We start from the raw sequence: 71,265 nt of genomic DNA on the forward strand, positions 1-71,265 counted from the left end.
GTTCCCCGGGGAATGAAATGGGAAAAGTTTGTTGTTCTCATATTCTTTGCAGTAACACCACCATGGTTTGTTGGTCCAATGCACTTTATGAAAGAAACCTGAAAACCTTTTTTAAAAAAAAAAAAATTTCTGTTGAGAGCCAATGAGCAATTGTTGGCATTTAGCTCAAAGCACCCAGGGCTTAACTACAAGCTCACAGAGTGAGTCAAACCACACGTGCCCCCCGCAGCCCTTCACCCCTGCTTCAGCAACATGCTTGAGAGTTGCTTGTAGCAACATAATTGCTGCGAATTAATGTTATCAGCCACGTGGACTCATTAGACAGTTGCCCTTTTGGCTTCCTGAGTCACAAATGAATCTGCTGCTGCAAGATGACACCTGAAACTTCCCTTCTTGACTGAGTTCATTTATTTATTGGACATATTTCTCACACAGAAACAGATCCTGGGCATCGCACACACACTGAGACACACATACACGAAAATCTCAGGCAAAGTTTAGAGACTTTCCATGATAGAGGAATAAATGAACGGTCCATTCAAAACAAAAGAAGTCACACAAACATAAATAATATCACAGCAGTCCTTGAACAAATCAAATTATGCATCGTTTGAAATGCACCTCTTATATATCTCACTGTAGACTTTCCTTATTACTGGATTACATTAATGTATCCAGTTTGTTCCTCCTGTGATTGTTGTTTGAGGTGGACACTCTGTGGTTTCGTCTTGTGTTAAAGACATTGTATCCACATCTGAAAATATGTGTGTGTGTCACTGCAGCAGGCGGACAGAGTTGACGTGGAGATGGTAGAGGAAGTCTGCGTAGGACGCGCCTCCATTGGGGCTCTTGTCTTCCACAAGGTGGCGCTGCAGGGCCTCCTCACAGCTGTCGCCCTGCTTTACCACCCACAGCTGAAAAAGAACGATATGCAGGAGGTCACGCTTTCGAAAGCATCGCCGGTCTTAAGTCGTGCTAATCTGTACACAGCTGAATTAAATATACACACCAAGACCTAAAACACGAGCTTTAGCAGCTAACCCTGTCTCTGTCTATGACCTGAAATCACAGGGTGCTACTGTGAAGAAGGGATCGGGCTCTGCAGGGAAACTTTCTTACAAGGTTTCAGCTTGCAGCTGATACATAACTAACGTTCTTCAGAGGAGTTTATATTCCAGATAATAAACAAGCCCCTACAAAACTGTTGCCTACTGACTGATTCTGTACAAAACTGCATCACCATTCCTGAAAGAAGCAGTGTATCTCAGCGTGCAGGTTTATAGCTCAAATGAGAGCTGGGAACAGAGATGTGGACTGAACTCGCTGAGATGACAGCAGATGTGTAATGTAAGGTCATCATACTGGGGTGATGCTGTCTAAACAAATAAACTCAGCCTTCAGCTGCAGTTGACACAGCCGCTCACCTTGCGGGTGCACGATGCCCCTGAGTTCAGTGTGTTGATCAGAGATCGGATACTGATGGACAGATGGTTTTCCAGAACTGGCAGCTTGGTCTGGAGGAAAAAACGGAACAAAAATGAGAAAGAAACACCTGAAAAAGATTTTTAAAAAAAGAATGTGTCATTCCACATAAACTGCTTTGTGGATGACATTTTCATCGGTGTGTTTTTATAGCACTTTGTTACAAACAAAAGCAATCATCACTTGTGTACTTAAAATGTTTCCTTCTACCTTCTTTTTCTTACTAAAGAGCTGAGATTTAACAGTTTTATGTGCTTTTGTCTTTTTTTTTTACTCTGGCCACTTTTGACTAACATCTACTGACTTAACAGAGTAGGCCAGTTAAACTCCCTCCCCCACACACACATATTAAAATGATTACAGGCCGTACTGTTTATTGGCATTTAAAGTCAGTCATGCAAACTGGATATTTTCCACCACTGGCTGAATTTTGAAATATGACCTACAGGCTCACCAACACTGATGGTGATCTAGTGCACCTTTAAATAAACAAGCAGGACTGTTAGAAACAGTGCTTGCAGCATCAGTGGTCTATCTTACTCCTAACATCAAACATGACACTGCTGAATCCTCCCTCAAGGTGCTGGAGTGCATCTGTGGCCACTACGTTTTATAGAGTGAAGCAGCTGCACCCCAGTGTGGACGAAGCTCATGCTTCAGGATTTCCTCCAGAAGAAACGATCTCGCAGGATCGGGAAGCTTAGGTGGCCCTTTGGTGGAGTCCAGACAAGTTCAATTATCAGAAAAGACACTAAATCATACATTTAAAGTTACAGTCGGGCCTTTCTGTGTGAAGTTTTTTCGACTTGTTTCCTCTGTCATGTGATTCGATAACTCTGAATTGACGGGAAAATACAAGTTTAAAGAGACTGAGCTCATGTCTCATAGTTAGTCAGTGATGATAGTCTCGGTTGTTATGCAACTGTACTCTTTAAAAGGCTGGGTAACCTGCAGTCAGCTAAGACTGAAGAAGTCATTCGGATGAGTGAAAGTGCTGCAGATAAACAGAATCAACTTTCCTAGATTTTACTCGGATTATTGAGCATGCATCCCAACCCAGATGATTATACCATGAGCTCTGGTTAGGCAGTCACTCAAGATGGATGAGAAGTTTCTTCCTACAAGGCAAAGATGGCATTTTTTTTGGGAGAAATCTCTGATGATCAGACGAACTTCCAGTTTAAGTGCATTTAGTTTACGTTTTTTTAGCACAGTGGCTGCTGTGCTTTAATGGCCTCCATTGTTACAATGGGGGGTAAAAAAAAATCTCTGCTTTATGTGCTGCTCCACCGAGAAGTGACCACATGGTCTAGGGCTGTGCGATATGACCAAAATCTCATATCCCGATATTAAGACATCTATCGTCCGATAATGATATAAATCACAAAAATGTAACATTTTCTGTAAATTCTGTGAATCTCAGGCAGCTCGACTTGCGTGAAGTGTTTCCAGCTGGGCGTCACGTACCTGGAGTCGAGTGTTTTAACTGATGCATGAAACTATACATTTTTAGACGTAAGTTGTAACGGCCGCCGTTTTCTTTGTGAGTATTTATTACACAGCGTGCCGCGGGGAAAAGCCTGTTCTAACGTTTGAGTCTAAGGTTTATTTTTTAGCACCTGACGGCTCTTTTTTGCTTCTCATCCGTAAATACTCTGCATCTTTCACGTGATTCAGTTTATTTTGAAAAGTCTCAACAGGATCTTGAGCTTTATTGTGAAAGGTTTATGTGGAAAATAAACAAGCGGACACGAGGTGGTTTTACCGTAGTTGTTGCTAATGACAATGCATAAAAACAAGCGCTTGTCCGTCTGTAGTGTGGTTATATTAAATATAAAAGAAAGAGAGAACTTTAGGAAATTAATATAGCCACTACAGTGACCATCAAAATAATGAAAAAATATTGCCGTAAACAGTTTATTTTGCGACACCACAAAACAAACGATAGCGTAAAATGAAACGATAGACGTTTTTATATCGTCATCCGATATATATCGTTATATCGAACAGCCCTAACATGGTCTGCATCTCTATTCATCTTCTCTGCACTCTTATAACAGATACCCCATTCTTCAGTCTCTGTAAGGTGGTTGCAGGATTAGAAAGCTGCAGCTGAGAGGTTTTTGACGTGTGATTACCTCCATGGGAGAAATATTGCCCAACTATAAAACTAGCTGAAATGTTGTTGGTAATTTTAGCGTCCAGGGGGGCAGCAGAGTGAAGGTTCAGCCTTCAGAATGAAATAAAACAGCGACGATGTAAAACTGAAAAAATATTGCCTCTGCAGCAACCCCCCTTGATACATTTAATTTCACTCAAATAAGCAGCCAGCTTCAGTCCCTTTAGTTCATGTTTGCCTGTTTAGGCACAGCGACTGCAGCGCTTTAGTCTCTGCTGTAACTGGAGAAAGTAAATCATTCATCCGAATTATGTGATGCTGATGTGAGAAGCGACCGTACGGTGTGTCTCTTTTATCTCAATGCCCTCATAAATGCATAGTGTTTTCTGTGTATATGTTATTGTAATGAAGTTGTTTTTGAAAATGTAATGTTATTAAATATGACTCATTTTAATGAGTACATCAAAAATGAGAGCAGAAATTACATTATGGTAGACTTCTGTGACCCTTTCCATCAAAATAACAAAGCTCTGCTCTGTAAACCAGTTATTATAGTGATCATATTTTATTTACAATAACGTAATAAATATATTTATCATCACAAAGAAAGAAAATTTAAATGCCACTAAAATCTGACATGACCTCTTCTATTCATCCATATCTTTCCTCAATCCTCACCTCTCCAGAGGGCAGGGATGAAAAACAGCTGGTGTTGAAGAGCTCAACCAGTGTGCATGCTGGGACTTGGGTGCCCACCCATAGCAGCAGCGTGAGGGGTGTATGAACCAAATAAAGACCTCTGGGCTCCAGGCTAGCTGCAGAGCAGCGCAGTGCCTCCTCTGGTTTTGGAAGGTTGGAGCCATCAGCTGATAAAGGCTGCAGGTGACGGAGGAGTGAAAAGCTGAATTTAGTAAAAGTCTTCAAAGCACAAATTGGCACAAGTGGAACTGTCCAATGCCACAAAGGCTAAGCTAATGGTGACTATTTAAAGGGAGCAATCACTTACTAAATACATAGTGTTGCTATTTTAAGTGCAATCTCTATGCTGACTTGTTCAATGGAAAAAGAGGTCACAGTTCGCCACTAATGCAGGGCTGGAGAAATACTAGTTTGTCAATGACTCATCAGCACCGTGGCCTGTGCTGCCGGGCTGTGACTGCACTCTGTTCTTAAAATAGACAATAGTTTGCTACGTGTAACAGGAAATCAATCCTTTCTCTTTCTCCTTTTGTTTTATGAATAAAAAACTAAACTGTGCAGCCAGTTTTTCTGCTGAAACCTCAATGCATTTAAATATAAATTTAAAATGTAAAAATCACAGTAATGATACAAATAAAAATAATTTTTAAAACAGCTAGTGATGCTTATTCTACCATACAAATACATTCTTCTTGCTTTTAGACCATCTCATCACAATATGTGAGCATAAATTCTAACCATTTCTCTTTGCTTCATCCGAATGAGCATCTGACACTATTTTGAAAGTTCTTCCTCATGCACAACACTTGATAGCTGGCCGAAGGCAGTTTTTTTACTATAAACAGGCAATTTGGTAATCTCTCTCCTGTTCTTCAGCTAAAGTGTGCAGAACTTTACCCTGACATATTAGTGTCACTCTGATCAAGAACACCCTTATTTAACAGAATCAAGACATGTAAGACAAACTCCCATGTGTTGATGGCACTGACCAGAGGCAGCAGCAGAGGGTAGAAGTGTGTGGCAGTGCTGCAGGTGTCCATGCACAGCACCTGGCAGCGCTGCTGCAGGCGCTGATGGATGGAGCTCCTCAGACCTGGCAGCAGTACTTCACTCTTCCTCAGGCTGTTGATGTAAACAGGAAGAGCTCGCAGGTACTGAGGAAGAACCAGCTACAGGGCACACACAGTGCAGTACGTATGGTCAGCAAGATTCAAAATAATTCAACTATGTGCAACATAATAACACCATAAACAGCGGCATTGACGTACATGGACGCAATGTTCTCACCTGCCCCGCGGACACTGAAGCAGAGCAGCAGTGTTTTCGATAAGACGCCAGCGCTTCCGTAACCTCCGTCTGCAGCTCCTCCCTCAGCTCCTGCAGGGGGCGCTCCTGCACTGCACAGTACACTGACCAGACAGAACGAAGGCATCATTTGAATATCATTTGGTAGCTTCAGATGTCAATATTTATGGGGATGTTGATGCCTTAATTAAAAGAAGAGAAGACAACATCAATACCTCAGAATCTTTACATCAGACTGAGCACTGATTCATTCAGACCTCAGTGTAAATGCCGTCACTTTACAGGGTGAGTAAATAATTTTACCAAGGGGCCACATGAGAGACTATAAAGCTGCACCAATAAGCTTTTAAAGAGATAAACTTACTATTGCACAGACTTACAAAACCCCCCAAATAAAACTGGCAAACAGATGATTAATAGAGCGAGATAGGTGGTTTTAATAACGTAACATTGATATTAATAATAATAACATTAAAAAAAATTACAGATTATTGAGCACAGATAATTGTATATTGATTAATTTCAGGTTTTCATGCAATTTTCATTATGTTTAGGATTGACTCACCTAAATATTTACTTAAATATTTTATCCATCCATCCATTCGCTTCCGCTTATCCTTTTCAGGGTCGCGGGGGGCGCTGGAGCCTATCCCAGCTGTCATAGGGCGAGAGGCGGGGTACACCCTGGACAGGTCGCCAGTCTGTCGCAGGGCCAACACATAGGGACAGACAACCATTCACACTCACATTCACTCACACATTCACACCTAGTGACAATTTGGATTATCCAATTAACCTATCCCCTCAAACTGTATGTCTTTGGACGGTGGGAGGAAGCCGGAGTACCCGGAGGGAACCCACGCAAACACGGGGAGAACATGCAAACTCCACACAGAAAGACCCCGGCCTGATGGTGGAATTGAACTCAGGACCTTCTTGCTGTGCGGCAACAGTGCTAACCACCGTGCCACCGTGCTGCCATTAAATATTATATTATATTAAATATTTTAGTATTTGAATATTTGTTCACTTTAAGGATTTAGTTATTTATTCGTCTTAAAATGCAGAAAGCTGTTTAAGCTGACTTTCGTTTCCTTGGTGTTGCTCTCTGCTCCGGTCCTGCTCTGTTTATCGAGTGACAGAAGGCTGCAGCTCTCTGAGTCATCATATTACATGAAAGCAGAGCTGAAATCCCAGCAGGACTCCTTCCTTTAACTTGTGTGTAGGTAGATTTTGTCACACAGTATAATTTATATTGTTACAAAGTTAGAAAAGATCAAAGACAGCTCTAACAGTCTACCGGTGAATAGTGCAAACTTCTTACTCTTCTTGCAGTAGAAGGTGAGTAGTGTTTGGGCCTGGTAGTGACGAAAGGTGTCCTGTAGCTGACGTGAGCACTGCAGAGTCAGAGTGTGAACCCTGGTCCTCCGGTCTCCTGTCTGGAGGGTGTAAGATAAAACAACCTGACACACAGGACGAAAGAAAAAAAATCAGGTTTAGTGTACAGCTAACATGTAAACTGGTTCCCAGTATGTGCAGTTACCGTTTCATCGATACATCGATATCACCTTATTTGTAAACTACATCAGCAAAAAGCTTCAAAATTGTCACTATAATGGATTTAAATGACAGACCCACCTGTATGGCTACGCCCCTCGTCTCATCCAGAGCTCTGGTGTGTGCGAGCTCCACAGCCAGCGTGGTCCACGTATCGAGGGTGGCCAAGGTGACACGTCCAGGGTTGGGACCAGGAACAAACAGCCCGTAGCAGCCGGACACGCGTAAATCTAGTGAGACGCGTACAAGTAATGGAAGAATTTCTGCAGAGCACTCCCTGCAAATTCTTAACTAAGAAATAAATCTCACCTTTGCTGACAAATATCCTGAGCTCAGCCTTGTAGCCGGTGTGCGTCTCTACAGTCCTCTTTAGATCAGTGCTGAAACGCTCTCTGTCCAATTCTCCCTGTGGAACATATAAAAAAAGATACCAGTTTGCAACCAGACCTCACAAAACATTTTCCAAATCGTCATTATACAGATACAGATAAAAGACCTCCTGCAGTACTGATAAATCTGATGGCCTCTTTAATTTTCTCCGGATGGCTTTTTTCTAATTCCATCTGCTTGTCTGCTGATGTAAGAGTCTAGACCTCCTGTTTTTATTCTTGGTTTAAAAAGCACCATTTGTCACATGTATTTACACACATTTTAAACAAGATTTGTAACAGTGAAGCAGAATGTAATTTGTCCCCCATTAGGATACCTAACTGCAGGCTGTAGCTTTAAATTGAGCTGGACTTTAGTGTAGTGTCATTTTTTGTTACTGTACCTCCCATGTGACAACCTTCACGGTTATAAATATGCCATGTTTGATGTTGCGGTGTTTACAACCATCACTTCAGTATTATTCAACATCCAGGATTTTAACCATTTATTTTGTGGAATTCTCAGTGATACCGCAGGAAAAGCTGCTGATTTACCTGGAGGTGGCTGTAAGTGTGCAGAGCTCCACCTGTCAAATATGGAATGTCGCCTGGCCATGCCCCACCCACATCTTGGTGAGAGAGGACAAACAGATGAACACCACATCCCTGACGGACGCACTCCTTGACCACTGACACGGCCTGTTCTGATGGCTGGAAGATGGACTGTGGGAGTGGGAGGAGAAATAAATTTACATATGGAGAAGGGTCATTCGCCAAAGGATGAGTTCAACGGTTACATTGCAACCCTAGTACCCACAGGTGTTTACACTTATAGCATTGAGATAGTCTACCTTTGGTTTGTTGGTGCCAAAGAAGCCTGAGCTTGTGTGTCCAGTCTCTATCAGAGAGGTAGTATGGAAGATCAGCAGCTTGCCAGGACAACCCAGACCCTAGTTTGTAATACAGTCAATTATGATTTTATCAATATTTAATGCAGCCACATCACACAAAGAAAAACCTTTAATTGTGACATTTAGCCTAATGAAGTTTCGTGCAGTTATGCCTAACCTGTAGTACAGCAAGTCCTGCTTTGACAGGCAGCTCCATGGGAACTCCACCAGAGTCAGTTCCTTCTGTGTTGAACTGAGGAATGAGTTGTAACACGCTGCATGAAGAACAGAGAGGACAAACAGATTGTGAAACTCATAAAAGACATCAAGACAAGAAGTTACTTTCATCAAACTTTAAAAACAGTGGCACCTGTAAGTGCTACCAATCAGCCTCCTAGTAGATGCACTTATGGTCTCAATTTGAAATTCCTGGGTGACTTTCTAAGTAAGTGCATTAACAAACTTGAATGTAAATGACACCTAACCGCCTGCCTGCCAGGGTTTTGTGGCAATTAGCATTGTTTTCCTAAAAACATGTCTACCATGGGTTAGGGTTATTAGGGTAATAGGGCTATTATCTACCTTATTAAGCCATAAAAGCAGCTCATGAGTTTAATTTTTGTAAACGAGGAAAGGTGAGAAATAAAATGCCAATAAGACAGAGTTCGTCTGTTTGTGATGGTTCAAGTTAATTGCTGCATTATCAGAAACAGCCTGCATGTAAATGCCAGCTTGAGCCCACAGGTCGCAGACCTGGTACCTGTCTTTGAAGCAATAATTTCAGAGGCAACACGATTGCAGGTTCATTGCATACATTTGCAATTATTTTGCCTGTTCTATAGTCTCCAGCCAGTGTTTTCACTATAGTGACTGCAGCATTTGTGGCACCACAGTGGTCAAGGCCACTGAATGACATAAGGGGAGTAACCATGACAAATGTGCCAAATTCCACAGCTCTTTATCAACATGGACCTCAAACGTTGTGGTTGCCTGTGCTGATTGCCTGCTTTGCTACCAATAAAAGATAAAATATTATTTGAAAGAGTGATACATGAAACACTGATATGAACAAAGTAGTACCACGGCATCAGTTTGTCATACAGACTCTGCAAAATACATCTGAAAAAACTGTTAGCATCTCTGTTACCTCTCGATGCTGCTGATACAGTCTTTGAGGGGCACCAGAAGTCCCTCCCTCACAGGAAGCTGCAGGTCTTCTGTCTCTGTGATGACCAGCATGTGTGGGCGGGACAGTTCGGGACTGAGGTCGTAGAGGTGGATCCTGCTGTCATACGTCATCAAACCAACACGGACATCTGAAGCATCACCATCCTCCCTAAACACACAGGATGAAACCTTAAAGACAAACCAGGATTTATCAAAATTGCGCAGGAATACTACTGAATACTGTTTTACCTGTTCATAGAGTTAAGCAGCATTTGTATTTGTTGTGTTACAAATTCCAAGTGTCCTCCTCTCAGTGCTGAGACAGACACATCTATGGCTAGAAGGAGTGCAGCAGCTTCCCCCTGAAACAATATGACAAGCGTGTCACAGTTGTACTTAAATTTCACAAAGCCTGTTTTCAAGAGCAGCTAATGATCATCAACGTGCAAACAAAACTGTAAATGTGTAACCTTCTGAGAATTGAGGATTTCATATGACCCCATGCTGAGTTCAGGCCTCTTCTCCTTATCGACCCGAACCCCGTTCACACCATTGGTAGGCTGGTAGTGCTGCCATGGTACTGAAACACAAGACAAGACAGAAAAACTGCAGCCACACAAAAAGCAATAAAATACAACAAACTACATTCAGTTTGGCCACAGCAGTTCAACACTGAAATGGCTTTTAAACTTCTTACTTGTCTTCATTCCACCGATATTTTAAGTATTTTTACTCAAACAAGTACGTTCCATAAATCCATAAAGTCTTCAGGTCATGTTTTTCTGTTAATAAACAGTACAGTGTAGAAAAAGTTAGACAAACTATTAAAGGAAACAAAAGACAGTTCAAATTTAATTTAATTTAAAGTGAAAGCAAGGAGTTAAAGGGCCAGAGCCTTGGGACAATGACTGCAAATGTTCTGCCTCCTTTATTATTGAGCTCGACCCCTGGAATACACGACTGACCTCTGTGTTTGTACAGGCCACATAACTACTGGATAGATGAAGTTTACTGTATTTGAATTTAATCAAATTAGGTTTTTTTGTATTTTTGCTATTTGTGAGTTTACCTTCTCTCTGTTAAATCTTACCTTCACTGAGTTTGCCACAGAAGGGGCAGTAAAACCTTTGACCACAATCCTGCCAGCCCATCGCTGGACACATGGAAGCTCCACACCCCCCACAGCCCACAACACACTCTGTCTCTTTGCACAGTGGGAGAGGCTTCTAGAGCAACAAACAAACACATATAATGCACCTAATTTCTAAATGCCATATTAGTTATTGTAGGAATAGTACTGTAGCTTCATCTCCATTTTTTAACAGAATATGAAAGAAACTGAGCAGCGAGAAACTAACCTCTTCAGCACTTTGTTTTACCAGAGGGGTGATCAGAGCGCCCAGCGGCAGACGGCTAAGCAGAGCGGCCTGACCCTCACAGGGCACACAGTACGAAGTGGAGCGGATGGCAAAAGGACTTGCATTACCTAAAACAGAGATAAACACACAGAGGATCAAAGATGGGATGCACTGGTGAATATGCCATCTGCAACCAAAGTGCTGGATAAAATAAATTTAGTAATACAGACAGTTTTGTGTGTGTTCACCTCTGTCCTCTACGATACAGGAAGTAGTTGCCAATGGAGGAAGACTGGAAAAAGGCTCAGAGGTAAAAACCTTCCCCTCCCACTCAGCCTTGTCCTCCATCATCACCTTCACCTAAGGCCAAGAGAGAAACAAGAGGTGGAAGCACGAATATGTTAATATTTCAGAGGAAAGACATAAATGCATGGAATTAAGGATAAATACTAAGCTGCAAAAGAAACAAGCAGAAATGGTTAATGATACTTTACATTAATGGACATTAGACATATAAGGGAGAGAACATGCATCGTCCTTCAGACTAAAAGCCTGAGAGAAGTTGAAGAGAAAATTGTTCTTCACTTTAAAGGAGCGGACAGGAGTTAGTTATGAAAAGACAGAAAGGTAAGAGGATAAAAGAACTTACAACGCTAGGCAGGAGCTCCGGGTCCAGACCATAACGGGATTCAGAATTAGGAGACTGCAGAGAGGAAACGTAAAAGCTCATTCTCACAGCTAATATGACACACAGGCGATAACAGAGTTAACACGAGCTGATGTTCAACCTATTTTCTGATTCTGAAAGAATAAAGGTTCCTCAGTTTTACAGCAGAGTAAACACATGTAGAAGTTAGCTCATAATGTTAGGAACTTATAAACAACTTCCTTAAATTTATGGGGTTCAGGTTCTAAAGACTAAGAAATTATTTTGCTATAAATAATTTGAATTATATATATGCATAGTTAATATTAGAGGTTTCCTCACCTGAGGTGTGAAGCTTTTGACCTGTGCAGCTGCAGTGGGAACAAACTGGTTTATGTTTTCTGGGGAGAAAGGGGAGATCCAGAATAGTAATAAGTGGTCTATTTTTATTCACACTACAGCACATGACATCTGATTAATATTAATGAACTCACCTCCAGAGTGTGCTGGAAGTGTCCACTGAGACTGTTGTTGGATGGGAGAGGTGGGTGAGGCATGATTGTGAGTAAATACAGCAGATGATCTGGCATTTACTCCCTCAAATCCAGGCTGAGGTATACACTGTGGACTCTCGTTTTCATATAATGGAGGCCTAACGGGCAAATGATTTTGATGTGGTGACTGAGGTCCATTTACTAAATGTGTGTAGGGATGCAGGAAATGTTGAGCTACAGCTTGGTAAGGGTTGTGAGGGGAATGAAGTGATGTCCATTGGGTGTCACAAGGATGAATGTCTTCATTCATGTTACTTCCTTGGCTTGCAGCTGGAATCGTGGCTGAAACATCAGGAATGACTCGCTGCACACTGTGGTCAGTATTATTAACATATAACATGCTGTTATGAGCATTGTTGTTATTGGGTGAAAATGCGGTGAGGTCTCTCTGGAAGCTGGAGCTGGACATCTGGAGGTGGTTGTAGCAGGGAGTGTAATCAGAAGGAGACCCCAGGTTGAGATGCTGAAAGCTGGGCAGAGGGTCAAAGAGGTGTCTTGGAGGTGAAGCTGTGGACCAGTCCTTCTGACCCGCCCACGGCTGGCAGGGTGTCTGGCTCTGATTGGCTGAGGGGACGTCCATCATGTTCCATAACCATCACTGATAGGTGTATTTCTCTTTGGAGGCGTTACCTAAAGAGAAAACAGAAAAATATATCAGGAGGGTTGTAATGTGATCCTGCGCTCTCCACTGACACATGCTACATTTTGAAATATGTTGCATTTGCAAAAACACAGATGTTTCGCTATAAGTTCAGTTTCTATGATTTTTAAGCAAATTTCAGCAGAAACTGTCGAGTCTATATAACAGCTAGCTGTCGCTCGGATAGCACCGGATCTAAATGCTCATGAAACAGATCAGTAGCAGTACACATAAGCAAACATGAGATAAAACACCAATGACTCAAGAAACAAATTCATATTCGGTTATAAAAGACTTAATACCCTCGGACATCAAAGGAAACGGCGGTCTCTGCATGCAGCACTTGAACATTTGCGTCCTCATTTTCGCCTCCCTTACACCGGAAGCGAAATGCTTTACGTTATATTAAAATGTAGAAAAATGCACGAATGCGATAACAGTAGTTTTGTGAGCGTTTGTTAGTAGCTCCAGCATCTCCGGTTCCCGTTATACACCTGAGCCTCACTGCAATGGAAGCGTCATCACGCTGGAAAGTCTCACATTTCCGTATGTCCTTTCACAGTAAAAGCCTCCAAAACGTACATATTTAATTCGGTTACTAATTTGCAGTTATACAATGGCACTAGATGAAAATATGTTTTCTATGCTATATCATCTGTACAGAATTTCAGATTATTGCACATTTATTTAAATAATTTAAAAGTAGCTGCTAATTCTTTCCAGCTGAAGATACCTAGAAAACTACCAGATTTAAATACATATATGGTAAATGAAATAAGGTCAGCCAACAAGAAGCTACAATACTAAACACGTGCTTAAATGCTTCATTACTTTTTTAAATGTTGCAATATAATATTAATATCAGAGTGTTGAGTGTCAGACTGGCGACCTACTAAGGGTGTACCATGGCTCTCTGTTACTGTTAAGAATGAACAGTGCAGTTCTGTCACCAAGTACTTTCTTTTTGAAAAATTAAGATACTGTTTTGATGAACATTTTATATTTATATTTGATCAAATTCAAACATTCTGAATGACTAATTTCCCTACCACTCCTGTTCCTTTTATTGGAATACATTAAATTGAATTTTTATAGCATCAAATCACAGCAAAAGTTTCCTCAGGGCGCTGTAACGTAACTGCATCATCGTGATTCATACCAACTAAAGAACTCTCGGTGTACAATAATGTGTCATCAAGATACAAGGTTTTGTCCCCTGACCCCCCCCAAAAAAGCTACAATATTATTTTTGAGACTTTACTGTTGGACATTTATTTTAACAAAGCATCATGTGCCAGTATACCAACCAACATAACCAGATACTGTATTCAAAACTGGTCACAGTACCCAGGAACACCATAAAAAAAAAACCTTTTATCTAAATGTGAATAAACAGTAATTTTTCAGTATTCATGAACAGTCTTTGTTAAACAAACTTGATAAAATAAAACATAAAAAAACATGAAAACAAAAACTGAGAACTATAATGGAAAGATATTCTCACATCTTATATACAAATGGACAGAAAGATTAAAGAACAATAAGTCGGCTGAAAGATGTGAAATGTTGCAGGTTTGAGTATTAACATCATATCAAATCTACAGCTGTTGGTAATGTGGAGTACTCTGCTGTCCCGCTGATTTTCTGGGCCTTTTTCTGCTTTTTGGTGAATCTTGGAAACAGTCACTTTGTCTTTGCAGGGTTGTGATCCTGTTTCTGACGTAGTCCTTTACACCTTTCCACGTGCGGTTTCGCAGCGCTCTTGGCTCAGCATCAAGACACCTGATGCAGTCGTCTTTCTGAGGCACCTTGTGGCCTTGAATGAAACTCATCATGTGTCTTTCTACAGCGTGGACCTCTGCCTCCTCCCATGTGTGTTTAGTTTTATGGTGGAAACCTATGAAGATGAAAAAAAACCCCCCATATAATAATATATTATTTTTTTTATGGTTATTTCTTTTTATGATTTTCTCAGGGGCTACCCATAGATGCTTCTATCATGCAACTGAATGTATTATTTGCTGTATTTCTGCCCACCTAGTTTTCATAGATAATACCAGATTACTGTTTCATTCGGATGCTAATGACTGCTTGTCAAGAAAGTGCATCCATCATGCCCAACAAAGAAGGGGGTACACCTATTCGGTTTATTTTTAGATGTTAAATATAAATGACTACTTTACTTTTTATGAAATATATAATACTGAACTGGAAGGGCTATAAGTAAAATACTCCACACACAGACTTATTCCATTTTGGATACTATTTGTTTACATTTGTTTATTTTCCATCAGCTCTTTTCACCTAAAATGCTGCATGTAGGACCGACATGTCTAGATTGTGTTAATATACTGTGCTGCTAGAGGCTGGTGGGTTTACTTGTGAAATAGTTTGAATATTATTTGACAAAATATGTGATTATTTTATTCATCGTGGTAAAAAGCTAACATTCCAAAAGTTGGCAAAGATGAACGAGGCAGATGAAGAAAGATGAAAGGTTCAGGACCAGCAACACATAAAAGGTGATTGGCCTACTAATTTGACTCTTGTATTTTTATTAATTTATTATAAGTTTGTGTGACGGTCCCATTATTGTGATGAAGGCAATCTAAACCAAAGGCAAACAGAAATGAACAGACAGGAAGTATATTAAAGGTGACCATTATTACCTTTCTCACTGGATTTGACAGATCTGCTCGTTTTGCTGGAGCTTGTCGTGTCTTCATGTTCTTGTTGGTGATAAAACATTTCTGCTCCACCAGCTCCATAGGAGAAGTCATTGTGATCCCATGAACTGGCTTGTTCTCCACCTGCAGACTGTCTCACTGTATTGAAGACAAAAAATATATAAATCTAAGGACAATTATTAACTTTTTACTGGGAATCTTAATGGGGAGAGATAAGTCAATTAAGAGTGGATGTTGAAGAAAACAACATCATATCAAATCTACAGCTGTCAGTAATGTGCAGTACTCTGCTGTGGCTCCGCTGATTTTCTGGGCCTTTTCCTGCTTTTCGGTGAATCCAGGGAGAAGCTGCTTTGTCTTTGTAGGGTTGTGATCCTGTTTCTGACGTAGTCCTTTACACCTTTCCACGTGCGGTTTCTCAGCGCTCTTGGCTCAGCATCAAGACACTTCATGCAGTCGTCTTTCTGAGGCACCTTGTGCTCCTGAATGAAACTCATCATGTGTCTTTCTACAGCGTGGACCTCTGCCTCCTCCCACGTGTGTTTAGTTTTATGGTGGGAACCTGTCAGGAAGAAAAGAAAATAAATAAATTATCCTGACATTAAAATTCATCTTGGGCAGAGTTAAAACCTGGGCTAAAATGCTAGCCACGCAATGACAGAGTAAGAGCCATGGAGGTATAAAAGATCAAATGAATTCTACTAATGTACTGAACTGTAAGTAAAATTAAGTCCGAAAGTCTGGTAACAAAAACATCTCTGCAGCAGGTAGTAGCTAGCATGACATGATATTACCTAAAAATGCAGTGTCAGTCTTAAAGATGACCATTATTACCTTGTCCACCTGATTTGACAGATTTGGGACGTGTAGTCTTGCTGGCGCTTCTTGTTTCTCCATGTGCGTTTTGATGATTAAAAGGTGCCTCTCCATTGTCTGCAGTAGAGCCTTCATCGTGATCCTGTGAGTCAGCTTGTCGTCCACTCGTAGGCTGTCTCGCTATAAATAAATAAGTAAGTCAGTAAGTCAGTCTATGTTCACCTTAGAAATCCCAGCACATATACACAGACATGCAAATACAATACAGATTTTACAGGAACTATGATTCTAATCTGTACCCTAAAACAGCATTTAAGGGTACAGCATAAAACTGAGTATTCAAAAAAAAAATCAGCTGGATTATTTGAAACAACACCATGATGAAAACTGCTGCGATCATAAAAAGAACAGATTGGTATTGTTAAATTGGTGGGCAATTATCAGCTTTTGTTGGCCATTCTAATACAGGAAGACACTCATGACTTTGTGAAAGAGACAGATACCCAAAAAAAGCTAAACAGAGAGATCGAAGAGTGAGAGAAGGTGGTAAAGAATAAGCAAAGGAAGAATAGCAAAGAATAAGGAAAGAGGGTTGTTGAAGAAATTTACAAAAAACAAAAAAACAGGTTTGGCCTTTAACAACATATCACATCTATAGCTGTAGGTAATGTGCAGTACTTTTCTGTGGTTCTGCTTCTCTGGGCCTTTTGCTGCTGGTCGGTGAATCCTGCGAAGAGTCACTTTGTCTTTTCAGAGTTGTGATCCTGTTTCGGACGTAGTTCTTTAGACCTTTCCACGTGCGGTTCCTCAGTGCTTTTGCCTCAGCTTCAAGACACTTGACGCAGTCATCCTTCTGGGGCACTTTGTGCTCCTGAATGAAGCGCATCATGTGTTTTTCTACAGCACGAACCTCAGCATCCCCCCATATGTGTTTGGGTGTACATTTGGAGCCTGACAGAATAAAAAAAAGAGAACTCACATTAACCCTGAGAAGAGGAAATGTCTGGAGTTTCTGTTCCAGAAACAGAACGGAGATAAACTCTCTGACAATTACTGGGGTAACAGACTGAAATCAACCTGCTTGGTGGCAGGTTTTCTTCCACAGATTCTCTCTGAATCTCATCCTCTCCTGCTACACCTCCACCATCACTCAGTTCTCACTTATTTATTGATACAGTCGATGTCAAATCTCATATTGGAGCAATTTGCCCACATTTACATATTTACAAACGTGCTTAGATATTAAGCAGTAAATGCATAGAAAGAATCAACAGTACTGAGCTAGCCAATCAGAAGAGTTGTGGGCTGCACTGACCCAGACTACGGTTACATTTCAAGGGAGGCGGACATCAGGTTACGGTGTAGGGTTTCAGAAAGGTTTGCAATTCCCTTTAAGACCATTTTTTTCTGAATGCATTTCACGTTAAAATCTTTCTCGTGACCTCCAACATTTCAGCCATGTGTTGAAACATGTTTGCACATTTAAATACAGTAGTAAAATGATTCTAATTAACATTTTGAGCCTGAACCTGAGAACATGTTTTCCACTGAAAATGTAAAACATCCAAACATAAACTGTGTTTTGTGCATTTTCACTTTCACTTGTTGTAATCTGGATTTTTTTCTGTGTCAAGTTACTGTTGCACTGTAATGGAAATTCCCTGTGGACGAGTCTACACAGTCACAAAACACAACGCACACGGACATCTGCACAGACCCTTTTAACTTATCATGAATATTAAGTCACTTGGACCCAAGCGGACTCACGGATGCAGAGAGCATAATCTAGGACAGAATCATCTGACAGATGATGACAGTGAGAATGTTTTGTAGGTTCAGGTTTATCAACAGCCAAAAAGCCAACGAGCGCACCTCTTTTGGAACATTCTGAACACAACAGCTTAACAAATCTTTTGCTCCTTTTACTGTTTCATGACCTGCTATTTTTTTAATGACTTAACTGCCATTTATTACTTTTTTCTGTCGTTTTTTGGCTAAAAATGAAAAAGAAACATGAGAAAGTCTGTTAAAGTTCACCATGATTACCTCTGATAGATTTGTTGGCACTTTTTCCTCCACGTTTTTGTTGATTAAGAGATGCTGGTCTGCCTTCACTATGATCCCACGACTCAGCTGGATTAAAGACAAAAAGATGTTTTCTCTCAGAAATCCCAGCACGTATACACATTTCTTCAAATAAATTGCAGGATTTACACACACTTGTTTTTTTAACTTAACTGAGTGACTCCCGCTTTATAAATTCACTCAGCATGTTGCCTTCTGCAAACAATCACAACTGAGTAGCTCATGGCGTGCGTTTTTTTTAACCAATTAAAAATATCCAACTTTCTTACTTTTTTCTTATATTTCTAGCTTGTGATGGGAGTCAGGAACCAGTGCCAATTAGTCTAATGTAATGTAGGCCTACTTTTTACAAGCCTTATTACCTTCAGAATCCATTTCAATATCATCCAGTGTGGAGTCATTGCACTGCCGCAGGATCTGGATTTTGTTATTAGGCCCAAAAATTTGGTTGGCTTCATTTTCATCCAGGTTCATCAGTTGTAGCATTTTTGCAAAATGCTTGCGGACATTTTTTGATGTCAGACCTTCAGAGTTTTGAGCTCCACATTCTTTGATAAATCCTTGAAGACAATCTGTCCCCCTGTAGTTAGACAGAGCATTTGGTCGGGCAAAGACGAAGGGATTCTTACTGGTGATTCCACATGCCTCGCGAGAATCCACTAGAAGCTCCAGAGCCGACTCAAATGAGGGCTTCAGTAAAACAGGGACTTTTCTCCCGCAGTCCCCACGTACGTCAACTCTGGTGAAGAACCTACACATGGTTTTTTCCAACTCTGTGACAGACGGGTCCAAGTCATCAGGTGGATCTGATTTTGTTCGTGACATGAATTCCGTCAGCTGAATCGTTGCAACCTCTCGAGGCTTTCTCTTGTTGAAGAGGATTATCCGGGCAAGCATGACCCTGGCCAGCGCGACAAAGTTTTCTGTAGAAAGACTGTCTCGTAGATTCTTCTCAGCTGTAGTATGAACCTTCTCCAAGTGGAAATGCAAGCGCTTCATATCTTGAACAAGTGGTATCTGCTTTGCTCGTTTTGATTTAATTTCTCTGAGACTTCTTAATGCGGCCGAAGAAACAAGCTTAGTCCACTTCTTTTGGTACACAGAGAGGAAGTTTTTAGCAGCCTCTGCCTGTTTTGTATCACCAGACTTTACCGCGTTATCCTTAACAATACTGCAGGTCTTCTGCAGGCTGTGACCAAGCTTGACTGCAACGGAAGGAGCGACGTAAATTTTGGTTTCTGAATCATAGCCTGCCAGGACGTTCACTGCAGACACCACACGCTGGAAGTTTGAAGGGTGAAAGAAGTCCTCCAGCTTCTTCATTGGGGTTGTTTTTTGAGCCTCAAGCACAAGTCTTGCTATCTGACGAAGGTTTTGTCTTATATATGGGTGCTTTTTCGCATCACGGCCATAATGATTGTACATGTATTCCCCAAACTGCAAGAGAATCCTGTCATCCATAACAGCTCGCGTCACATCATCGTATATCATTTCATTCAGAATGCTCCTAGCGACATCACTTATGCCACGGTCTTCACAGTCCAAAGTTGCCAGCACACACATTGATGCAATGCGCTTTTTTCCAATATCCTTTTCAATCTTGCTTTTCGCTGGGCACGTCCTCATGTGTTTGAACAGGTTTCTCTTCACAAAAAGACCATGACAGTGAAGACAAGGAAGAAAGTCACGGGCCTGTCCAAGCACTTTCGGTCTCTGTCGTACGACAAGAGTTCCCTCTCCTGTTTTCAAAACATTTTTATTATGTGCAAAGTTTCCTTCATTTGTTAATTTTTTCCATATATTTTGTCTTTCTTTGGAGTGTTTGGGATACTGAAATGCAGCTGCAACCTCTGGTTTGTCACTGTGAATTGACTCAAAATGCCGTGACAGTTTTAACACCGGCTTGGAGCAAAACAAGCAGTAATTCTTCTTGTCATAAAAGCGAGCTTTTGAATTTGGTCGTTTTACAGCTGGCAACACTGGCGTTTGTGACGCTTCTGCCTGACTAATCATAGGTTTGCTCTTTACAGGAGTGACTCCTTTATCCTTTCCTGAAGAATTTTCTGATTTTGAGTTCTGCTCTTCTTGGTGCGGTTCTTCACTCACGGGGGACTCTGGATCGCTATGACTGGATTCATCTGAAGAACCTTCTTTGAACTCTTCATCACTCCCTGGTGAGTAATCGTGATCATCGTCCTCCCCTGACATGTCTGACACAACTTCCTTTTTCTGAAAGAAATAAAAGAAATCTTTTTTTTCCTTGACTTAAGATTAAACAAAATCAACAACAAAAACATAGATAAACAAATTAAAAACCTCTAACATTTTTCCCTTCAAAAAAAGTCCTTTTTGGGTTCCCCAAAACACGGGGTTAGGGTCACTTTTTATAATAATTTACAATTTATAATGTAATACACTAATAAAATCCAACATACTGTAATCAGCATGCAAAATTTAATATCATAAACAAAGTAAAAAATGCAGGTAAATACCAGCGATTCTGCAGGTGACTCTGGCGTATCACAAGCATCATTTTGCTCGTCACAGTATGAAGGTGAAGAACCATTTGCTGAATTACGCGACTGTAATAGAAATAATTAGAAGGTGATATGACGTGATAACAACCTTGACAATCACACCGCATATGAAAAGCCCAAAGAACGTGCAAGCAATAATTTATTGTGCAGTTACCTTTGAATTTGCAGCAGTCTGTTCACACTGAGGTGGCTCATCATCTGACGACTGCCCATCGCTGCTGTTATCTGATGGCAGTGCTTTCAGCTTAACAGGAGGAAAGTGAAGTAAGCAGGAAGCAACTGTGTAGAATTTTCTTTAAGTATTTTAAAGTATTAATACTACATAACAACCCAGCAAGCATTTTGACTTTGAGAAAACGTCAACTTCATCATTACACTTTCTAGCAAGAAAGAAAATTAAACACCACGTCTTTCAGTCTGGGAGACGTCGACACTATGGGCAGGGGGAACTAACTTAAGTTCACATTGCAACATATGAGACAAAATTGATGTATGTTAACACAAATAGCAATAACAGACTCTCGTATTTCTACTTATTGTACATGGAGAAAACGTGTTCCCATCTGTTCACGACTACTTCGTTAACAAATTAATCGGTATGTCCACCACTTCACAATTCTGATTTTGTTGTTGTACTGCACACAATTTTGACCAGAGATGTGCTATCAGGGTTTCAACTATGTTTGTTGGGAACTATTTAAAAGCACGAATTACCTTTTTTATTTAAGAAAAAAAAGCCATAACACACTTACAAGTTTATCCATCTCTGCCAGTTGTTTAAGCAGCTCAGCGCGCTGCTGTAAAACATCTGAACGCCGCTTTTCACTGCTGGCCTGAAAGCAGACATAATAAAACCTTTACAGGACAAAATACAACAGTTATAGTAGTAATCATCTAAAATCTCCAAGGCTCTTTAACATGATGTCAGTTAAAAGGCAAGATTTTGCCTTTATTGCATTGCTACAGTTAAAAGGGACTTAAAATGTAAACCTCTGTAAAAGCAAAAAGGTGTGGAAAAATGCAAATATCTTCAAATCATCCATCAAACAGCAGAAGTTTCATCTGCATTTGCTGTTATTTTGCTCACCGTAGTAGATTTATTTGTGTTTTTGTTTTGAACAGCTGCTTTTGGGACAGGGTCATTCACAGCTCCTGCTGAGAAGACAGTAAAGTTAAAAGCAAACACACAAAGTGTTAAACAGTTCTGCAAACACTTGTTTAGACAGGCGAAACTAGGTCAACTTTTTAGTTTACATTTTTTTAAGTATAACAATCCACAACAGACAAATTAGATCAGTCTAACGTAACCTAATCTACAATTTGGCTAGATTTTTAAAGACTGTGTGAGGAAGAGCTAAAAGACTTTAAAAAACATCTACACTTCCAAAAACACAAAACAAAACAAAAAACAAACAAACAGGTGGATCTATTAGTACCAAGTGCTATATACATATATACATATATATATATATATATATATATATATATAAATTAATTGAGGATTTAGTCAAAACTGAACTCTTTAAGTTTTAATCCTAATCTCTGAATTTCATGCTTTCCTTAAAAATCAGATATTCAAGAATTTAATTTGTTAGCTTTGTCATAAGGTGGCAACCTGCCCAGTGTGTTCTTTTGTCCTGTGATAGCGAGAATAGGATTCAACACCCCTCAAAACCCTAACACTTAATCAGTTATTTGCATTTATGTAAGCCGCTTAACTAATGCACCAACTAAAATACTAAATACTGCGTTGGACCGAGTTTAAATCCAACCTTGCATGCGTACCTGCATTAATATGATATGAAAAAACACATTGTAACACGCATGTAATACAGCTACAGCTTACCTCTGCAATGTGATGAAGGTAACCACTCAGGCTGCTCCTGAGAGGTGGATGAGGTATAGCTTTGAGTGTTTCCTGCACCATGTGCGGACTCCACATTTTCTCCTTCAAAAGCAGCTTGATGTTGTCTGCATGACGGCAGGCGGGGGGGTAGGCCTTGAATCCCACTTGACAAACCCAGACTGGATACTGGATTTTGAAATGTCTTGAAGGCATTGTGGGATGAGAGAACTGATAAATCCTGGGGCCCACAAAGCTGAAGTCCTTGGTTTGCCTGTCGAAGAGCTGGTGGGGTAACATTTTTTCCTTGGTTCGCTGATACCATGATCGATGAAAGGTTAGAGCTTTGTTGAGTAAAAGAAATACCTTGAGAGAGATTTGGGATATCTGTGGCAAACAGCGAGCTGGATGATGGAATGCTGCCAATATGAGAGGTTTTATACATGTCAGCGTGAGGGTTGTTTCTGGAAGATACAGTGTTCAAGTTGTTAGTACAACTCTGATTGGATGCCTGCATGTGCTCATAGGAGTTGGGGAGAAGGTTGACGAGCGGGTTCTGAGATGAAGCTGCTGACCAGCCATTCTGGGCCATCCAAGACGGACAGGGAATGTGGCTCTTATTTGCTGTCGGGTTATCCATCACTCTCTATCACCATCAAAGTTCACTGCTTGAAAGTCTCCTTTACTTCCTTGAGTAGAGGTCCTAACAGAAAAAGAACATTATAATACCAGAATTTCATTACTTTTCTGTGGTGTGTTTTGAATTTTTAATTCAGCTTTTCAAAGCTGAAAACGGACAGAAGACAAAAGAAAAATCATAAAATAATTAATCAATAGCAAAACATTTTGGAAAACGCACACGTAAGAACATGCAAGAAGGGAAAATGTAGAGCTTTTCGCTCTACGAAAAAAAGGTCAGCACCAAAATGTGCTTTAGTTGAGTGGGTCACCCACCCTTGAAGCTGCACCGCACCAAATAACACATCAGTCTCTGCAGGATATGTGTATATATATATATATATATATATATATATATATATACACATAGAGAGAGAGAGAGAGAGAGAGAGATACACATACAGCGAGAAATGGACAGTTGCGTTTAAACTGCTGCAAATACGGTCGAAACGACAAAAACGTAACTAGCTTAACAATGTGCTATCAAGTCAGTTTTTTAACTAGCTGTTAGCTGTTAGCGCGCTCAGCACCAAAACCTATAAAATATCTGTAAAACTGATACTAGATACTAAAATTAACGATATGAAATAATCACAGTGTGCATAAAATCATTTACATTTCCCGCAAACCGCTTTAAAAATCAGGAAAAACCATACCTGCAGCCATAACCGGAAGTAATGGTCGTTGTTTACATCACAGCATCACTGAGAAAGTATAACTTCCGTCTATTTTTTTTCAAAATAAGATACATTTCCACAAGTATGAAATAAATTGACTATGTGCACGAGAAAATGCTAACTTCCTGGTTTGAGGCTGGATGTGGGGTTGCACATTTCCGGTAGCTTTACTTTGCGGTAAATCGCTACTGCAAAAATATACTCCAAAATCATGTCCAAAACTTGAAAACGGAAAGATTGAGTTAAGTTCCAAAGAGCAGAAGGTGGGAACACTCACCACTGTTGTGTCACAAAAAATCTAATGATAGATTTTGACGTTTAACCACTTAAGCCCCACGTCTCCGGTACCGGGGGCAAAAAGGAGGAGATCACGTATAATCGGTTATAACGCGGGTTGAGAAATATAAGTCCAGACATGTGTGGTATCCACAGAAACCTCATAATCTCAGCTAAAATGTCATATAAACCATTTCTACAACCACCAAACACACCGAAAATAAGCCGCGATTAAACGAGCAGTTACGTAAATGCGCAGAAGTCCGCTAAACAAACAAAACCGAACCAGAAATTCTTCAGACTTCATGTAAGTAACCGGTTAAAGATAGGCTGGTTAGCTCCCAGAGCTATCACTGACTCCACACACCAAGTTTCACCACGATCAGACCAAAATTCACTGAATTAGCCGCAAAAGAAGACCACAAAAACACACAGCAGCGCAAATGCGCTAAGAAAGAAATTGGCTTACCGTCCCGATTATTTTCGCCGGTAGCCGGTAACCACGTGATTGACGTTTAAAGAGTTTAGATCGATCGGTTGTTTGCATCACTCAACACAAGCAGAACTGCATCACTGCAGCATAAGACACATCGTCCACATACAGAAGCGCATCTCTGTATAGTGACTGGTCTTATTCTATAAACAGGCAAATATTCAGCATTCAAACTACAGGTGAACAACAGTCACAGATGTTTCCCGTTATGTCGATATCAGCGAGTCAAGTACACACCTACACAGCATGTTAACAAACGGTGAAAAAAGCCACACAAAAAATGAACGATTGCTGGTGAGGGTTTCTATACATTAGTATGTATGAAGGGTATGTTGTGACTTACCTTCTAAATTAAAAAGTGCAGTACTGGATGTCCACGATGTCCACGCATCAAAAAAATAAAATTGGCTACTTGATTTCACCCATGGCTGGTTATTTTTAGAACATAACACCCGCAATAAACGAGGGACAGCTGAGAAATATAACATTTGAATCCCTTTTCTCTTTTGCTCTGAGGCGTGGGGGCAAAATATCGACCAGTCCATGAACATCATTTACAGTTATATTGGGTAAATGACCAAGACATCTATAGAAATGTAAATCGACGCTTAATTCATTCATTTGGTTAACTTCTTTTGGACATTAAACAGGGCGCGAATAGGACACCGGAAACAAAGCTCCACACAGGATTTTCCGCACCGGAACTAGCATATGCTATCGTGCACATAGTCAATTGAACTTTCACTTAATTAAAAAAAAAATAATGAGCCAAAGGTGAAAGAAATTGTATTTATTTTTATTATTATAAAAATAATTACTGCCATACTGTAAAATCTCAATAACGAGCAAACAAAGGTATTTTTAAATTAATGTTACTACATCGTTCCTTACAATGTCACACTCATCAGTCGTAAGTGGAGTTAAATCTGTTGGAAGAAAAGCAAGAAAGTTTATCCTTCAAGCTCGGGTCCTCTAGCAGAGGCCTGGGAGCTTATATATATGTCACAGTCTGACCAACAAAATCAGGGCTGCACAGTGGGGACTAAAATAGCACTGATGCCTCTAATTAATCATCATTCTCTTTGAATTATCAACGATTAAATAATAAACACAGGTTTTTTGTGCAGCCCTACACATAAACCACATGAAGTTTCCTCCTCTTACTTTCCCTTTTGCGTTTTTTTGCCACTTTGGATTTCTTCTGTATAATAATATTAAAAATTAAGTTCTCTGATTCTTCAGATTTTTGCTTTGTTCTCTTAGGTGATGCATGTGTTTCTCTAACTTCAAAAAGATGTGTTAATGTGTTACCGATAAAAGGACAGTTTGAATACAGTAAGAATTAAACATTAAAAATTAAGAGATCAAATTTTCTTCGATTTTTATACACAAATCAAAACGCAGCAAGATTTTGATATTTTTATTGACAGAAAATAATCGAGGAACTCAGTGAACTTGTGTTTCCGACATTTTCATCATATTTGCTCTGAAGGTGAAAAACAGGAAATCCACCTTTAACAAGACTAAATCCTGAATGTGCTGATGTGATCTGGAATGTGAAGTGAGAGTTCACAGAAACACACTGGAACAAACAGCAGCTCCAACTGTACAAATGTTCAACAATTATGAAATAAATGTTTTGGGTCAGTCAGTAGCAAAGAAAACAGCATCTGTATCTGACAAAGCAATTTACACAGAACTTAGGAACAACCTAAAAAGAAAGAATGAACTTGTATGAAGTTTGTATGAATACAACTGAATAAATGTCATACAGTCAACATTATTCTGCAATGACACACTTTAAAGAAAAACATGGCTGAATTATTACGCCAATGTACACAGTTTGGCTTATTTTGCAAAGTAATGGAGAACATTCTATAAGAAACACATAAATGAAGCAAATCACTTAAATGAATCACTGACAGTTAAGTATTAAAAGAAGACATTAGAAGTACAAATTGTCACAATGCTGTTATTAGTTGATATGGATCTAAATACCTGATAAAGGTAAAGAAGTGACATTTATCAGTGCTTGTTTATCACTTGCACATCTATTTTGTAGTGATTAAATGTTTAAAAACAGTTTCATAAACACTTAATGACTTTAAACACCTTCAAACTGAATTTGCAACAAAACAATAATTTGTATCTTTTTGTATAAATTGCTTCAGGTGCTAAATTTTTCTTCCTGACATTTCTCCCATAGAAAATAACAACAGGAGTAGCCGAAACTGAAAAACAAGCAACCACAAAACAAGCTGTAACAAAAAACTCACAAAGACCTCGTTGCAGTTTTCAAAGAAATCTCCATCTCACAGATTTTGATATCAGAGGTTCTGGCGTCTCCTGCCTCTCCAATGTTAAAAAATGGGAGGAGTTTCTTAGTGAAAGTGTCTCTGTGAGTGTAGATGTGAGTCATGTCTTCAGAGTCATAGAAGGACACCTCCCCCCTGTCATAGTCCAGCTGGACTCTGATCCTCTGGAGACTCTTCTTCACTGTCACAGTTTCACCATCACTATTATTGTATTTTCCACTGCGATGGAATAAACACCAGAATCCATTTTTTGGTGAAACAAAACACTCTCCCTTCCTCTCAACTGACTCTTTAGCTAAACCTATAACCCAGCGAGGATGGTCTCCCACCTCCACCTCCAGGCTGTGTTTCCCTGAGCTGAAACCCTCAGAGCCAAAAATATTGGCAAACAGAGTGTTTCTCTCTGGATTATCAGGAAGCTGTTGCTTTGTTTCTCCAAGTCTCACACTGGTCAGATCATCAGACAGATAGAGAGAGGGGTTTGCAGTGTTTGGGTCCAGAATGACAGGACTGAAGTGGACCTTCTCCTTCATCTTCTCCCACACTCTGAAGGACAGGTTGCCCAGGTGTTTGGCCACATCTATCAGTGCTCCTGAGACCAGCTGTGGATCTGACACTGAGCTCTGGGCTCTGGCTCTGCTCTGAGTGTCTTTATAACTGCTGAGGAATGGCACGCTGTGTTTCTGCAGCTCTTCTTCAACAGCACAGATGCTGTCTGACAGAGAGGAGATCTGCTCCTCAATCATCTTCATCTCTCTGCTGATAGTCCTCCCCTTCTGCTCCTCTTCCTCCCTCAGAGCTGCCAGTCTGGACTCCTCTTCCTCTTTCAGGAACTGCTGGAGCTTGTTGAACTCTGCTCTGATCTGCCTCTCTGTGGACAACAGCTGTTTCTTCATGTGTTGAATCATTTCATTGTATGTTTTCTCCACTTGTTTGTATTTGTTCCTCTTGTCCTGCAGAGACTTTAAGTCAGATTTCAGCTGCTCCTTCAGGTCACTGACTGCTTCTTCTACAGGAACCACTTTGTGACTCTGGTGGAGAGAAAAGTCACACACAGGACACACAGTACTCTGCTCGTCCACACAGAACAGTTTAGGCACTTCCTCATGTTTGCTGCACACCACAGTTAATTTCTTCTCCCCTCTTTCTGTCTCAGATGACCCAGTTTTGTTTCTCCCAGCAAATGAATCAGCAAGTTCTTTCAGTGGAAAGTTCACAATAGGATAGTCCTTTGAAGATTTTCTTTTACAAATGGGACAGTTTTTGTTTGTAGTTTGTTCCCAGAATTGTTGCAGGCAGCTTGAACAGAAGCTGTGGTTGCAGCTCAGAGACACAGGATCTCTGAAAGTCTCTGAACACACATGGCAGCTCAGGTAATTTTCGACAAGTGCAAGTTTCTCAGCCATTTGATCTTTAAGTATTTTTAACTCACCAAATTAGTGTCTCTTGAACTTTCTATTTAAAATCCTCCAAACGTGTGTCTTGCAGCAGAGATACGACTCTCTCTAATGGCGTCTCAGCTCAGTTTAAAAGTGTCAGAACTTATTTTGGGTCACAGTCACGTGTTGAGCTGAAAGACGAACATATTATTTGTGTCCACCAGAGGACGCTCTTAGTGTTGCTGCCAAGGTCATAAATTTGGATTCAACATTGTGATTAACGACCTGCCAGACCCCTGCTCTCATTCCCTCCCCTAAAAAAAGATAATAGTTTTGATTAAATGCAGCTGAAAAATATAAAATCTAAGGTTTATTTATACAAATTAAATGTTAAGGAAAATATCCTTTTTATCAACTGAATGTATACCAGTCAAGTACATTTAATTTCACCAGATTCCATTAAAGTGACTATAATCTTACTGTAACGTCTTTACACCTTGTACCTTACAGTCCTTCAAGAAAGTTCTTTTAAAGAGCTCACCTGTTGTTATGGTGTTTTAGTTAATCACCAAACACACTACTATCTGCTTTTACTACGAAGAAGGTGATAAGGGTGTGGTCTGAGGAATACAGTGAGGGCCTGAGAGACTGTTTTGAATGCACGGATTGGCCGGAACTCTGCAAGCCTCACGGCGAGGACATTGACGAGCGTTTACATCTCTGAGGATCTCACCTGGACACTGAACACCACACAGCTGGTCAAGAAGGCTCAGCAGCAGCTGTATTTCTTGAGGAGGCTGAGGAAATTTGGTATGTCAGCCAAGATCCTCAGCAGCTTCTACAGCTGCATTGTGGAGAGCTCACTGACCAGCTGCATCACTGCATGGTACGGCAGCACTACTGCCATGGACCGCAAACACCTGCAGAGAGTGATAACAACTGTGGAGAAGATCATCAGAGCTCCGCTGTCCTCTCTGCAGAGCATCTACCATCGCAGAGTCCAGAGGAGAGCTGCCTCCATCCTCAAAGACCCCACACAGCCCTGACATGGACTGTTCACACTTCTGCGCTCGGGGCGGAGGTTCAGAAGTGTGAAATCCAGAACATCCAGACTCAACAACTCCTTCTTCCCCACTGCCATCAGATTCTTGAACAGCTGACCCATTTTTGAACAGTAATAATATATATATATTTTTTGCACATCAGGTCATCTTACATATTAAACCGGCATATTAAGCTATAGCTCTTTTGCACACATCTCTGTTTCAAATCTCCATATTTTGTCTCCTTTTCTGTCTTCATTCATTTATTTGTAATATTTGTATTTCATCTGTTCTATTTCTATTGTACATATTAATCGGCATCTGTGGGTGGACAGCAAAGAAAGAATTTCATTGCACAGAGAAATACCTTATTTTTTCTTTGGACACATGAAAATAAACACTTTGAATCTTGAATTAAAGATTACTGTATTACTGTAAACTTATGACATCCTGTAAGTAGTCAGAGCTATCCAGGATCAGATTCTGGTCTAACGCATGTTTATGGTATTACTGCCTTGAAGTTGTCAATCACATCCAGTGTTTTAATCAAAAAGAATTAAAAAGAGAAAAAAACTGTAGAGCTCTTAAAAATGCATTAAATGAATCCCTAACCAGACAACAAATACTTTATTTATCCCAGAAGTTGTGACATCACAGTGTTACAGCAGCCAATGAAACAAAAAAAACAAAAAAAAAATGAAGTGTTCATTCAATCGAAACCTGATATGACACAATAAGGAGCTTATGTCTAAACTGAGTACAGGGATCGTGGTGTGAGGTGTAGATTTTCTGTATCTTTGTGTCAGGGAAGCTGAAACAGTTGTAGAAGGAAGTGTTTATCTGCAGGTCCAGTAGGAGATGCAGAGGATGGTCTGGGTCCATTATCCACAGCAGTTCACCACAGCAGCAGTCATCAGGATGGAGGAATCCAGTCAGGTTGTGACTCAAACTGGATTCAAACAGCAATTAAGAATTCTCTCATCAAGGCACCTGCACCACTCCCTGTGCAAAAAAGACAAAACAAAAAACCCAATAACATATGATTTCTGTTTTTAAGTGTTTTTAAGATAAATACAGTTAAAGGAGGTGAAAATGTGGGACAAACATTAACCCATAAAGAAAAGGCAGAGGGTTTGGATTAAACATGAAAAGAGATACAGCTGGGCAAAAGTTTAGTAGAGAGAAATTGGTTCTCCTCAAAGTTTAGTTCAGTAGTGCTGAGCTAATGCTATGCTGTGATCAATGCATCGACAAAGTATGTGTGAGAAACCACAGTATCAATATTAGGTTGCACAGTAGATGCACAGAGTCACATATAAGGCCAATGACAATATTTTAGGTGGGTCGAGTATCTAAAAATTGTACTCAACTAAGACTAGCATTACTTTGCAATATTGTTACTCAAGTAAAAGTGAAAAGTAGTCGTCCAAAAAATTACTGAAGTAAGAGTAAAGTAGTTGGTGAAAAGACTAATCAAGTACTGAGTAACTGGTTGTAATGTCTGATTTATTTTTCACCTTAAAAAATGCTATCATACAAACAAAAATAAATAAATAAATGAATATACAAATCTTAGTATTTTCAAATAGAATATGTAAAAACATTAACAAAATAAGGCACAAACATTTGAATTTCCAGATTTCAGTTTTTCACAACATAAAGCTTTTTAACCAATAACTACAATAAATAATATAAATATATGAACAGTGCAAACCATTTCCAGTGACAAGATGTGCTGTATACATTACATTCACTTTTACTCCAAATGGCACAGCAGCCTCAATGAATTAATCTAAAAAGCTGCACTAGAAATAAATATCTACGGCCTGGACAGCGATGCACATCGCAAATTAGCTCGAGTAGACATATTAGTTGTGCCGCTTCTTAATGACAGTATCTTAGCTAACAACCCCAACTACCAGATTCAACTTGTAATTGGCTAAAAATCACTTAGCCTACTGGTGAGAGGCGTTACTAGCTGACAGTTTTTCAAGCAATGTTGAAACATCCACACTCCAACACTTCAAATGGTAAAATGGCCTGTATTTGTATGGCGCTTTACTCGTCCCTAAGGACCCCAAAGCACTTTACACATCCAGTCATCTACCCATTCACACACACATTCACACACTGCCACAGCCACCCTGGGGCGCACTGAAAGAGGCGCTTCGTGCTTCAGGTGCTGCACACTCAGCGCAGCATCAGCACCACGAAATACACAGATACATCCGAAGACTCAAGACATAAATCACTCTGCGTTTTCAGGACTTTTGGGTGTATGGACCAATGTTTTCTTTTCTGATCAAGTAAGAAAGCTTTAATGAGCAGCTGGATGTGTCTCTCTTTAACTGGCAGGACACAGAAGACATCGAAATTCAGCTGATTGAACTAAAAAGCTCGACTACCTGACAATTCTTAAGAACATTGCATTATTGACAGTATTAGGCTCTACATATTTGCATGAGGAGATTTTCTCTCACACAAAGAGTGTTCTCAGCGCATCCCATAGCTGTAGGAATTTTAGACACTCAGGAACCTGTGTCTCTGAGTGGGAGACCAAGATCACAGACCAGAGCAGTGTCTCCTTTACACGCGCTGTGACAGTTTCACGCTCTGGCGGACACCTCCCTGCTCTCGGAGAGAAATCCTGCTCAAGCGAGTAAATTGACTTTTAACAGTTTGAAGGTGGAGCGCAAACGAGGACGGGGTCCTAATGTGAGTTACACTGTGGCAGCGACAGAAATGCTGTTTTAAACTGTATTTGTTTACAATTTGAAAAATAAAGTTTGCTGAATTCATTGTTAACAGTTATTGTTTGCGTGCAGCGGTGGAAATACAGACAACTGTCACTGGATTATTTAATGTTGAAGAAATCTTTAAACCAGAGGATTCTAGTTCTGAAGCCTCTGCACTACAGTGACACCAGAGAGCAGAGACATTTTAACCAGTAGAGTTTTGGCCAGATTCTTTCCCCGCAGGAGAGCTTTGTGGGTGTTGGTCGAGGCCTCTACTGCCCTCTCTCCCCCTCTGAATGTGTGGTGTTGCAGACACACAAGACTCAAACTTACAGACACTACAGCGACCACATCTGCAGCATCAGTTTGATTGGATCATAAAAAGACAATTTGCTTTATCGCAGCAGGATTCTGGATTTGAGCTGATCAGACTGACACTGACCCAAGGGCGTAGATTTGGTTTTGGCATTGGTGGGGACGGGTGTTTCAACCACCGAACCCCGCCCTATTTCTTTTTTTTTCCTTTTCGTCTTTGCTTCTTGATAAAAAAGGAGAAATATACTTGCCTACATATGCTATTCTACATGCTATTAAACCATTTAAAATTACAATTCATAGTTTTTTATGTGAATTATATAATGTTAAATTACTATTAAACAAATGACTAAGTATTTTAGACTTTAGTTTACTTCAGCCATATTCCACATAAATCAGGTATCATACAAAAATAAAACTAGCTTCAAATACAGTCAAGACAATAAAAGAATATAACTTTAAGGACTTAAATGTGGGATGGAGCGATTTCACAGGTCTTTCTTCCCCACTGCTGTCAGACTCCACAAAGACTTTTGCAGCTGATCAAACACACACACGTGCAATAAGACGTTGTAAGTTGTATTTTTACTCAGGTGTATATAACATTTGTATTCTATTTTTATCCTAATGTATATTTTATTCTATTCTGTACAGTTGTGTACAGTATATTATTCTTATTGTATTCTAATTTTTGCTATATAACTTTGCACTGTCCCCTTTCTGCTGTGACAAAACGAAAGGTAATCTTATCTTAACACGATTACTTCAGTTATAGTACACCAACTTCTCTTACACATTAGCACTAAGGGAACACTAAATGAACTGGTGGTTTTTGTCCATAAAACTCATCTAAGATGACCACAAAATTATTATTCTGTGCTTGATGTGCCTCACCTTTGGCCCTGGCTTTTCCCCTCTGACTGCACTAGGACATATTGCCTCTTGATAAAATAACACATTGATTCGTGCCATATAAAAAGTGAGACAATTCAGATTCTTTGTCAAATCTACACTAATCAATCAATTTACATCAGCAGCCTAACAATTGTAGTGCAAACTGCACTACAAGGTGGAATACTTGCAAAATCATGACTACCTCATTATATTTTGTCTCAAAAATTAACCCTATGAATATGTCAATGCCACTAGGATGAAATTATTGTGTCACCAACATTTTAACGTATAATTTTAGCAGCCTCTTTAAACTAATATCCTGGCTGCTCGAGGCTGCCGTTTTTTCTGACAGTTTCAATCAAAATTAGAAATGTTGCTCTGAGACTGAGAGAACTAATAGTGCTGCTTGTTGTGCAGTTAGTGTCCAAAAGCCGTAATTCATGGTTGCATACAATTTTAGACTGATGTGGGCCAAAGCCTAGCATAGCCTGTAACGTTATTATGACGGACACATTTCATGAGTGAACTTGGCTTTAAGTGACTTACAGGTTTCTTTGAAAAATACTTTCTTATATGCACGTTCTTCCTCTTTGCTACCGTCCTCCTCTCCTCCTCTCCTCCTCGCAGCGCAGGTTTGCCGCTGCTGAAACTAAACAGAGCTCCCTGAAAGGCTCAGCCAATCACATTGGCCATATTTGTCACATGAGGTCGGACTCCAGTAGAGAACGTAATTTAACTCTTTCTGCACCGCTGGGTGACTGAGACGCTGACAGATCTGTTTTTTTCTTTCTATCGGGTTTTTTTTTTTTTTTTTTTTTTTACAAGAAGCGATCAAATTATTGGTGGGGACAATTCAATAATCGCTGGATATTGGTGGGGACGTGTCCCCTCCGTCCATGCCAAATCGACGCCCTTGCACTGACCTGAGGTGAAAGTGTGATTAGACATTTTATTTGTTTATTTAAAATATTTACAGATGAACTTGGCTCAGTCTTAGTGTTCTGTTTATCTGTTAAGTGAAGTCATTTCTAACATTTAATGATTTACATTTAAAAATGGGATAAGTGTAAATGTTTACAGTGTAAACATTTTTACTAGAGAACAAAATATGAACTTTGTCTCCATCTTGTGCATAAATATAATATACAAATAAAACACCACTATTATAAAGCTGGACCTTCATCTGAAATCTCTGCAGCTTTGTTCATACAAACTATTTTCTAAGTTTGTAAACATACAGATTAGCTGTGAGAATGTAAAGTTTATCAATGATCACATTTGATTTCTTTCTGGGGTTAAATGTGAATGTTGGTCTGAAAAAAAGATTTAAAATGTAGCTGCTTAAAATAAATTCTTGATTTTATAAAATCTGCTGATTGTTTCAATAAAACAGCTTCAGCACAATATTTATAAACTAATAGAAGCAAATAATATTTTATTCTAAGGAGTCAGTTAAATGTAAACAGAAATCAAAGTGAGTTTCCATGTTAAATGAATCTGAACTAATGACTGTGTCTGAAAAGCTGATTTACTGTCAAACACAACAACAACAGAATCACTGAATTTATTTATTTCACTTCACAGAAACATTTTGTGATCTCAATAATCAAAGAGAGCAGTTAAAGAATAAGATTGAAGCACAAATCAAAGGTGATTCATTGAAACACTGAGACTGAGAGTGAAGTTTGAAAATCAAATTAAAACCTAATTATGAAACATGAGAAGATCCAGAAATCTTTCAAACTGTGAGAGATGTCAGCTTCTGATTAAGGTTAAAAACAACACAAGAAATAACATTTTTAATTAAATCAATCAAGTGTAGTTACACTGATGAGACAGCGTCAGAACTTAGAAGTCATTTCTTTGAATTTGGGAAACTTTAAAGAAGACGTGTTACTTTCAAATGTTATTTAACTGAAAACAAGATGCTGATAATCAGGAAATTTAAATTTTGTAGTTGTAAAGTTGACTCTTGCTGATGTTTAATCATTAATCCTTCTTTTAAGAAGTGTCTTTTAAGAGTGTGTTTGCTGTTCACACTCAACAACTTTGAAAAGCAAAGAAATCATCATCATTCAGATTTTAAACCTATCAAAAATATTTACATGAACAACATGAGAAATATTCTGAAAATATTCATTTAAAAGAAACAAGAAAAAAATGTAAAAGTTTCTTACAGAAACTCGAGTGGGTCACAAGATTTTCACATGAAAAAGTTGCTTTGGTTTCATTGAATTGCTAATAGTTCCACTAGATCAACAAAATGAAATAAAACCTGATAATGAAGTTAGACAGTGTGATTAATAATTTCCCTAAAATTAACCTGCTGCTGTACTGAAAACACAGTTAAAATAAAGAATGACTTTACAATCAAATCTCAGTCTGACAGATTTTGATTTCAGAGGTTTTGGCGTCTCCTGCCTTTCCAACCTCAAAAAATGGGAAGAGTTTCTCAGTGAAAGTGTCTCTGTAAGTGTAGATGTGAGTCATGTCTTCAGGGTCATAGAAGGACACCTCCCCCCTGTCATAGTCCAGCTGGACTCTGATCCTCTGGAGACTCTTCTTCACTGTCACAGTCTTACCAACACCATTAGTGTATTCTCCACTGCGATGCTGTAAACACCAGATTCTATTTTCTGGTGCGGGAAAGCGATCTCCCTTCCTCTCAACTGACTCTTGAGCTACACCACCATTCCAGTCAGGATGGTCTCCCACTTCCACCTCCCAGCTGTGTTTCCCTGAGCTGAAACCCTCAGAGCCAAAAATAGTAGCATACTTAGTGTTTCTCTCTGGATTATCAGGAAGCTGCTGTTTTGTGTCTCCAAGTCTCACACTGGTCAGATCATCAGACAAATAGAGCCAGCGGTTTGCAGTGTTTGGGTCCAGAATGACAGGACTGAAGTGGACCTTCTCCTTCATCTTCTCCCACACTCTGAAGGACAGGTTGCCCAGGTGTTTGGCCACATCTATCAGTGCTCCTGAGACCAGCTGTGGATCTGACACTGAGCTCTGGGCTCTGCTCTGAGTGTCTTTATAACTGCTGAGGAATGGCACGCTGTGTTTCTGCAGCTCTTCTTCAACAGCAGAGATGCTGTCTGACAGAGAGGAGATCTGCTCCTCAATCATCTTCATCTCTCTGCTGATAGTCCTCCCCTTCTGCTCCTCTTCCTCCCTCAGAGCTGCCAGTCTGGACTCCTCTTCCTCTTTCAGGAACTGCTGGAGCTTCTTGAACTCTGCTCTGATCTGCCTCTCTGTGGACAACCGCTGCTTCTTGGAGTTTTGAATCATTTCATTGTATGTTTCCTCCACTTGTTTGTATTTGTTCCTCTTGTCCTGCAGAGACTTTAAGTCAGATTTCAGCTGCTCCTTCAGGTCACTGACTGCTTCTTCTACAGGAACCACTTTGTGACTCTGGTGGAGAGAAAACTCACACACAGGACACACAACTCTGTGCTCATCCACACAGAACAGTTTGGACTCTTTCTCGTGTTTACTGCACACCACTGTTAACTTCTTCTCTCCCTTGTCTGTCTCAGATGATCCAGATTTCTGTCTCCCAGTAAATGAATCAGCAAGTTCTTTCAGTGCAAAGTTCACACTTGGATAGTCCTTTGAAGATTTTCTTTTACAAATGGGACAGTTTTTGTTTTTAGTTTGTTCCCAGAATTTCTGCAGGCAGCTTGAACAGAAGCTGTGGTTGCAGCTCAGAGACACAGGATCTCTGAAAGTCTCTGAACACACATGGCAGCTCAGGTAATTTTCAACGATTGCAAGTTTCTCAGCCATTTGATCCTTAAAATCTTTTCAACTCACCAAATTACTGTGCCTCTGAATACGTGTTTTTCAGCAGAGAGCTGTCAGCCTGTAATGGCGTCTATGCTCCGTACAACACCGTCAAATTTAGTTTCATTTTCATGCATCAAGGTCATGTGATTATTTGTGGAAATATTAGTTGTCTCCACTAGATATCGCTGTTTAGTCACAATTCAGGTTTTCAAATTTAGTTCTTAGAAGAATAGAGAAGCAAATAAATAATATTCATAAAAGTAGTTATTTTAATTCATAAAGTTACTGTGATATGTCAAATGTGGTTTCTAAAATAAATAAATAAATCCCTCCCGCCCCCCTCAAAATAAAATGAAAATAATAAATAAAATAAAATAAAATAAAATAAAATAAAATAAAATAAAATAAAATAAAATAAAATGGATGCCTGCCAGGTGTTGGGAAGTTCTTGGGGGGCCTGGGCTCTGTTTTCGGCTCGTGTCAGTATGGCTGACCTCTGGAGAGATAATCTGCTCGTTCTGTGTGGGGACTACCTCCTTCTTCGACTGGGATGGACAAGTAGCTGCCATTGAGATGTGTGGCCTTGGGTTTGGGGGCTGCGGATAGCTCAAGTCTTCTGGGGGACCTTGTTTCAAGTATGTTTTTTTTTCATTATATTTTGCTCTATGTTCTCCATTTTTCTTTTCTTTTTTGCCCTTTCTGTCAGCTGTGGGATTGATATATTACACATGTACTGTGAATAGTAATAGAAATAAAAACTATTTTGAAATTAATAAATAAATTGATAAAATAAGAGAAAACAAACAAAAAAGATGAAAAAGAGGAGCTCATAGAGAGCTTATAGAGCTCATCTTGGAAAGCAAATATACTTGGCACAACAGTGCATTCAGATCATAATTCTAATGGGAAAAGCTGCCAGAAAAGAAAGTGCTACGATGTAGCAGGGGGTGAGCAGGGTTTTGTCCACCACTCCCGAGGCGTAACATCCCGACGTTTTGTCACGTCCTGCAGCGTTCCTGAGGAACGCGAAAGGTGACCTTCCACGTTGTTATGGTACGCGGCGGGTTCCAGCTCTGTATTGCAGCCCTAAACCTAACAATTTTACCTATTCAATTTTATTTAAATGGTAAATGGCCTGTATAGCGCTTTACTAGTCTCTAAGAACCCCAAAGCACTTTACGCATCCAGTCATCCACCCATTCACACACTGGTGATGGCATGCTACATTGTAGCCACAGTCACCCTGGGCCACCACCAGTAGGCAACGGGTGAAGTGTCTTGCCCAAGGACACAACGACCGAGACTGTCCAAGCCGGGGCTCGAACCGGCAACCTTCTGATTACAAGGCGAACTCCCAACTCTTGAGCCACGGTCACCAAATCACAACAACAGTCACTCACCTCAAGCCGCTTTATATTGGACAATAGATCGTACAATAGTAGATACAGAGAAAAACCCAACAATCATATGACCCCCTATGAGCAAGCACTTTGGCGACAGTGGGAAGGAAAAACTCCCTTCTAACAGGAAGAAACCTCCGGCAGAACCAGGCTCAGGGAGGGGCGGCCATCTGCTGCGACCGGTTGGGGTGAGAGAAGGAAAACAGGATAAAGACATGCTGTGGAAGAGAGACAGAGATTAATAACAGATACGATTCAATGCAGAGAGGTCTATTAACACATAGTGAGTGAGAACGGTTACTGGAAAGGAAAAACTCAATGCATCATGGGAATCCCCGGCAGCCTACGTCTATTGCAGCATAACTAAACAGGGAGGATTCAGGGTCACCTGGTCCAGCCCTAACTATATGCTTTAGCTAAAATGAAGGTTTTAATCCTAATCTTAAAAGTAGAGATAGTGTCTGTCTCCCGAATCCAAACTGGAAGCTGGTTCCACAGTAGAGGGGCCTGAAAACTGAAGGCTCTCCCTCCCATTCTACTTTTAAATACTCTAGGAACAACAAGTAGGCCTGCAGTGCGAGAGCGAAGTGCTCTAATAGGGTGATATGGTACTACAAGGTCATTAAGATAAGGCAAGGCAAGGCAAGTTTATTTATATAGCACAATTCAACAAAGAGGTGATTCAAAGTGCTTTACAGAGACATTAAAAAACAAAAACAAATAAAAAGCATGATTTAAAATTGATAAAAAAAGTAGATAAAATCAGAACAGTAGATAAAATCAGTAGTTAAAATGTAAGTTTTGAAATTTAGCTTAAAAGTGTGGATTTGGTGTTTTATTCAATGCAGCTGAGAATAGGTGAGTCTTCAACCTGGATTTAAATAAACTGAGTGTTTCAGCTGATCTGAGGCTTTCTGGGAGTTTGTTCCACATATATGGAGCATAAAAGCTGAATTCAGCTTCTCCATGTCTGGGTCTGACTCTGGGAACTGATAAAAAACCGGATCCAGATGACCTGAGGCATCTGGAAGGTTCATAGTGGGTCAGGAGGAAACTGATGTATTTTGGTCCTGAACCATTCAGAGCTTTATAGACCAGCATCAGAACTTTAAAGTCTATCCTCTGACAGACAGGCAGCCAGTGTAAAGACCTCAGAGCTGGACTGATGTGGTCCACTTTTTTGGTCTTAGTGAGGACTCGAGCAGCAGAGTTCTGAATGAGCTGTAGTTGTCTGACTGATTTTTTAGGTAGACCTGTAAAGATGCTGTTACAGTAATCAAGCCCACTAAAGATGAATGCATGGACTAGTTTTTCCAGGTCCAGTTGAGACATCGGATCTTTTATCCTTGAAATATTCTTGAAGTGATAGTAAGCTGATTTTGTTATTGTCTTGATGTGTTTTTCTAAGTTTAGGTCTGCATCCATCACTACACCCAAATTTCTCGCCTGGTTTGTGGTTTTTAGGTGTATAGATTGAAGTTCTCTGGTGACCTGTAGTAGTTTTTCTTTGGCACCAAAGACTATTACTTCAGTTTTGTTTTTGTTTAGGTGGAGAAATTTGTGGCACAACCAGTCACTGATTTCCTCAATGCATTTACCAAGAGCCTGTACAGGGCCTCGGTCTCCTGGTGACATTGTGATATATATTTGTGTGTCATCTGCATAGCTATGATAGTTTATTTTGTTGTTCTTTATAATCTGTGCCAGTGGGAGCATGTAAATTTTAGGTTTTTAGGTTTGTCACCTAAAAGTACAGAAATTTTAAAACCTTCTAGTAAACAGGGTCCCAGCTTCTCCTGGGAAAAGTCACCACTGCCATAGTCCTTGCAGCCCGGACCCTCCACACATCACACATCAGACTGCAGAGACAGAGCATGAAGGTGGTAAGGAGGAACTAAGCGGGGCGGGGCTGGGCAATGTAACTTAGATTGCTCTGTTGGGGGGGCTCCATGGCGAACCTTTGGCCGCTCTGGTGGGGGGTTTATGGGCGACAAAAAGGGACTGGGCCGGTGGGTAGATCTGAGCCCAGCATTGACCAGCTCTATCATCTCATCAGTGAATTTCAGGTGTGGGGAGGAGGGAGAAAGGGAGGGGGACGAGGGTGATGACCTGTCAGGGGTTTGGGGGACTGGGGAAGGTCGTGGTCCCTGGTCCTGGTCGTTGGTGTTGTTGAGAGAGTTGGAGACAAATAGGGACCCCTCTTCTTGCCTCTGATGTCTCTCCTTTCTGAAGCTCTTCTGGGGTGGGGGCAGATGAGGCTCCTCCTCAAGGTTTCTGCTGGGCTGTGTCATTTCTTGCAGTACTGTTTGTTCCTCTTTTTGAGATAACTCCTCATTTATCTCAGCCTTGGCACCAAGCACAGATGGATGACGTATGAAATAAAACAAGGTGGAGGTGAACAGTTTCATCCCTGACTTGTTAAAATTAAATCCATTTGCTTTAAACAGATGCCTGCGTTTCCAAAAAATATTAAAATTGTCGATAAAATGCACTGAGTGGTCAGCACATGCTGATATAAGCCAGTTATTCAGTGCAAACAATCTCCTGAATCTCTCGTCTCCTCCTCTGACGGGCGGTACAGGTCCACTGATGAATACAGCTGCATTCAGAGAGACTACGGTATTTAATAATCCAGTAAAGTCCCGTTTCAGAACCTCCGACTGTTGTTGTTTGGGCACATTGTTTGACCCTGTATGCAGAACAATGTTTGTCACAGTTGGATATTCATCTGCAATTTGAAGAATTCTCTCCCTCAGGTTGTTGACCATATCCTTAGGAAATCAGAGGACTTTAGTGTTCTTACCGCACATCCTTTGTACATTCTTTACGGCAGAGTCACCCACAATCAGAGTTTCAGGTTTAGCCTTTAGCTTTCCCTGTGGCCTTTTACTTTTCAACAGATTTTCAGTCCTTACTTCGCTACTTTTAGGTGGATGGTTGTCCGATAGAGATCCAGGGTCCTTTGATAGTGGAGCAAATCTGTTTTGCAGTTTCACATTCAGTTGTTTTGGAGGTTTGTTGTTAACCTTCCTATTCACGGTTGCCCAGTCCTGTTTCCTCCCGTATACAGGGGTAGAAGAGCTTCTCTGTCTAGTAGGAAGTGAAGGCCAGTCGGTTTCAGAGATTTCAGCTCGCTGTGCCCTGCCTGTGATATGTCCTCCCCCTTCCAGGAGACATGATTTATGTCTTGGTTTTGCACCAAGACAGTCCAAGGGGGGATTATCACTTGTGGATTTATTATAAAGCACAGAGTCTACTTTCTTGGTCATGTTATCTGTGCTCCTTAGCTGTGTACTAGCTTGCTCATCGAAATTGTTTTGAATCAATGGTAAGGTTGTTTCATTTCCACACAGTCCATTTACCTCCACGTTTACTATATTAACAGTTACACACTATATAGAACCACTTTATAGAATTATATTTGTTTGCAGATGTTGGCAGCTATCAGCGAATAGTTATCAGCTACTTTGAAACAAAAAAAAGACACTTTTTATCCATAACAGCAAATGAAGTACACAACAGAAAATGCAAATGGTATTTATAGCAGGGGCGATTCTAGGATTAGAGCTTTGGGGGTGCTGAGCACCCAGAGAGCTGCCCAGCCAGGCAAGATAAACTTTACACGTCACAATGAGACTTCTTCCCTGTGTCTGTGAGTCCCTGCATCCTTAAATGTCTCCAGTTGTCCCAAGTTCTCTCTGACTGTCTCCTGGGTGCATTTAAACCCCTGTTCCTCCCTGTCCTCATCGTCTGTTGTCTTCATCTCCGTTATCAGTCATCATAATTTTACCATCTCTGTGCAAGTCTGCAAATTTCTTTCTTAAATCATATGATTCTTAAATTCAACAAGTCTCTCTGTGCCTGGGTCCTCGTCTCAAAACATGACATCACTGCCCAGATAGCAAGGAAACATTGAAACAATGTTGAGTCAATATCAGGCGACGTCATTGAAGCAACGTTGAAGTGTGACGTTGACCCAACATCACTCTTGCACCCATTTTTAACGTTGAAACAACGTCAGGTTTTGATGTTGAATCAATGTTGAAACCTGACATTGATTCGACGTTATATTTTCTAACACTGTTGACATTGAAACAATGTCAGATTCTGATATTGAAACACTGTTGAGCTATGGTATTGATTTTCCACCTCTTTCGCACAGTTGCTTTTTATTGAAAAAAAACAACAAAAAAAACAAAAAAGGTCAATAGACATGTATCATTTGCAAAATACTTTATTAAAAGACAAAGTTTCCTATTTACATTTCTATGTTTCACGTCACTTTTTATTATTTATTCCGGGATGGGGATGGATGATGTGTGTCCTGCGCGCCACCCGTACGATCTGGAGCGTATCTGAGCCATTTCTGGACTGCTTGAGCAAAGACCAACTCAGACAGAGTTCGCCCCTACCTGCTGCGCCAGGCCATCTAGGACAAAAATAGACACACACACAAAAAAACAAAGACAAAAAAAAGGGAATTAGAGCACATGAATAAGCTCTTGTTAATTGTCTTCAGCAGGGAGAAAGTATGTAAACTCCTAGGCTGATAAACATGAAAGTCACCAGGCGGAAATCAGCAAACTGCCGCATTTGATTCCCAAAGAGCTATAAGCTGAAAATGTGACATGTCTTAGCATGGTGTGCCGTGTATCCTTTAAAAAAAAAAAAAAGAAAACATGGGGTCCTCGGGCTGTACAAAGTGTACAACCCGAGGACAAAACAAGCCGAAGACCAAAGACTCCATCTCCAGATTAACCGGACATGAAAGTCTTGTTATTAAGAAAGACAAAGTAATATAGCAAAAAACAGACATAGGAAATGTGAAACGCACCCAGCACATCAATTGATCCCTTTATTGTTCACTTTAGGCTCATAAAACTACAATAAATGTTAAAACTTACCAAATATGCATCTGCACAGCGCTGTCTCTTTAAATGCCCTTTTTTGCTTTGTCTGGTCCTTGGTTTTTTTTCCCCTGCCCAGTTGAGTACAGAGGCCAGCTCCTTTGTAATGGCATAAACCATTACACGGCGGACTCGCACCTCCAGTGTGGTCCAGCAGCACCAATCAACGCAAAGCGTCTCACCTATAGACACATTTTATGAGATGGAATTAGCGTGTCTCATGTCTTAAATGTGTATGCAAGTGCTTGTGTGTTTACTTCATGTAATTGATGATAGAAACATGTCATTTAGTTTTCCCTAAAGCCTGATTTTCAAGTCATACAAAGAATAAACCAAAGTATTGGCAGTACAATGTATTTCTATTCCCTTTTGTTGGATATTCATTTGTTAGTTCTTGTAACTGCTAAAAGTGTTTACTAGTTTTTGCCTGTCACATATATTTGTTATACCATGTAAACTGTGAAATTCCAAGATTTTCAAACTTGCCTTGTAATAGTGGCCTCACAGAGTCTCTGGAATCTACAGAAAAAAAAAAATCACAACAAGATGACATTCAGGAGTATAAATTGGGTTTTTTTTTAGATAAGAGTACAATGACATTGTGATGCAGCTTTAAAGCTTTTTTAAAAGCATACCATCTATAGGGAAGACATCAGACTCTGCATGCTGGCGAGATCGCAAAGCTGTGTCGGTTTGTGCCGGAGTGGCGAAAGGTGCCGGAAGCTGGGTGGGGCATTATGATGGTTGCTATCAGTGGGCTGGGGGGAAGAGTGCAGAGTGATGAGGGCTGTTTAGAAAAAGATAATTTTTTAAGTATTTAAGAATACAGACAACTTGTCAAAAAAGTTTCCTCGTGTCAGACACAGATATGTACACAGACACTAGACAGTATTTTATTACCTGGTATTTTCACTCGAGGGGCCTGGGGAAACCGTTTTTTTGTAGGCTGCTCATCCTCTGAGTCCGTATATGTGTACAGGGGATTTGGTCTAAAGAAAGGAAATTAAAAACGGTCTTAAGTAATTGTAAATATGCTTTTGGCATATTGTTTCCTAAAGTTAGTTTGATTTCTAACAACACACACAGGAAACAGAGACGTGCAAGAAGGTACAGTATACAATGAATTTTTGAAGTGCACAAGTGTACACGGCTTTGCATTTTTAAAAAGTTTACAAACTTCCACTTTTTGGACTATATTATGTGGTGATATTGCAGTATGCAAGCACCACAGATATGTATAAAAGACAAGATCATAAATTCTTAACAATCAAAGATATGTTTGTGAATAAAAAGGTTTTACTTGTGCTTTCTTTTAAGACTGGTCTGGGTTTCTTCTTCGGACTGAAGGTCAGACGTATCACAGCGTTCACGTGGATATCTCTGAAGACTGCGTTCTGCTTCGTGAAATGTGCCTGGAAATACAAACACAATGTACGGCCAGACATACATTACGTGTGGACAAAAGGTGCAAATGCATAGAAAAATCAGCGGTTTCAAAAATACGCTGGTACGTGTGGATGTACCCTTATTCATTATTCAAGGCACAAACGGAAAGTCATGTACGCGTGCAACGTACAGTCACGTGGGCATGCTGCGTGAGCATTCAAACTGAGTCTAAAGTTTTCATGTGCGAATTGAAGCGAGTGCTCTCCAATCATCAAAAGTAACAAAGTCATTGAACACGTTTATACAGTTAACTTTACGTTTATCAATCATATATCACAGATTTAGAATTTTTTGTAGTACTAAGCAACTACAGAGCGAAAGTCTGGGTCAAGCGCCGAGGCGGCAAGAACAAAGGAAACCTCGAAGCGTTAAAGCTAGCTTTGTAAGGGAATATAACGAAGAAATTATGAAACGAAAATGTTTTCTTTGTTGATATACTTTGTTCGCAGTGCAATTTATTTGTTGCCGGATTGTAAGAAGTAGACACAATTTCGGGCTCCCACATTTTGTGGGAGCAACGTAAATAACAGTAAGAAAAACGAGTTTTCTACTGTTATTCAAATGCAAACATGGAAATAACGAGTAGGAAAAAAAAATCATTCATTCTTACCTTATACTAATCGTGGTGCAGGCCAGTGCAATGCATGAACTGATGCCTTCTCCGGTCAATTCCGCTGAGAGTAAATCAAATGTCCCGCTCTACTGTAGAAGACAATGAATACCTGGGGGGATGTACCAATGTGAGAGGGGTGCTGCGGAATAGTCCAAGTGATCGCTGCTTTAATTTCCCGGTCAACTATACATAAATTGCACGTAGACACGATTTTTTAAAGCTGGTGAACTAGACCAAGTCATTGATAACAAGTGAACAATAAATCTACTTTCTCTGGTACTTTATACCCGATCAGTTGCAATGCAATTTAATGCTCAACTACAAATCGATGGTTTTTGATGGTGACCGGAGCCGAATGATCGTCAACTATAAATAGACGTTTTCTCGACGTTGTTGTTGTCACCTGGTCGACTACAAATAGATCAAATATCAATGACAAAAAAACAACGGTGAATCAACATCGTTACAACGTCTCTATAGTAAGACCGTCGGTTTACCACAGTATTTCAATGTTGTTACAACATTGGCATTTCAACCCCGACCATATACGATGGTTCGGATGAAAAATCAACATAGATTCAATGTCGTCTTGCTATCTGGGTGTTTTGTACATTTTAACACAATTTAATCCCCACATTTGTGAAAGAAAAACAAAACACTTTTTTTTGAAAAGTCTGTAACAAAACCACACACACACACACACACACACACACACACACACAACAGGAGTTATAAGGTTAATGGGCATTCAGTCAGTTAGCTAGTTAGTATCCATTTCAAACAGGACAGTGGTAACAACAGTAGGCTACGGACAATTTTAAGTTTTAGATTTTAAACTTGGCTGTATACATTTCAGTGGGAGCAACAGGACGGTCAAATGTCGCTGATTTTACTACAGAGCAGGACGGATTGTAGAGTAGCAAACATCGTCGGAAAACATGTTTTCAACACTGGAGGTTACCTGGGTGTAATGTTTTTCAGCTAAAAAGGAACATGTTATGACTCCTACCTAACTATATAAAGAGTAACTGCAGGTTAAATGCAGCTAATATGTCCTGTTTTAAGCCAGGCACTTCCACCTCCGCTCTGCTGCGCCTCTGCCACTCTGGCAGCAACTGCGCTAGAGCCAGAGTAGGAGAGAGCCGAGCTGGAACAAACCATTTTGGGAGGGGGGGTGTTATCTATACTTTTGTTGTTAAAATGTTATGTCTCAACCAAGGGCGTCGATTTGGCATGGACGGAGGGGACACGTCCCCACCAATATCCAGCGATTATTGAATTGTCCCCACCAATAATTTGATCGCTTCTTGTAAAAAAAAAAAAAAAAAAAAAACCCGATAGAAAGAAAAAAACAGATCTGTCAGCGTCTCAGTCACCCAGCGGTGCAGAAAGAGTTAAATTACGTTCTCTACTGGAGTCCGACCTCATGTGACAAATATGGCCAATGTGATTGGCTGAGCCTTTCAGGGAGCTCTGTTTAGTTTCAGCAGCGGCAAACCTGCGCTGCGAGGAGGAGAGGAGGAGAGGAGGACGGTAGCAAAGAGGAAGAACGTGCATATAAGAAAGTATTTTTCAAAGAAACCTGTAAGTCACTTAAAGCCAAGTTCACTCATGAAATGTGTCCGTCATAATAACGTTACAGGCTATGCTAGGCTTTGGCCCACATCAGTCTAAAATTGTATGCAACCATGAATTACGGCTTTTGGACACTAACTGCACAACAAGCAGCACTATTAGTTCTCTCAGTCTCAGAGCAACATTTCTAATTTTGATTGAAACTGTCAGAAAAAACGGCAGCCTCGAGCAGCCAGGATATTAGTTTAAAGAGGCTGCTAAAATTATACGTTAAAATGTTGGTGACACAATAATTTCATCCTAGTGGCATTGACATATTCATAGGGTTAATTTTTGAGACAAAATATAATGAGGTAGTCATGATTTTGCAAGTATTCCACCTTGTAGTGCAGTTTGCACTACAATTGTTAGGCTGCTGATGTAAATTGATTGATTAGTGTAGATTTGACAAAGAATCTGAATTGTCTCACTTTTTATATGGCACGAATCAATGTGTTATTTTATCAAGAGGCAATATGTCCTAGTGCAGTCAGAGGGGAAAAGCCAGGGCCAAAGGTGAGGCACATCAAGCACAGAATAATAATTTTGTGGTCATCTTAGATGAGTTTTATGGACAAAAACCACCAGTTCATTTAGTGTTCCCTTAGTGCTAATGTGTAAGAGAAGTTGGTGTACTATAACTGAAGTAATCGTGTTAAGATAAGATTACCTTTCGTTTTGTCACAGCAGAAAGGGGACAGTGCAAAGTTATATAGCAAAAATTAGAATACAATAAGAATAATATACTGTACACAACTGTACAGAATAGAATAAAATATACATTAGGATAAAAATAGAATACAAATGTTATATACACCTGAGTAAAAATACAACTTACAACGTCTTATTGCACGTGTGTGTGTTTGATCAGCTGCAAAAGTCTTTGTGGAGTCTGACAGCAGTGGGGAAGAAAGACCTGTGAAATCGCTCCATCCCACATTTAAGTCCTTAAAGTTATATTCTTTTATTGTCTTGACTGTATTTGAAGCTAGTTTTATTTTTGTATGATACCTGATTTATGTGGAATATGGCTGAAGTAAACTAAAGTCTAAAATACTTAGTCATTTGTTTAATAGTAATTTAACATTATATAATTCACATAAAAAACTATGAATTGTAATTTTAAATGGTTTAATAGCATGTAGAATAGCATATGTAGGCAAGTATATTTCTCCTTTTTTATCAAGAAGCAAAGACGAAAAGGAAAAAAAAAGAAATAGGGCGGGGTTCGGTGGTTGAAACACCCGTCCCCACCAATGCCAAAACCAAATCTACGCCCTTGGTCTCAACCAAGTACTGTATGGTTTTTATATTTTTAGCAGTGTGTCACACAGACAGCAAATATTGTCCAAAAAAAGTAAGAAATCTTTGGGGGTGCTTTGATTCATTTTGGGGGTGCTAAAGCACCCCCAAAAATGGGCTAAAATCGCCCCTGATTTATAGTCTCCTCACAATAATGATAAGAAAAATGAACTTGGTCAATATGACATGTTTATTAATACAGGGATACACATTTTAATGTGATCTCCGGTCTCCCACTCAGAGACACAGGTCTCCGAGTGTCCAGCATTCAGACGGCTACCTGAGGACACTCATGTGAGAGAAAATCTGCTCACACAGATATGTAGAGCCAAATACTGTCAATAAGGCCTCTGCAATGTTCTGAAGACAGTTAAACTTGTCAGGTAGTGATGTCCAGCAGGTGAAAATGCAAGCTCCATGAACACGCACAGCTGTGGGTTCCAGCTGCGTCTGTAGTTCTGCAAACTTTGACCTCCACAGAGTCGAGCTTTTCATTTCAATCAGCTGCATTTCAATGTTGCATTAACTGGCATTAACTCAGCCAGTTAATGCGAGACAAACCCAGCTGCTCATTAAAGCTTTCTGGTTTGATCAGAAAAGAAAACATTGGTCCATACACCTCAAAATCCTGAAAAAGCATTGTGAATTCTGTCTCGAGCCTATGGATGTATCCGTGTATTTTCGTGGTGCTGATGCTGCGCTGAGTGGACCACTCCCTGAGGCATTTGAAGTGTTGGAATGTGGAAATTTCAATATCGCGTGAAAAAAAAAAACGCCAGCTAGCAACGTCCCTCTCACCGGTAGGCTAAGTTATTTTTATCCAATTACAAGTTGAATCTAGTTGGGGTTGTTAGCTAAGATACCGTCATTAAGAAGCGGCACAAATAATGTGTCTATGCGAGCTACTTTGCGATGTGCACCGCTGGCCCGGCCATTTATTTTTTAATGCACATTCTCAAATTAATTCACTGCGTGTCGTGTACAGGGCTGGACTGGGACAAAAAAATCGGCCCGGGCATTTTGACTAGAGACCGGCCCACCAGGTGTTATAGGAAAAGCCATAAAGCCTTTGAATGAAAACAAACGCTGTTGTCACAGTGATGTACACCGTCTTAGATTAGATTAGATGAAACTTTATTAAATGTCGGGTGGGTTCCTCCAGGAAATTCAGTAAATAAATAAATTTTAAAAACTTGTTGGTATATGTATGATTTCTATACATTTTACATCAGATAAACACTTTGGTTGTAAGATTCAGATAATTATTTATTAAAAGCATTTTAAATGAGAATAAGAAAGAAAAGTATTTCTTTGCGCCCACCTCTCAATGTTAATGCCCTACCTGCCCCCCCTGGCAAAATTTTGCTAGACCCGCCTCTGCACAGTTACCAGCTGTCAGCTACTTAGAAAAGGATCCTGGTGTTAATTGTCTCTCAGAAACAGTTCATAATTTCTCTTCAACTCATTCATGTCAAGGTAAACCTGTTTCTCCATCACCTGTTCAGCTCTGGTGATTCAGTAAGGACAGGAGAGGGAGGGGGAGAGAATGAGAGAAGAAGAGGCAGCTGACAGCGTAAAGACAGAATAACTCCAGCTTTGTGTCTTTTTCTGTACTTCAGCTAGGAAAAAGCTGAAGTACGGCTTCAGCTTTTTCTGCGAGACAAATCGCGTTCCTTCTCAGCTCAATACGAAACGCGTAATATTTTCTCTGAATACGAGACAATTCCGTTTTTTACGGGACGGTTGGCAACTCTACTAACTAACCTTATGTATAAAATAAAGTTCACTATAAGTAACATCATAGCACCGACCCAGTTGTATAGAAACTCCGTCATGTTAGCTAGTACGCGGTACGAGTTATTGTAACTGACTGTAAAAAGTCAGCACAACGAAAATAAACTACATCTAAACTTGGTTTATATCTGACCCAGATAGACTGCAGGTCATGACTTCTTACCTGAAGGTGCCTCGGGTCTCTCCTCCTCCTGCCTCCCCTTTCCCTCATCCACCCGCTGGCCTCTGTGGAAGCTCCGCCATAGTCTCTGAGTGGGAGACCAGAGATCACAGACCAGAGCAGGGTCTCCTTTACACGTGCTGAGACAGTTTCACACTCTGGCGGGCAGCTCCCTGCTCTCGGATAGAAATCCTGCTCACGCGAGTAAATTGACTTTTAACAGCCCAAACGAGGACGGGGTCCTAATGTGAGTTACACTGTGGCAGCGACAGAAATGCTGTTTTAAACTGTATTTGTTTACAATTTGAAAAATAAAGTTTGCTGAATTCATTGTTAACAGTTATTGTTTGCGTGCAGCGGTGGAAATACAGACAACTGTCACTGGATTATTTAATGTTGAAGAAATCTTTAAACCAGAGGATTCTAGTTCTGAAGCCTCTGCACTACAGTGACACCAGAGAGCAGAGACATTTTAACCAGTGGAGTTTTGGCCAGATTCTTTCCCCGCAGGAGAGCTTTGTGGGTGTTGGTCGAGGCCTCTACTGCCCTCTCTCCCCCTCTGAATGTGTGGTGTTGCAGACACACAAGACTCAAACTTACAGACACTACAGCGACCACATCTGCAGCATCAGTTTGATTGGATCATAAAAAGACAATTTGCTTTATCGCAGCAGGATTCTGGATTTGAGCTGATCAGACTGACACTGACCTGAGGTGAAAGTGTGATTAGACATTTTATTTGTTTATTTAAAATATTTACAGATGAACTTGGCTCAGTCTTAGTGTTCTGTTTATCTGTTAAGTGAAGTCATTTCTAACATTTAATGATTTACATTTAAAAATGGGATAAGTGTAAATGTTTGCAGTGTAAACATTTTTACTAGAGAACAAAATATGAACTTTGTCTCCATCTTGTGCGTAAATATAATATACAAATAAAACACCACTATTATAAAGCTGGACCTTCATCTGAAATCTCTGCAGCTTTGTTCATACAAACTATTTTCTAAGTTTGTAAACATACAGATTAGCTGTGAGAATGTAAAGTTTATCAATGATTACATTTGATTTCTGTCTGGGGTTAAATGTGAATGTTGGTCTGAAAAAAAGATTTAAAATGTAGCTGCTTAAAATAAATTCTTGATTTTATAAAATCTGCTGATTGTTTCAATAAAACAGCTTCAGCACAACAAGAATATTTACAAACTAATAGAAGCAAATAATATTTTATTCTAAGGAGTCAGTTAAATGTAACCACAACAATCAAAGTGAGTTTCCATGTTAAATGAATCTGAACTAATGACTGTGTCTGAAAAGCTGATTTACTGTCAAACACAACAACAACAGAATCACTGAATTTATTTATTTCATTATAATTATGAAACATGAGAAGATCCAGAAATCTTTCAAACTGTGAGAGATGTCAGCTTCTGATTAAGGTTAAAAACAACACAAGAAATAACATTTTTAATTAAATCAATCAAGTGTAGTTACACTGATGAGACAGCGTCAGAACTTAGAAGTCATTTCTTTGAATTTGGGAAACTTTAAAGAAGACGTGTTACTTTCAAATGTTATTTAACTGAAAACAAGATGCTGATAATCAGGAAATTTAAATCTTGTAGTTGTAAAGTTGACTCTTGCTGATGTTTAATCATTAATCCTTTTAAGAAGTGTCACAGTTTGCTGTTCACACTCAAAAACTTTGAAAAGCAAAGAAATCATCATCATTCAGATTTTTAAACTATCAAAAATATTTACATGAACAACATGAGAAATATTCTGAAAATATTAATTTAAAAGAAACAAGAAAAAAATGTCAAGGTTTCTTACAGAAACTCGAGTGGGTCACAAGATTTTCACATGAAAAAGTTGCTTTGGTTTCATTGAATTGCTAATAGTTCCACTAGATCAACAAAATGAAATAAAACCTGATAATGAAGTTAGACAGTGTGATTAATAATTTCCCTAAAATTAACCTGCTGCTGTACTGAAAAAACAGTTAAAATAAAGAATCACTTTACAATCAAATCTCAGTCTGACAGATTTTGATATCAGAGGTTTTGGCGTCTCCTGCCTTTCCAATACTGAAATGTGGGAAGAGTTTCTCAGTGAAAGTGTCTCTGTGAGTGTAGATGTGAGTCATGTCTTCAGGGTCATAGAAGGACACCTCCCCCCTGTCATAGTCCAGCTGGACTCTGATCCTCTGGAGACTCTTCTTCACTGTCACAGTCTGACCACCACCATTAGTGTATTTTCCACTGCGATGGGTTAAACACCAGATTCCACATTCTGGTAAAGCAGAACGCTCTCCCTTCCTTTCAACTGACTCTTTAACTAAACCCATATTCCAGTCAGGATGGTCTCCCACCTCCACCTCCCAGCTGTGTTTCCCTGAGCTGAAGCCCTCAGAGCCAAAAATAGTAGCATATTTAGTGTTTCTCTCTGGATTATCAGGAAACTGCTGCTTTGTGTCTCCACATCTCACACTGGTCAGATCATCAGACAGATAGAGACAGCCACTTGCAGTGTTTGGGTCCAGAATGACAGGACTGAAGTGGACCTTCTCCTTCATCTTCTCCCACACTCTGAAGGACAGGTTGCCCAGGTGTTTGGCCACATCTATCAGTGCTCCTGAGACCAGCTGTGGATCTGACACTGAGCTCTGGGCTCTGGCTCTGCTCTGAGTGTCTTTATAACTGCTGAGGAATGGCACGCTGTGTTTCTGCAGCTCTTCTTCAACAGCAGAGATGCTGTCTGACAGAGAGGAGATCTGCTCCTCAATCATCTTCATCTCTCTGCTGATAGTCCTCCCCTTCTGCTCCTCTTCCTCCCTCAGAGCTGCCAGTCTGGACTCCTCTTCCTCTTTCAGGAACTGCTGGAGCTTGTTGAACTCTGCTCTGATCTGCCTCTGTGGACAACAGCTGCTTCTTCATGTGTTCACTCATTTCATTGTATGTTTGCTCCACTTGTTTGTATTTGTTCCTCTTGTCCTGCAGAGACTTTAAGTCAGATTTCAGCTGCTCCTTCAGGTCACTGACTGCTTCTTCTACAGGAACCACTTTGTGACTCTGGTGGAGAGAAAAGTCACACACAGGACACACAGCTCTCTGCTCGTCCACACAGAACAGTTTAGGTTCTTCATCGTGTTTACTGCACACCACTGTTAATTTCTTTTCTCCTGTTGCTGTCTCAGATGATCCAGCTTTTTGCGTGCCAGCAAATGAATCAGCAAGGTTTTTTAGTGTGAAGTTCACAAGTGGACAATCCTTTGATGATTTTCTTTTACAAATGGGACAGTTTTTGCTTTTAGCTTGCTCACAGAATTGTTGCAGGCTGCTTGAACAGAAGCTGCGGTTGCAGCTCAGAGACACAGGATCACTGAAAGTCTCTGAACACACATGGCAGCTAAGGAAATTTTCAAGGTGCCTTCTCTCAGCCATTTACATTAAAGTTGCTTTATTTCTTACTCACCAAATTGCTCCCTTTTGAACTGTCTGATTAACACCCTCCAAATGTCATTTATAAGAGTCAAAGGGTAAATTCTTACCAGCAGGAAATGCTGTCAAAACATTTGTCTCCACAAAACACCGGTGACAGGGTATTGTTAAGATATCAATTTTCCTGTTTCCAAGTAGATATCTGCTCAATAAACACACCAAAACAAAGGGAACATATCTAAGGTAATTACCTCTCATGTGTTATTTCAACTAAATAATATGTAAAAATGACTCACAGCAAGTAAGACTTCTGGTGTTTCACTCTGGTAGGGAGCATTTCAACACACTGAATGATGTTAAACCAGTTTTACAAGTTTTATATGAACCAGTGTTAAAGGAAACAATCTTCCAATATGTCAGCATGACTGTTTATTTCATCCAACTTGACTAAATCGGGTTATTTAATGAGCAGAAACTATAAGACACATTAGTTGATTAAAGTTAAGAATAACACAGCTAGAAGAAGGTATGTAATCCACTCAATCAAGTCTAGTTACACCAGTATCTGAGTGAAATTCTTTTTTAAATAGACATACTAAAATTCAAGAAGATGCTGATGAGCAGTATAATTAACATCCCTGATTTGTAAACCCACCTCTTTTCATTGGCTACAGTATGAGAGTTGATTTTAATTTATTTTATTCAAATGAGCCTTTTCTGTACTTTTTAATCATGAATCATTTTAAGACATGCCACAGCACAAAATGTTCACATTCAAAATGTTTCAAAAGTCATGTAATCAGAATCATTCAAGCTTGGACAACAGCTGCTTCTTGGAGTGTTCACTTGCATGTTTTCTCCACTTGTTTGTATTTATTCTTCTTGTACTGCAGAGACTTCTGCTGGTCCGGGAAGGTTTCCACACTCAACAAATGTAGCTTAGACTCGAAAAACAAAAAAACAAAACAAAAAACCCTGACGCAACTGTTTCTATTATTCTTTCTGAGTTACAACAGCAAATTCAGCAAACAAATTATATATTTAAATATATTATGCTGTCATCTGAAAACCTGTAATAAGATATCATGTTTAAAGTACTACTGCTTTAAAGTTGTCAATCAGATCCCCCCTTTTTTTTTTTATAAAAATCACTTAAATACAGAAGAAGAAGAGAAGTCAGGAAATTACTGTTAGAACTGCCAATGAAACAGAAAATACAAAAAAGTGAAAAACTCAATAAATCAAAACCTAATATGACATAATAAAAAGCTTATACCTAAACTAAATTACAGGGTTTGTGGTGTGAGGTGTAGATCTTCTGTATCTGTCCTTGTGTCAGTGAAGCTGAAACAGTTGTTGATGGAAGTGTTTATTTGGAGGTCTAGTAAGAGATGGAGAGGATGGTCTGGGTCCATTATCTACAGCAATTCATCACAGCCAGTTATTTGGATGAGCTCTGCATCACCTGATGAAGCAATCCAAACAGTGTCATACAGCAACTGCAAGGATGACTTCCCTCATAACGGCCCCCTGCAAAATAGACTTTTTTTTTTATCAGATAAATCCAACTATTAAGTTACCAGTAGGGAAGGCAACACAAGCATACTTAAAGGTGACAACTAAAAAGTTAATTTGAAGAGCTTTACACGTGAGGAGTTAAAGGAACTGAAAATCTGAGAGAAACATTAACCCATAAAGAAAAAGGGGTTGTTCACTGTGTGATGACATAGGTCACAGCTCCTTCCAGCATCGCCAGAGGAGAACTGGTTTGGCAGGCGCAGAATAAACACAGTTTATGGTTTTCGAAGGGCAATCGTGGCTCAAGAGTTGGGAGTTCGCCTTGTAATCGGAAGGTTACCGGTTCGAGCCCCAGCTCCGACAGTCTCGGTCGTTGTGTCCTTGGGCAAGACACTTCACCCGTTGCCTACTGGTAGTGGTCAGAGGGCCCGGTGGCGCCAGTGTCCGGCAGCCTCGCCTCTGTCAGTGCGCCCCAGGGTGGCTGTGGCTACAACGTAGCTTGCCATCACCAGTGTGTGAATGGGTGAATGACTGGATATGTAAAGCGCTTTGGGGTCCTTAGGGACCAGAAAGGCGCTATATAAATATAGGCCATTTACCATTCTGCACTTCTTTATATTAAAGTAATTGACAATAATGAGCCCAGAGATCCAGTGCTGTCTCCTGTCTCTCACTTAAAAGCCAGAACACAACGCATCAACAGGCTTAACACACACAAACGGGCTACATGTACTTGATTAGACCTTTCATTAGGCTGATGCTAATGCATACCTTGTGTAGTGAACTGTAAGAAAACTGTGTTAATTTGCATTAGCATTAGGAGACTTAAGGTTACTGAGTGTTGGCATACCAACCTTTCTGGTTCTCTCTGTCCCCAGTTTCTCTACTGGGAAAAATTCTAAGTTAGGATTGGCTCTGTTCATGTACAGTGTTTTATATGCCTTCTACATGAGTTTAATCATTGTTTTAGAAGAGAAAGCACTGAAATGGATATTAAATGGTACCAAGATTCAACGGTTTGCCTGTGTCTTTAGAAACACTTTTTTAACTTACTACATAACAGTATCAAGATCTTTCCATTAACTTCAATGCCAGGAAGATGAATACATTTAAACACAAACAAACAGCAGCAAACTCCTTCATTACTTCTAATAAATTATTTGCAAAATAGAAACAAGACTACTGATGGCGTAACAGCGGATGACAGTGACAGCTCACTACAGACTAATTTATTTGGCACACTTTGAAAGTTGAGTGATATATCTAATTATCACATGAACTATCAAAATAACTAAATGAAACCAGAGACATCATGCATCACTTCATGTATTTTCAAATTTAGCAAATAGAAATGCATGCTACATGATGTTGCTCATTCTTGATCAAGGTTATGAGAATGTCTGAATGAAGTCATGAGAAACAGTAATGTAAAAATGACCACTGTCTAAACGAATAACATCAATTTAATACATTGAGCAAATCTGAAATTTTACATTAAGATAGACTGAAAAGGCCTCAGGAGAACTTAAAACTGTCTATGAAGCTAGATTTAAGAAATGAGTGCTTAAAGTTTTTAAGACATGTTTAGGAGAACCATCAGGTCACTGGTTTGGTTGGTTGGTTGTGGGTGATAGAATGACATTAGTATATATTTGCTAACTAGTGATAGAATTTATAGCTCAGAGGAAAATAAGAACATTAAAACTAAAAATCAGTGTAAGGAAATCACTTTTGGTCTGCCCCTGACTACAACAATGAGTTTAATGTTAAGATAAAAGTATGTCTTTAGCAGTATTTGGATCTCCATTATTTGTCAAACTGCACTGAATGGGATAATTCACCTTGGTAGCTGTAATGTCTAAGTTTATAAAGCACTTTATAAACGAGGACTGTGTGGAATCTGACCTGATATCACTGGTTTTGGCATGCTAGCAGGGTAAAAAAACATTAATTGACTAAAAGAATAAATAAAGATTGATTGGTGTCATTGTCCTGGGTAGGTGACCCAGTGTTTTTCTGTTTTGTATTATTTATCTTTGATTTCGTGATTAGTTTTTTGGGTTTGGGTTCTGTACTCCCTCAGTTCAGTGGCTTGTCATTCCCTACTTGTGTGTTCCCTCTGTGTAAAGCCTGTGTTTCTTAGTCTGTGTCTTTGCATGTGTGTTTCTCCATGCTGTTCTCCCTGCTCGTCATTTTTCGTGTTACCTCCGCTCTCCATCCCCCTGTGTTCAAGTTGTTTAGTCTTTGTTTTCCCGGTAGAGTATTTTTCCCATTTTAGTTCTGTTTCTCACCACCCTCGCCTTTCTTTGTATATCCCTCTCCATAAATAAAGCTCACTCACATCAGCAGTGCCTGCATCTTGGGTTCTTTATTAAATTCCACACAAGTTGCCTCGCAAACCGTAACAATTGGCTTTTAATTAATCACTAATGTTTTTCCTAATAATTGAGCAAACTAATATTTCTGAGTAACTTCTGACAAATTTTGCAGTTTTATTTAATTTATTTGAATATTTGCAGATGAACTCAGCTGAGTCTTAATGTTCTGTTTAACTTGTCATTTTAATATTTTAGATTTTAAAGATGTGAGTACGTGGAAATGGAATGTTTAAAAAAAATTACCAGAGAAGAGAAGGTGAACTTTGCCTCCATCTTGTAAGTAAAATGTTTTTTGCAGTCCTGCTTAGACTAAATTGACCTTCATCTAACATCTCTGCAGCTGGAGTTTATAAACATACAGATTAGATGTGAGTGTGCAAATTTTATCAATAGTTACTTGTGATTTTTGCCTGGTAATGTTACAAACTGATGAGCAGATGAATGTGAGAATCAGTAAGTAAAAATGAAACACTTTAGAAGTAGTTGCTTGAAATAAATTATGTTTTTTATGACATCTAACGGTTTCAGTTGTTGCAAACCAACAGAAGCAAATCATCTTTTACCCTAAGCATTCGGTTAAAAGTAAAGGGAACAATGAAAGTGAGTTCATGTATTGAAATAATATGAACTAATGACTACATGTGTCTGAAAATGTCAGGGTCCCTGTGCCTACCCGGTCGGCTTAGTATGGCTACATATGTTTTTCATTTTGTTCCTGCACTCTCCCTTCCTCTCTTTCCCTCCTCCCTCTGCCTGGGCGGAGCTCACCTGTGGGCTCCTGCCCTTGGCCCACGCACCTGGTCGCGATCACGCACCTGTGGCTCATTACGAGAGTGTTCCAGCTCCTTTATAAGATGGCAGCTCTGTGTTTCTCGTCGCTGGACCGTTGCTGACCCGCGTCAGTGTAACCCCAGCTCAGAGAGAGAGAGAGAGTGTTTCTCAGTGATCTGCCGTAGTAATCCCTTCGTGTCTCTGTGTACAGATTCCCCGGACCTACCCCTGTGTTTCCTGAGTGATTGAGTGTGCGAGGAGTGGAGTACGTCATCGTATTTTCTGTGGAGTGTGAAGAGGAGTGTGAAGAGCGGACGGAGTGCGTGTGGACTTTCAGCGTCTTTTCCCTTTGTGTGTGGACCCCGGAGCCTGGCTTTCCCCCTCACCTTTGTAAATAGATCACCTGGTGTGCTGTAATAAAGACTCTTGTGTTTCCCAAACTCAGAACCTGCGCGTGAGTCCGTTCCGTCCCGTTGTGACAGAAAAGCTGATTTACAGTCAAACACTACAACAAAAAAAAATCCCCTCATTTGATTTACTTCACTTCACAGAGACATTTTGTTATGCTCAATAAACAAAGTATTCAATAACACTAAAATAACAATCAGAGGTAGAATCTTTTTTGACTGAAACACTGAGACTGAAGTCTTTAAATAAAAATAAAAACCTCATTATAAAACATAAGAAGATCCAGAAATATATATATAAGAGAAAACTGCTGCTGATAGAAGTTAGAAAACCACAAATAAAGAGTTTCTAATCAAATCAATCAATTGTAGTTAAAGTGATATCTGACTGAAATATAGATGATGCTGAAGTAAACATGTTATAATTTTATCTGTTTAAACATTTTAACCTGTGGATGTGATACATGATATGATACCATAAAATGCTGTTTAATTGAAAACAAGATGTTGATAATCAAGATATTTTAGTTGTAAAGTTCACTCTCGCTGATGTGACACAAGTTTAATCACTAATTCTTCTTTAAAGAAATGTCACACTTTACTGTTCACACTAAAAGAAATGGAAAACCAAAGAAATCAGCATCATTCAGATATTGACATGATCAAGGTTTTTGCATCAATTCCATTAAATACAGTTCCAATAAAGCAACAAAACAAAACAAAACCTCATTATCAAATCAGACAAGTTGATAATTTCTCTGACCCTTTACAACAAATCAACTCTGCTGCCATCATTTAATGCGAACTAAAATCTTATGTTAGACTGAAGAAACACACACTTTAGTTTGACAGATTTTGATTTCAGAGGTTTTGGCGTCTCCTGCCTCTCCAATACCAAAATATGGGAAGAGTTTCTCAGTGAAAGTGTCTCTGTAAGTGTAGATGTGAGGCATATCTTCAGGGTCATAGAAGGACACCTCCCCCCTGTCATAGTCCAGCTGGACTCTGATCCTCTGGAGACTCTTCTTCACTGTCACAGTCTGACCATCACCATTAGTGTATTTTCCACTGTGGTGCTTTAAACACCAGATTCCACATTTTGGTGAAGCAAAACACTTTCCCTTCCTGTCAACTGACTCTTTAACCAAACCCACAAGCCAGACAGGATGGTCTCCCACCTCCACCTCCCAGCTCTGTTTCCCTGAGCTCAAGCTCTCAGAGCCAAAAACATTGGTATAATTCGTGTTTCTCTCTGGATTATCAGGAAGCTGCTGTTTTGTGTCTCCACATCTCACACTGGTCAGATCATCAGACAGATAGAGCCAGCCACTTGCAGTGTTTGGGTCCAGAATGACAGGACTGAAGTGGACCTTCTCCTTCATCTTCTCCCACACTCTGAAGGACAGGTTGCCCAGGTGTTTGGCCACATCTATCAGTGCTCCTGAGACCAGCTGTGGATCTGACACTGAGCTCTGGGCTCTGGCTCTGCTCTGAGTGTCTTTATAACTGCTGAGGAATGGCACGCTGTGTTTCTGCAGCTCTTCTTCAACAGCAGAGATGCTGTCTGACAGAGAGGAGATCTGCTCCTCAATCATCTTCATCTCTCTGCTGATAGTCCTCCTCTTCTGCTCCTCTTCCTCCCTCAGAGCTGCCAGTCTGGACTCCTCTTCCTCTTTCAGGAACTGCTGGAGCTTGTTGAACTCTGCTCTGATCTGCCTCTCTGTGGACAACAGCTGCTTCTTGGAGTATTGAATCACTTCATTGTATGTTTTCTCCACTTGTTTGTATTTGTTCCTCTTGTCCTGCAGAGACTTTAAGTCAGATTTCAGCTGCTCCTTCAGGTCACTGACTGCTTCTTCTACAGGAACCACTTTGTGACTCTGGTGGAGAGAAAAGTCACACACAGGACACACAGCTCTCTGCTCGTCCACACAGAATAATTTAGGCACTTCCTCATGTTTACTGCACACCACTGTTAATTTCTTCTCTCCCTTTCCTTTCTCAGATGATTCAGATTTCTGTCTCCCAACAAATGAATCAGCAAGTTCTTTCAGAGTAAAGTTCACATGAGAAAGATCCTTTGAAGATTTTCTTTTACAAATGGGACAGCTTTTGTTTTTAGTTTGTTCCCAGAATTGTTGCAGGCAGCTTGAACAGAAGCTGTGGCTGCAGCTCAGAGACACAGGATCTCTGAACGTCTCTGAACACACATGGCAGCTCAGGTAATTTTCAAGAAGAGCTCTCTCAGCCATTTGATCTTTAAGTATTTTTAACTCACCAAAACAGTGTCTCTTGTATGTTCAGATTAAAATCCTCCAAACGTGTATTTTTCAGCAGAGATCTGACTTCCTGTAGTGGCCTCTCAGCTCAGTTCAAAAGTGTCGCAATTTACTTTCATTTTCATGAATCACGTGTTAAACTGAAACACACACATAACACTTGTGTCCATCAGAGGGCGCTGTCAGAGTCATTCAGATAGTTTTCAGTTTGTGCTCCTTAAGACACAAATGCGAAAATGTAAAAAATTTGACATCTTAAAAATGAAAGCCAAATAGAACATAAAAATGACACAAAGAAGGTGAAGCTGTGGTGTTTCAGAAGTTCAAGTAGGAAAAGTCAGCGTGTTCTCAGAGTTTTTATGTGCAGTTTGAACTAAACTCATGTTTGCAGCCAAGGATATAAATTTTGATTTATCACAGGGTTTAGATTGTCAACCTACCAGAGCCCTGCTCTCACGCTCAAAAAAACAGAAGAAAAATTCTTGACCCTCATAAACATGAAGCAATAACAGCTGAAATACATAAAATCAAAAGTTCATTGTTTCAAATAATACATCATTAAAATATGTTTTTTTTTTTAATAAACTAAATGTATACCAGTGAAGTTAATTTCCTTTGACCAGATTCAATCAAAGATTACTGTATTAATGTAAACTGAAGACATCCTGTAAGTAGTTCGAGTTCAGGGACACAGGATCTCTGAATGTCTCTGAACACATTACAGTTCAGGAAAGTTTCTACACTCATCAAATGTCACATCTTTACAGCTTGTACCTTACAGTTCTTCAAGAAAGCAAAGTTCTTTTACAGAAATAACCTGTTGTCATGGTGTTCTAGATAATTAATAACCACCAAACACAATATGTGCTTTTACTACCTGCTGTGGCCTCAAACCTGCATAAGATTTTAGACCTTTAGACTCCAACTTTCAAGTTTGTTATGAACTGAAATGTGATGAGCTGACCAGTGTTAGAGATGTCACCAAAATAATAATGAAAAATAAAGAGAAACATCACAGTGAACAATGAGAAACCAGAAATGCTAATAATAAAAAAAATTAAACAAACTGATATAAACTGTTGATATGACATAATATGACACTGAACTGTGACAACACAGAAGAATTTACTGTCACATGTCATAAATCAGATTCTGGTCAAAGTCATGTTTAAGGTATTACTGCCTCGAAGTTGTTAATCACATCCACTTTCTTGAAAAATAATTAAAAAGACAAAAAAACAACAACAACATTGTAGAGCTCTTATAAATGCATTAAATGAAGCCAATGAAAGAAAAAATACAAAAAGTGAAGTGTTCAATAAATCAATACATAATATGACACAATAAGGAGCTTATGTCTAAACTGAGTACACGGATTGTTGTTCTGCCTTGAATTTAGTGCCCCCTACTGGGCCTTGTAAATTGTAGTTAATTTAGATGCCCTGCATCTGGAAAAGAAGGCTGCAGCTGCCATCGCCCAGGCAGAGATATTGGAGGCAGCAGCAGAACATGTGGGTGAGGAGCTGTGTGAGTGAATGTGAATGTTAGGGACCAGGCCACACGTCTTAGTCAACAGTCTGAAACAAAGTTCCACCTGGCACATGACCAGAAACCAGAGCATCCCACCTGTTTTATGACGCAATGTTCTCAAAACACCTGGAAGGAGGCCAACAACGAAAGTGTTAACCAGCATTCCTACTCTCCACTAGTGATGGGATTTCCAGCTCTTTTTAGAGAACTGGCTCTTTCGGTTCGGCTCACTAAAAAGAGCCGGCTCTTTCGGCTCCGAACCGGCTCTTCAGGTTGTTTTGTTGCTTAAATTAATTTATTATTAACATTAATATAAAATTATGCACAAAAGGAATTACTAATGTAAAAAAGTGGTTTATTTATATATGTTTATATATAAATACATGCGGTGGTCCCTAGAGAAAAAGCACGTACAAACTCCAAAACACATTTCTAGCATGAACTGAACTTCCAAAACAGAGCTACCTAGATCACTTAAATTACACAATTGAAAGCATGAAAGCTTGTGTGTATGGTTTGTGTATTCATACACAACATATTTATATACATTCAAATAATTTAAAAAAAAAATGTTTTTTTACCTGTTACTACCACACACCAAATCCGGTCATTGGTACTTGCTGGCTTGTGTAGCCACTTTGTAATAAAAGCTCAACACTGCACTGAGCATCCTGGAGCACTACTGTTGTCTTTTGTTTGTGTTTTGAGTTTTTCCGTGCTTCAGAGTTTGTACGTGCTATGGAGTTTTTACGTGTTTTGGAGTTTGTATGTGCTTCGGAGTTTGTACGTGCTTCAGAGTTTGTACGTGTTTTGAAGTTTGTACGTGCTTTGTCTGTGGGGGGCCACCGTAAATATAATGTAATTGATTCCTTAAACTTCACACAATTTTGTGTCTGGCCCAACACGTAAGGGCCACACCCTAGACCAGGGGTGCCCAATCCCAGTCCTCGAGAGCTACTGTCCTGCAGCTTTTAGATGCATCCCTACTCCAACACAGCTGAATCAAATGGTTTGATTGCCTCTTCAGCATGCCATCAAGTTTGGCAAATGCCTGATAACAAGCCATTCATTTGATTCAGGTGTGTCGGAACAAGGATCCATCTAAAAGCTGCAGGATGGTAGCTCTCGAGGACTGGGATTAGGCACCCCTGCCCTAGACCTTGTCTTGGGTTACGGACTGAATGTATCAATGACTGAAAATTGTGTTTTACCTATCTTAGACCACTCAGCAATTTTACTTGATATTTTAATCCCTAAATCTCCAGCTTATGAGAGGGGAAAATTGCCCCTCAGATCATCTCGTTATATTAGCCCCGAAGCATTGCTTGGAGTTAAATTACATCTTCCTGATGTGTTGGACCCTATTTTTACCAAGGAGTTATGTGTGGACACCTTGACTGCGAACCTTAATAATACACTTCTTGAATTACTGGACTCTGTTGCTCCCGTAAAGAAGTTAAAATGTCAAAAAAGGAACCCTATGCCTTGGTTAAATGAGGAGCTCTTGAACTTGAGAAGATTTTGTAGGAAAGCAGAGCGTCACTGGAGATCTTCCAGACTAGAAGTATTTCTCCAGGCTTGGAAGGACTCATTATCTTCTGTTCAATCAGCAATGTCGACAGCGAAAGCAAATTATTTCTCAAATCTCATCATGAGTCATAAACATAACTCAAAGCTCTTATTCAATACAGTGTCGCAACTTACAGAGAGTAAGTCAACTCTCTGCTGTTCTAATTTGATAGCTCATGACTTTCTTACGTTTTTCAGAGACAGGGCTGAAACACTTAGGAATCAGATTACTCCCTCCTCATGCTGTTCATTAGACTACTCAGCTGCTTTGCCTGCTGGTGCTGATAAACTGTTCTCTGACTTCAAGGTTATTTCTCTGTCTGAATTAACTAAGGTTGTAAAAGCAGCTTGATATACAACCTGTTCTTTGGATCCTCTACCAGCCTGGGCTATAAAGGAGCTGTGGTCAGCATTAGGACCCTACATTCTGTTTCTTTTAAATACTTCATTGACGACTGGAGTCTTCCCTGAATGTTTTAAATCAGCTGTGGTAGTGCCGATCTTGAAAAAGCCTGGACTGGATGTTGACATGGTCGCAAACTATAGACCCATCTCACATCTGTCTTTTTTATCTAAAGTCTTTGAGTGGTTTTTAAGCAGCTCACTGAAAATTTGTCAACAAGCAATCTGTTTGAACCATTTCAGTCTGCTTTTAGACCAAATCACTCCACAGAAGCAGCTTTAGTAAAAGTGGTAAATGATCTGCTGGTAAATGCAGACAACGATCGCACTTCAGTTTTATTACTGCTGGATCTAAGTGCTGCGTTTGACACTGTGGATCACTGCATTTTATTGGATAAGTTTGAACATTATATTGGAATTACAGGAAATGTTTTATCATGGCTGAGATCTTACCTATCTGGGAGGTCTCAGACTGTTAGTTTTCCGAGACCTGTGCAGTGAGGCACGGGGTCCCTCAGGGCTCTGTACTTGGACTGTTGCTGTTTTCTATGTACCTGCTGCCTCTTGGTGTTCTTTTACGTTCTTTTAATGTAACCTTTCATTGTTACGCTGATGACCTGCAGCTTTATGTTCCTTTAACCATTGGAAATTGTGCTGAAGTTTCTAAACTAGAATCTTGTCTATCTGCAATTAAGGGCTGGTTATTGGATAATTTCTTGTTCCTAAATACTGATAAAACAGACTTGATGGTCATTGGGCCACACAAATTTCAGCACTTGTCACAAAACTTCATCTTGAGAATTGATGACAGTGTCATAAATTGCAGGGACAAGATAAAAAACTTGGGCGTGTGGTTCGACATGGTGCTCTCTTTCGAGTCTCATGTAGAAGAGATAACAAAAAATGCCTTTCATCATTTCAGGAACATAGCCAGAATCAGACAAGTTTTGTCAAGCGACACTGCAGAGGTTCTTATCCATGCATTTGTGTCTTCACGTATTGATTATTGTAACGCTCTTCTTTCTGGGCTACCAAAGAAAAGTTTTAGAGGTCTACAGATGGTGCAAAATGCAGCTGCTCGCATTTTAACAAGGACTGGGAATTTGAGCACATTAGCCCTGTATTGAACTCTCTGCATTGGCTACCTTGTCAGGTTCGAGCAGATTTTAAGGTCCTGCTGCTCACCTACAAGGCTTTAAACGGATTGGCACCTACATACCTCTCCGACCTTTTACATCTTTATGTTCCATCCCGTGCTCTCCGATCCCAGGACTCTGGCCTTCTAAAAGTTCCTAGAGCCAGAAAAAAGACAATTGGAGAGCGTGCTTTTTCTTTTCGTGCCCCGTTTCTGTGGAACAACCTCCCTCAAGATATTCGGCAGGCATGCTCTGTGGAGGTTTTTAAAACTAAGCTGAAGACACATTTGTTCACCCTTAGATGTCTTAATTCTATTGCTTTTAGTTTTTAAATTTTTACTGTTTTTAACTTGTATTGTGTCTTTTACCTGTATTGCTATGTATCGCTTTTATTTTACTTATCTTTTTAGTTTTAAATAGTTGTACAGCACTTTGTTTGAAAGTGCTTTATAAATAAAGTTATTATTATTATTAGTTATTATTTTATTTATTCCACATAAAATGTAATAAATAAATCATATAATACAAAAACCAACTATTCACATTTCAACTTTTAACTATTTAAATTTTCAGATTTTTCCTTTGTGAAACAACACAAAACACTGCAAACCACAACACAATTAAACATAAATTAAAATATGAAAACAAAAAGAAGATGCATATTCTCTGTCATATGGACCTGCATGAATAAACTTTCTGAATCCTTTATCATCTGCAACTGAAAATAATTGTGGATGATTACTATACCTTTCTAATGTGACGTTGTTGTTGTTCCTGTGCTGCTCAGTGTAACTACGGCCCCATCCCCCCTCATCCCAGCGTAAAGCACAAGGCTCGCGTGCGGAGTAAAGCGGAAAAAAGTGTGAGAGAGGGGGTGAGAGAAAGAAAAAAAACCCCACGGCTCGCAATGAGGAGCTTGCGTCGTTCACGTCAAAGATCCGGCTCTAAGAGCCATTTCGTTCGCGACCGACCCATCACTACTCTCCACAACTGGATGCCGAACAAGATTTTGAGATACGCCATCTCACTTACCTACTGACTCTCACTTACCTGTCCAACTACAAGACAAAGGTCTCCCCCATATCAAAAAAGAGGCAACACTGCAGGAACCATACAATGACAAATGTCAGAAAAGTGCAAAACCTGTCACTCCGCAGTATGCAGCTAGTCCGCCGCCGAAGAGTGTGCATCCAGAGTCTGCAGGTATGATGGACATAGCAAAGTATTTAGCCCGGAAAGAGCTTGTGAGTACTGGCTTATCAAAATTTGATGACTGTCAAGAATCTTACAGAGCATGGAGGTCATCTTTCCTTAACACAATAAAGGATTTAGACCTCACAGCCAGTGAAGAGTTGGACTTGCTGTCGAAATAGCTTGGAAAAGAGTCATCAGAGTATGTGAGGCATATGAGGGCAGTTCAGGTAGGCAACCCAGGAGCAGCCTTAAAAATGACTTGGGACAGGTTGGATGAATGTTACAGCGCCCCGGAGGTCATAGAACGTGATTTGTTTGAGAAACTGGACAGCTTTCCTAAAATCTCAAACAAGGACAATAGTAAGTTAAGAGAACTTGGCGATCTTCTAATGGAGCTACTCTTAGCTAAAGAAGATGGCTCTCTTCCAGGTTTGGCATACCTGGACACTGCTCGCGGCATTGGCCCAATTGTAGAAAAGCTGCCATACAACTTGCAGGACAAATGGGTTTCTCAAGGATCCAAGGAAGAGCATCATGTATCATATCCTTCCTTTCAGATGCTGCTCATCATCTGCACATCTTGCCCGCATCTGCAAAGCTGCATTAAAATGTGATGAGTGCAACAGCGACAGCCACATTACCGCATTACATCCTGGTCCACCACCATGGATAACCAAGTCCTTAGACACTCCAGCAGAGGACGGCGGGGAGGAAGGAAAACAGGAAGCCTTATCGCCTGCTGTGAGCTCCCTGTGCACTGATGTTTGTGGTAGCAACATTACAGCAAAGTCCTGCTCTAAAATATGTCTAGTCAAGGTCTATCCAAAAGGTCAGCGTGAAAATGCTGTTATTATGTATGCTATGCTCGACGACCAGAGTAACAGATCATTAGCAAGGACAGAATTCTTCGACCTTTTCAACATTCATGGTGAGGCATTCCCCTACACCTTAATGACATGTGCTAGCATTAGAGAGAGTTCTGGAAGAAGAGCCAATGGCTATCGGATTGAGGCACTTAATGGTGGTATCAGCCTCACACTGCCAACACTGCTTGAATGCAATGACATTCCAGACAATCGTGAGGAAATCCCAACACCCGAGGCCGCTTTTCACCATCCTCATCTCAAGAGAATTGCCACTGAAATCCCAGCTATAGATGGGGGTGCTCTCATTCTACTTTTGCTTGGCCGGGACATTCTTAGGGTCCACAAAGTCAGACAGCCGATCAATGGCCCTGGCAACGCACCCTTTGCACAAAAGTTGGATCTTGGTTGGGTCATGGTGGGTGATGTTTACTTAGGGAAAGTCCATAAGCCTACAGTTTGCAGCTTCAAGACAAATGTCTTAGAGAATGGAAGACCCTCACTGTTTAGACCAGTGATTCCCAAAGTGTGGGGCCCGCCCCCTAGGGGGGGCGCAGAGGTATTGCAGGGGGGGCGCGGCATGAAAAGGGGGAAAAAAAAAAACAATGCTTGGACACTGCTACCACGGGGCGCCCACACAAACGCAAAGCAGGAGATGAAGCATCACTAAATATGTTTCCAAACCAACTTCATTCTAAGCCAAAGACTAGAAAATATGGTGAATCATATCTTCCCTTTGGTTTCACCTGCACAAGTGCTGAGGTAGGTCTCCCTGCATAATTAGTTTTCCCTGCATCAGGAGCAGCGCTGGGCTGTTCAAATCACGGACAAACAGTATCCCACAGTTGTTTATGTTTTTAAACCCATTTTGCAGAGGGATTTTTTGAAAAATGTATTTATAGCAATGTTGAACATTATTACACAGGAAAAAAAAAAACAACTACATGTAAAGTAATTACATCATGATGCCTCTGCCTTTCTAAATGCAGGGACAGTAACTGCCTGTATATATAAGCGTGTAAAACCTGCAGAGTCAGATTAACAGTATTTGTCTCTATCTGCCATTCTGCAATTTATCCCATGTAAACAATAACGTGGCGCACAGCGTGATATGAAAAAAGGCACATACGTTGCGTGACAAACTATATTCCTTGTCCACACGTAAACGCAAAAAAAAGGAGTTCTCGGTGATTCGATATGCCGTTTACATGTGGCCGAAACAGCTGCGCGTTCAAAAATACCCGTGTAGGTGCGGACGGAGCGTAAAAGAGTTGGTAGTTTATTTTCTTACTACCTGTAATTTATTGCAGATTATTTGTATTTGCTTAATTGTTAAATAAATGTTTGAGGTGTGATATAAACCGCAATGGAGCAAAATATGGGTGTGTGTGGTTGAAGGATGTGTTTGTGCGTGTGCGCGTGTGCGCGCGTGCACGCGCGGGGGTGGGGGGCGTGAACATTTTTCTTGTAAAACAAGGGGGGCCCAGCAAAAAAAGTTTGGGAACCACTGGTTTAGACAATGCACAAGCCATGTTCACCTCAAAGAAAGGGTTGATTTGAGTTTATTACGGAGTCCCTTACAAGGCTGTTGGGGTGGCAGAATGGTGGATTCTCTTGGAGTCACAGTTTTCAGGAGAACAAATGATGGTGAGAATTAATAGGAATAGGAAGCATGGAGGGACTCACTACAAGACCTCCAACAGTTGCATATTCCTCGAGCTTACACAGTCAACTCTCCTTCAAAGGCCAAGAAAAAATAAATATGCATTTTCTCAGATGCTTCAACCAAAGCCATCGGTGCTGTAGCATACCTCAAAACAACTGATGACGAAGGACAGATAAACATTGGCTTTGTTCTAGGGAAGGCCAAACTGGCACCATTAAGTGAGCCCACCATCCCCAGATTAGAACTCTGTGCGGCAGTGCTAGCGGTGGAAATGGCTGAACTTATTGTCCAGGAGTTGGACTTGGAGCTTGATGCAGTCCCCTTCTTTTGTGATAGCAAAGTGGTGCTTGGATATATCTATAATGAGTCTAAACGCTTTTATGTGTATGTTCACAACCGAGTTCAACGAATTCGACAATCGACGCAGCCAGAACAGTGGAGATATGTGCCCACAGAACATAATCCAGCAGATCATGCTTCAAGATCAATCCAAGCCTCGCAGCTCACTAATACGAACTGGCTGACTGGACCAGCGTTCTTATATGAACAACTCAAAAATTTTGCTGAGCAGCAGGAGACCTTCAGTCTGGTTGACCCAGACTCGGATAAAGAGATCCAGCCACAAGTCACGTGCTGTGCCAGTAAGAAAGTGGAGAAGAAACTCACCCCAGAAAGGTTTGAGAAATTTTCTTCATGGAACTCTTTGCAGAGAGCAGTTGCCACAGTTATTCACATTGCACATTCTTTTCAGTCCATGACCCAAAGCACCAATGAATGCAAAGGATGGCATCAGTGTTCAAAGCCACATACTGTCAGTGAATTGTCCAAGGCAAGGAGTGTTATTATTCGCTCTGTGCAGGCAGCTAGTTTCTCTGAGGAGTTAGACACTCTCTCCAAGAAAGGCAATATCAGCCAGAAAAGCCCATTGGCAAAGCTGAATCCATTCAAAGACGCAGATGGTCTGCTTCGAGTTGGCGGCAGGCTAAAACTAGTTGATCTTATCAATCAGGAGAAGCACCCAGTCATTATGCCTGGCAAACATCATGTCTCTACATTGCTCATACAACACTACCATGAACAAGTGGAACACCAAGGCCGTGTCTTCACAGAGGGTGTGATTCAAGCAGCTGGAATATGGCTGATAGGCGGCAAAAGATGCATAGGCAGTGTTCTTCATGGATGTGTCGTTTGTCGGAAGCTGCGAGGCAGAACTGAGAGCCAGAAGATGTCAGATTTGCCAGAGGAACGACTTAGTGCTTCTCCCCACTTTACTTACACAGGTCTGGATGTCTTTGGGCCTTGGAATGTATTTGCAAGGCACACAAGAGGAGGACTGGCCTACAATAAGCGCTGGGCGGTATTATTTACTTGTCTAAGTACTCGTGCTGTTCACATTGAAGTGATTGAGTCCATGGATACTTCATCTTTCATTAACTGTCTCCAGAGATTCTTTGCTATCTGGGGCTCATGTAAACAACTGCACTCTGACTGTGGGACTAATTTTGTTGGCGCCTGCAACAACCCTGAGTACC

The 71,265-nt window shown here is 40.2% G+C and overlaps 5 protein-coding genes and 1 pseudogene across 7 annotated transcripts; all 6 read right to left on the reverse strand.

The window, feature by feature from the left end:
- Positions 1–390: 390 nt before the first annotated feature.
- On the reverse strand, positions 391–13,327 carry si:dkey-13n15.2 (protein transport protein Sec24C). 2 transcript variants are annotated; one of them, XM_005465675.4, is made up of 21 exons: positions 13,088–13,327; positions 12,086–12,775; positions 11,934–11,992; positions 11,595–11,648; positions 11,194–11,305; positions 10,946–11,073; positions 10,678–10,810; positions 10,058–10,167; positions 9,837–9,949; positions 9,568–9,756; positions 8,599–8,695; positions 8,382–8,480; positions 8,086–8,253; positions 7,472–7,568; positions 7,244–7,392; positions 6,930–7,068; positions 5,588–5,709; positions 5,290–5,469; positions 4,280–4,477; positions 1,425–1,514; positions 391–914 (listed from the first exon to the last, which is right to left on the reverse strand). In XM_005465675.4, exons 2-21 carry the CDS (start codon positions 12,726–12,728, stop codon positions 774–776), a joined length of 3,021 nt encoding a protein of 1,006 aa, XP_005465732.1. In that variant the 5' UTR covers positions 12,729–12,775; positions 13,088–13,327; the 3' UTR covers positions 391–773. The 2 variants fall into 2 exon arrangements, with proteins under 2 accessions (XP_005465732.1, XP_005465731.1); XM_005465674.3 differs by having other exon boundaries at positions 10,678–10,813; positions 13,088–13,326.
- A 704-nt stretch (positions 13,328–14,031) lies between these two features.
- Positions 14,032–24,204, reverse strand: LOC100698190 (uncharacterized). Of its 2 annotated transcripts, none has more exons than XM_019366090.2 (13): positions 24,088–24,204; positions 22,757–23,456; positions 21,998–22,062; positions 21,663–21,743; positions 21,065–21,154; positions 20,866–20,955; positions 18,736–20,602; positions 18,335–18,421; positions 16,967–17,239; positions 16,307–16,468; positions 15,759–16,034; positions 15,455–15,610; positions 14,032–14,682 (listed from the first exon to the last, which is right to left on the reverse strand). In XM_019366090.2, exons 2-13 carry the CDS (start codon positions 23,391–23,393, stop codon positions 14,384–14,386), a joined length of 4,083 nt encoding a protein of 1,360 aa, XP_019221635.1. In that variant the 5' UTR covers positions 23,394–23,456; positions 24,088–24,204; the 3' UTR covers positions 14,032–14,383. The 2 variants fall into 2 exon arrangements, with proteins under 2 accessions (XP_019221635.1, XP_025752779.1); XM_025896994.1 differs by having other exon boundaries at positions 21,998–22,065.
- A 2,848-nt stretch (positions 24,205–27,052) lies between these two features.
- On the reverse strand, positions 27,053–28,704 carry LOC106097377 (nuclear factor 7, brain). Its single transcript, XM_013267498.3, has one exon. It carries the CDS (start codon positions 28,596–28,598, stop codon positions 27,150–27,152), a length of 1,449 nt encoding a protein of 482 aa, XP_013122952.2. The 5' UTR covers positions 28,599–28,704; the 3' UTR covers positions 27,053–27,149.
- A 6,402-nt stretch (positions 28,705–35,106) lies between these two features.
- Positions 35,107–37,435, reverse strand: LOC109204649 (nuclear factor 7, brain-like). Its single transcript, XM_019366203.2, has one exon. The coding sequence runs from the start codon at positions 37,342–37,344 to the stop codon at positions 35,929–35,931; it is 1,416 nt and encodes a 471-aa protein (XP_019221748.1). The 5' UTR covers positions 37,345–37,435; the 3' UTR covers positions 35,107–35,928.
- Positions 37,436–52,372: 14,937 nt separating this feature from the next.
- LOC109204648 (nuclear factor 7, brain-like) lies at positions 52,373–54,023 on the reverse strand (annotated as a pseudogene).
- A 5,362-nt stretch (positions 54,024–59,385) lies between these two features.
- On the reverse strand, positions 59,386–61,422 carry LOC100698454 (tripartite motif-containing protein 35-like). Its single transcript, XM_019366202.2, has one exon. The coding sequence runs from the start codon at positions 61,344–61,346 to the stop codon at positions 59,913–59,915; it is 1,434 nt and encodes a 477-aa protein (XP_019221747.1). The 5' UTR covers positions 61,347–61,422; the 3' UTR covers positions 59,386–59,912.
- Positions 61,423–71,265: the final 9,843 nt, after the last annotated feature.

The sequence above is a fragment of the Oreochromis niloticus genome, linkage group LG12 (assembly GCF_001858045.2).
Source record: "Oreochromis niloticus isolate F11D_XX linkage group LG12, O_niloticus_UMD_NMBU, whole genome shotgun sequence".
In the NCBI taxonomy this organism is placed as follows: Eukaryota; Metazoa; Chordata; class Actinopteri; order Cichliformes; family Cichlidae; genus Oreochromis; species Oreochromis niloticus.

Bases quoted from the DNA above. Each gene is read 5' to 3' on its own strand.
- si:dkey-13n15.2 (XM_005465674.3), bottom strand. From the start codon at position 12,728: ATGATGGACGTCCCCTCAGCCAATCAGAGCCAGACACCCTGCCAGCCG. The intron at 8,254-8,381 runs GTAGACTATCTC...CCACTCCCACAG, and splicing joins TTGGCACCAACAAACCAAAG to TCCATCTTCCAGCCATCAGA. The intron at 7,393-7,471 runs GTGAGATTTATT...GCGTCTCACTAG, and splicing joins CAGGATATTTGTCAGCAAAG to ATTTACGCGTGTCCGGCTGC.
- LOC100698190 (XM_025896994.1), bottom strand. From the start codon at position 23,393: ATGGATAACCCGACAGCAAATAAGAGCCACATTCCCTGTCCGTCTTGG. The intron at 20,603-20,865 runs GTATTTACCTGC...TATTTCTTTCAG, and splicing joins AGTCACCTGCAGAATCGCTG to AAAAAGGAAGTTGTGTCAGA. The intron at 15,611-15,758 runs GTACTGCACATT...TCTTCAATACAG, and splicing joins ATCAGCGGAGCCACAGCAGA to TGAGACAGTCTGCAGGTGGA.
- LOC106097377 (XM_013267498.3), bottom strand. From the start codon at position 28,598: ATGGCTGAGAAACTTGCACTTGTCGAAAATTACCTGAGCTGCCATGTG.
- LOC109204649 (XM_019366203.2), bottom strand. From the start codon at position 37,344: ATGGCTGAGAAACTTGCAATCGTTGAAAATTACCTGAGCTGCCATGTG.
- LOC100698454 (XM_019366202.2), bottom strand. From the start codon at position 61,346: ATGGCTGAGAGAGCTCTTCTTGAAAATTACCTGAGCTGCCATGTGTGT.